Genomic DNA, 60514 nt, shown 5'->3' with positions numbered 1-60514 from the left:
CAAGCCCCAGTGAAAAACTGAACTGAGAGCAAAGCTCTGATGGTAAAATGCTTTGTTTTCTTTTCTATGTCAGCTGCAACACAATGTCCATTATAAAAGATTGCCTGGGAGAGCCCATTAAAGTGAAAAAAATAACACCTTGATTGGAGCTGTTTCATGCAGCGGGACTGGAACCCATGTCTCCAGCTGACAATACAAGCTTAATACAGCGCCTTGGAAGGCTCGGCCAACCTGACTCCGCTGATTGTACAGTCTGGTTCAGGCTCATTACCACTATTTTATCCATATGTTGCCTATTCCTTTGAAAAGCTGTATAAAGTCACAGAAGTTTTAATCATGTGACATCACCAGATAAAAGAAGTAAGTCTGTGTTCAGGGCTTTTTAGAATTTCATTTCTAAGCTGTTACAAAGACAATGTCCTTTCCATGGTGGAAAGGACAACTGATAACCCATTAAAGTACAAAAGCCAAGACTTTTATTGGAGCTGTTTCATCCAATAACCACACAGACAGAAGTGGGATTTGAACCCATGCCTCAAGAGGAGACGGCCAAGTTGTCTAAGGAGGGGTGCACCGGCCCAGGCTGGAGACGGAGCAGGTCAAAGCCCCCGTGTCGCTCAGTAGTGGGATCGCACCTGTAAATAGACGCTGCAGTGCAGCCTGAGCAATACAGCGAGACCCAATCTTTATACACATCATTATACCTGTCTCTACATCACACAGCAGCCTCATCAGCACGTCTTTGTCTTTTTAATTAACGTTAAACACGCTCACAAACCTGCTGCTCTGCTTGTCCTACACCACCTCCACCTGCAGGACAGCTGCAATTACATATGTTCAGCTTTATAAGCCGTACTTTATAAGCCGTACTTTTAAGCATGTAGACTGACTCTGTTGAACGGGGCTTCTATGGAAAGGCTATCCTCAGGTAAGTCAGACTTTTAATATTTAATTTTTAATGTCACCGGGAGGAGTCAGGATGACCAAGCAGGCAAAAAGCAAAAGGCCTTTTTATGCTATGTCTCAATGGAGACTGAAGGAAAATCATTACCGACTAAATGCTAACTCCAGCTGATGTCTTGGTTAAACACTCTGGATTCTAAATCCACTCATCAGACTTCAAAACTTGGAGATTTCTGATTTTGTGAGGTCAAATGTAATGTTTCTGTCTTCCCAAGTTGACCCTGTCCTTTTGTTAACCAAAACACATATTATCAATTCTGTGACAGCAACACGATGTCAGTGTTTAATATGACATAGACAGTTGTCTGGAATTTTGACTCTCACCACAACCTTGTTCACAAACAGTTAGGATGACCAAGTGGTCTGAGGTGCTGTGGTTTGGGCCACACCCTCCTCTGGAGGCACTGGTTCGAATCCTACTTTTGACAATGAATTTCTTTCATGAAAAAGTTCAAATCGAAATATATATATATAAGCTGTACTTTACTAAAACGACTGAATGAAGCTCAAACTGCATCAAACTAAAGTGATCTTTATTGGGCTGTAAGCATTAATGTTTAAATGGATTCACTTTAATGTTTCCGAGCTCTAATGAGCAGCTGTCACTTTAAAAATAAACAGCAGAACTGAGAACGCACTAAGCGATAATGAAATATTTCACTGGAACTTAAATGTTTATTTGACTGCTTTGTCCAATAAATTACCAGATTAACATTCATTTCTCATCCTTTTTACAACTATGTTGCATTTTACTGGGATAATTTCTATATTTTTAAATAGATTTTTAATCTTATAAACAAAAGTATATAAAACAATATATTGGCATTATGACTAACATGTCTGAGAAGGTTCTCATTCATCCAGGTCATGGTAGTCTAAAAAGCTTGGAAAGAAAAGCATCTGGACTTCTTTAAGTTGCTTGAAGACGTTTCACCTCTGTTAACTATCCCAATTCTTTGATCTTTGGGCTGAAGGAAGAACAACACTCAGTGTATAAATGCTCAATCAACAATCTCTTTATTCCATACAATTCTCATTATTCCATACAACACTTCGACCATAAACATCTAGACCAGGGGTCCCCAATCCCAGTCCGCGAGGGCCGGTGTCCCTGCAGGTTTTAGATCTCACCCTGGGTCAACATACCTGAATGACTTGATTAGTTCATTACCAGGCCTCTGGAGAACTTCAAGACATGTTGAGAAAGTAATTTATCCATTTAAATCAGCTGTGATGGATCAAGGACACATCTAAAACCTGCAGGGACACCGGCCCTCGTGGACTGGGATTGGGGACCCCTGATCTAGACGATGTGGACAGGAGGGTGTACGCCAGATCTCGGAGTATCTGACCGTTTCTCACATTCTTATAGCTTCAGCCCCCCTCCAAACTAAGCATTCACATTCTTTCTCGCTTACGGCCGCCTAAGCGACGGCCTTGGCTTCCTGTTTTATCTCCTCCTGATGAGATGGGGCAGAAAACCTCTACGGTATGTTCTGTTCTTTCTAATCAGACAAATAAGGCCATGATTCTCTGAAAACAGTATTTCTTATAAATCAGCAGTATAATGCATCATAAACAATGTAATTCATTCACAATAAATCAGGAGTCTAATGTAATTCAAATCAGTCTAATCAATCTAATAATTATCACCTTCTTCTAAGTCAGTAGAATAATGCAACCTAAAACTACATAATGATTTCACAATCTTTAATTAGAGGTATAACGTGGCATAAGATAGTATAATAATCTCACACCTCTCATCCGAGAAGCTTCTTCAGTTCTGAGGTCAAATGGTGGAGAGTCCCAGATTTAAGTCCTAGGGGAGTGTCCCTAGGTCACGAACCCCCTGTTGATCCTCTACCTAATCACACGGGCCAAGGTGTGAAAATGGGTGTAGGTCACAATCAGCCAAGGTTTCGGGTGAACCCGCTGTGAAACCAAGCCCCACCCTATCATGTGATTTCCTGATAACTAACAATGGGGCCATCAGGTTAGTTTAATGGTCATTAATATGCAAATTGTCATGACCACTGATCAGTTTAATCAGTGGTCATGAGAGCCATTTACAGTATTATTCACAGAGAGTTTGGGAATGACTGCAATCATGTTTTTGTTTAAGCAATACTGATAAAATCAGGGCTGACCTTCTTTATCTTGATTGTCAGCTATTTTACCATGAAATTCAAATGTAATCACTTAGTAAAACTAATATGTCCCCTTTGTTTTCCATGTTCTCCTCTGGAGATGTTTGTTCGAATCCCACTTCTGACGTTTTATCTTCGTACTTCTCACTATTGTGACAAAATACACTTGAAACTGGCAACTTGCATATGAGAGTTGTGCACCGTTCATCCCTGATCAGCGGTGGATTTTCCAATCAAGCCCACTCTTTTAATATTTTAGATAACTCTAATAAATTCACTAGAGGGTGGGCGATAACTAGAAGTGTTCTCTTTTATTGGACAATGATGTGCTGAAAACTGATTTTGTGAAGTCAAGACTTTCAGCAAGTTGAAACAATCTTTATCATTTACTCCAATTATCCCAAATAAGGACTGGTCCCAGCCCATGTCATGGCATGAGAGGCTGTCATCAGTTCAGACAGATATTTACTGTGTAAACCTTTTCATTGTATTTCTGACTGTGTACATACAAAACAATAGTACACGCACACACACACACACACACACACACACACACATGCTGTCCTTCAACATATTAAAAAAAACTCATACATGTCTCAGTCATGTTTTGCTTTGTCAAAAAAAACAAAAACACCATTACTTCTTATAACTGTGCTGAATTCCTTCTTTTGAAATGATCTGGTTTTTGTTTTTGTTTTTGTTTTTTACAGGATTACATCTTGGCTGAAGATGGGCACTATCCTGATGATGTCACTTGACTGATAGTTAAAACCTCTTTCAGTGAGGCTGCGTCTTGCCTGGTGTGGTGGCGCGTGCCTGTAATCCAAGTTGCCGGGAGGCTGAGGTTGGAGGTTTGTTTGAGCTCAGGAGCTCTGAGCTACAGCAGGCTATGCTGATCAGGTGTCTGCACTTCCAACTTACTTTAGAAGACATAAATATTATACTTCACAAAACATATAGCTGCTGTTCAGCCATGGAAATCAATACCACGAAGGTCATGTCGCCCTGTTTTGGTGCTGACTTTGAAGTCAGAAGAGGTTTGGAGCTGTGCAGTTAGTGAGTCAGCAGAGTATTTGTGACTTTTACGCACAAGGGACCTCAGTACTCAGACTCCCCACTCTGTAACTTCGTGTGGTGTGCAACTGAATTTCAGAGAGCAGTAAGTTCGCATGGACCAGTAAACATTTAAAAGCTGCAATCTTGTGTTAACAGTTTGAGTACGAGCTTTTAAGCACACTGATTTCCACTCTTCTAAAGATATATCTGTTCCTATATCGTTCTTCCACACGTTCAGCCGGCCAGCAGAGGAGTCAGTAGAACTGGAAATAAACATATCATACAAATATGAGATCTGCTGCTTCGTGTAAGGATAGTCAGAAACAGCTTTTTCTATTAGTGATAGGTCAGGTAGGGTCAAATTGTTATTTCGTGAAGTTGCCACAAAGCTCCTTACTTGTAAATATCTAAAAAAAATATGTTTTAGGTGAGTAAAAATTAACTCTCAGCTGTTCGAATGACATCATTACACCATCACAAAAAGGTCTTCAATCTTATTCAACCCAGACCTAGTCTAGCGCTCAGTACAAATATGCACTCAAGGGCAGTTCTGAATTAAGTAAGATTCCATGTAAACCCATGCCGGAGGTGGATCAGATGAGAAATAGAACATAATCATGCGCAATTGTGCAGCCCAATAGTACCACTGAAAGTTAGGAGCCTTAAGACCCAAAAATTGGTCCACCCCAAGGATCGGGTCCCCAGACACAAACAGAGTCACCATGGAACCACTCCTAAAAAAATGGTATGACTACCAGATTGTTGCACTGTGACAGCACCATACCAGACTGAACCCAGAAAAAAAATTGTGGGATAAAATAAGACAGATTATAGTTACTAAATGACTACAAATCACTTTAATTATGAAAAAGCAAAGAAAATTAAAAGCAAAAAACACAAATAAATAAATACATAAGAGAATAAAAGAAAAGAAAGACCAAGAGTGTTTAGGGCAGAGGATGTAATTACAGCTGTCCTGCAGGTGGAGGTGGTGCAGGACAAGCAGAGCAGCAGGTTTGTGAGTGTTTTTGACGTCAATTAAAAAGATAAATAAGGGCTGATGAGGCTGCTGTGTGATGTAGAGACAGGTATAATGATGTGTATAAAGATTGGGTCTCGCTGTATTGCTCAGGCTGCACTGCAGCGTCTACTCACAGGTGCGATCTCACTACTGAGTGACACGGGGGCTTTGACCTGCTCCGTCTCCGACCTGGGCCGGTGCACCCCTCCTTAGACGACCTGGTGGTCCCAGGCTCCCCCAGGATCACCATATCGATGCCAAACTTAGTCCAGACACCCGATGGACATAGACTACTGCAGTTCAGAACTCCTGAGCTCAAACGATCCTCCAACCTCAGCCTCCCGGTTGCTTGGATTACAGGCACGCGCCACCGCACCCGGCGAGAAGCAGCTGCGTTCACAGGGCTTTTAACTATGTCTGAGGTGACATCATCACAGTAACCTGCTGCCCACCATTAGCAAAGTTGTAATGATGGGCAGCAAAGTTCAGGGATGAATGATGCACAACTGTCCTATGCAAGTTTTGAGAAATATCGTGGTTAACCAAAATTTTAAGAGTATTTTGTTACAATATTAAGAGGAGGAAGTGCTCAATGTCAGAAACTGGATTTGAACCCACACCTCCAGGGGAGGCTGCGACCTGAATGCAGCGCCTTACACCGCTCGGCCATCCTGACATACATGTGCTGATTGGGTGGAGGTTACTAGTTTTAGATACTTTGGAAGAAACAAACATTATCCTTCTCATAACACATATAGCAGCTGTTCAGCCATAGAAACGTACTACGAATAATCTGCAATGTCATCCATACTGATCATTTGGCTAGTGGGTTTGTGGGACTCGAAAACACGCCTCCAGGAGAAACTGTGCCCGAATCACAGCACCTTAGCCCGCCATTACACCATGGAACCACAACAAATTAGATCAGCATTATTGTTGTAGTATTTTTAAATGTCTGTACAAAAGAAAGAACGCCAGATGCATTGCCTGCAGTTTTAGATTAATAGTCGTATAAAACTTTGTTGTTCACAAAATTTGTAAATTTATGGACAAAATTTGTGCATAAGTTTTAAAAATGTACAATTTCTATTTGTCTAAGGAGCTTGGAAAGAAAAGCGTCTGGACTTCTTTGAGTTGCTTGAAGACGTTTCACCTCTCATCCGAGAAGCTTCTTCAGTTCTAAGGGTCAATGATGGAGAGTCCCAGATTTAAACCCAGTGGGAGTTTCCCCCCAAAGAGGGACAAAGGACCCCCTGATGATGTTCTACCTAATCATATCAGCCAAGGTGTGAAAGTGGGCGTCGGTCCCAATCAGCCAGGGTTTCGGGTGAGCTCATTGTGAAACCTGGCCCCACCCTATCATGTGATTTCCTGAGGTCAGATGGCCCAGGATGTGAGTGGGCGGTAAGGCGTCTGGGAAGGGATCTCAAAACTGGATTATAGATGGCAGACAGTTGGTGTCGTAAACCACCGCCTCTGTTCAAAGATGGTCGCTCACAGTGGACGTCAGCAACTCAAAGAAGTCCAGACGCTTTTCTTTCCAAGCTCCTTAGACTACGATGACCTGGATGACTTTGAACCTTCACAGACATACAATTTCTATTTCCATTTCAAGTTATGAAGATAATTTACTAAACATGTCTGTGGTTTTTACAGTAAGAAGAAAATATAACTACTACTAGGATTTTATGTCTTTGTGTGAATTCAGATCAGTTGTGTTAATACAGTATGTCAATGAAAAAATAACTGTAAATTCAGACGTGTGAACCTGTGAACTAGTTTCCACTGAACGCACAGCTGCTTTCCTGTTGGGTGATTTTCATCAACACAGAACACGGGGAGAAGTGCATTTTTGGTTCCATCCTCTCTCCTCACCAATAAAATAAGAATAAAATTTGCATTAGCTCAACACAGTTTAGTCAGATAAGTGTTGTTTACATGATGTCTAGCTGTAATTGTTTGGCGACCATAAACATGCACGTGTTATCATCAAATTTTCATGGCATGCTGCTGTTACACATGTTACAGATTTAAAACAAGTGGGGCTTAAAACTTTACTTTGGAAGACATAAATATTATACTTCACAAAACACATAGCTGTTGTTCAGCCATGGAAATCCATACCACGATGCTCATGGTGCCCTGTTTTGATGTTAAAGACAGAGGAGGTTTAGTGCTGTACAGTGGTTGAGTCAGCAGCGTGTTTGTGACTTTTACGCACAACGGACCTTAGGACTTGGACACCCCACCGTGTAACTTTGTGTGGTGTGCGACTGAATTTCAGACAGTTCTTTAGTACCACTCTTTAGTGATTGACAAGTGTTTCCAAAGGCAGACGTCATGGTTGGCTGCATGATTTTATACGGCTCTCACTGAAAACACAATTCAAACAGAAATTCAAAGTGCCAGAGAAGAAATGCAGTGTGGTTTTACCTCCCAAAAAACAGGTCCCACCGAGATTTGAACTCGGATCGCTGGATTCAGAGTCCAGAGTGCTAACCATTACACCATGGAACCCCTATTAAACTGTTCGCACTGTCAGGTCATGGCAACGTGCTAAAAAGTATTCAATCATACTTTTTGCCAGGTTGTAATGCCATCTATTACTGAATGAAATTGTATATTGTATTTTAAAATAATTACAATAATTTCTTTTTTAAATCCCAGCGCTGTATGTATCATATCAATGGTATTTTATACTACTGACAGTGTGTATTTCACAATGCAAGACAGTCGTCCAGCAATCGTCCAGCTGTTTTTTATGACTAGGGTAACCTGTAAGAGCTATTTGAACTAATAAAGAATGAAACTTAGACTTTTATATTTACTGTTTCACAAACGTAATGTCCACTATTTATACTTTAATTAATGGAAGTTTTATTAAAGCGATTTAGCAGGAGCAAAGCAAAATCAAGTAAAATCACAAAACAATAATCATTTAAACTACACTTATGGTGAGAAGAGAATGGAGAAAGGATGAGCACTACTGGATCCAAAAATGCACTTCTCCCCGTGTTCTGTGTTGATGATAATCACCCAACAGGAAAGCAGCTGGGCATTTAGTGGAAACCAAACACAGGTTGGGCTGTGATTCCCCATCTAGTGTCTCTGCTTGAACTTTCTAACTATTTCGATCTGACTTACACCATTTAACACGAACTTTTAAATCAATATATTTTCTTTGTAATTATTTTTATTTGTTTTTGTTTATCTTAAACATACATGCACTCAACGTACAAGTCAGCAGCTGCGCGGGATTAGTCAAGTATTCGTGAGTTTAATAAGTCAGGATGGCCGAGCGGTCTAAGGCGCTGCGTTCAGGTCGCAGTCTCCCCTGGAGGCGTGGGTTCGAATCCCACTTCTGACAGTGAACTTTTTCCATGATCTGTCAGACCTTCAGGTTGCTGTTTGTAGTCTTCCCCCCGAAAAAAGGAAAAAAAAAATCACTTTACTACTGAAATCATGAACATCTTTGTTAACCCTCTCAAGCTCAAATTAAGTTTTTGTTGCTAATGCACAACCAAGTCCTGCAGTGGTACTTCTGAGTAAAAAAAACTCATAAAATATGTATGTGGGGTAATCAGGTTGTTAGTTTTTAACTGTTGCAAATCGGCAACGCCTGCCTCGAGAGGGTTAATTCCAAAGATATCTTAGTTGTGTGCTTGTAATCCCTCTACCCTCTTGTAATCATCAACACTGTGAAGTCCAGAATAATTTGAAAAACTTTCACCAGAGGGAGAGGATTACCATTGTTCAACTCTCTTTGGAGATGTTCACACTGAGACTATTGTGATGAAACCTGACTTTCTCCAAGTCTTATTCTTCTTATCACCATCAGAAATACTCACAAACCTGCTGCTCTGCTTGTCCTACACCACCTCCACCTGGACAACAGTTGCAACTACAGTCTGCTGTTCATCAAGCTCATGTGACTGTTTCCACATCTTAGTTTGAATCCATTGTTCCATTAACGGGAAGTCAGTGTTATTCATTATGATATGATGAGCGTTTATCTGTATTGATGGCATACAATAACCTCAGCTGTTCTTAACAGCTCTCTCTTTATTGTAAGGAACTTCAGGTACAAAAACTGAAACCACATCAAAGGCGACACAAACTACACTGCAAAATCATTCATTTCTATTTATTTGTTAAATACACCGATTAAAGTTCATGGTCCTCTGGGTGGTAAAGTTCACTCATCAGTCTGTAGATATATGACGGCGCGTGTCCTCCGATGTTGGAGATGAACAGTGTGATGAGCTCGGGCGGGACATAGTCAAACACAGGACAGTGCACATTCACCTTTGAGAGAATCTCACCTGAAATACAAACAGAAAAATGTGAGGTATTTAAAAAAAAAAAAAATGACAAAGAGGATATGTCCAAATCTGAAAAGGATTTTCCAAACGTGGGCACGTGGTTGAGGTCAGTTTTGTTGCAAATGTTACCTTCAGTGAACGGGAGCACCTCATGTGGGGAGACAAACTTATGGAAGGTATCCTCTTCATTTGGAAACTGAAATATGACATATCATGTTCACAGAAGTATGAGTATAATCATTTATGGGGGTTGAAAGGAGATAACTCTGACTTTGGAATAATCTCTTACCTGAGGTGAGAGCTTGAACATGGGAGCACAAACAATCAGAGGTGTGGAGTGATGCTTGGCTGCAAGGGCCAGTGTGTGTGTCCCGTTGATGGCCCTCAGGCCTCCATTTGCTAGAACTGTCTGTGTACCAATGATGACCTGCAAAAAGATGATGACACAAGTTCACCTGCATGCTCTAACATGACTGCGCTAAGGTCTCCTTAAAATGTTAAGTACCTTATTAACTCGAGACATGACTGCAAATATGGCAGCATCTGTGATCACAGTTGTTTCGATGCCAGCTTTTGAGAGGTTTGTAGCCATTTCGTGCCCCTGTTGGGAGGTGAAGAAATAAGATTAGGAACTGTGTCTAAAGTTAGACATTTAGTATTTCCTTTTTGACTGATGTAGATGAGCTACCTGGCAGAAAGGAGCACACTCTGCCACAATGACATGAAACTTGCGTTTGCGTGCAGCATCTTTGAGGAAGGCCTCCACGGTGCGCGAGCGGCCAATCGTCATGATGACCTCATTAGAGTGGATGTGCTCCAGGGCCTGCATGGCGATGTTGTCGGTCGTTCCCTCTGAAAAATAAAATGATGGGCACCAAGAATTGGAGTGATTTAAAATAAAAACTGACGCTATCTTGTTTATAAAGCAACTTACCCAGCTCAGTGAGTAGCTCATTGATGGCTTCGATGACGTTGGCTTTGAGGGGAGGAAAATGTTGCCTGAAGTTCTCCTCGCTGAGTCCCCCAGAGGTCAGCAACTTGTGGAGGGATTCCTGGTCTGCCTCTTCACTGCTGCCCCGAGATCTGAAAGAAAAACACAGCTAATGGTCAAATGGTTTTCTGGGACAGAAGAAAAAACTTGAAACTGCAGCTCATTAGTTTGTTTTCAATTTGAGGGCAGCGACACATCTCAAATAGGCTGGGACGGCGACATGTTTGTAAATAGTTTGTAAACATCTGGGAAATGAAGAGAAAAGCTGCTGGAGGATGCTGGAGGATTCTAGCTGTTCGATAGTCCCGGGTTTTCTTTGTCACATTTACTTTAAATAGTTTGTAAACATCTGGGAAATGAAGAGAAAAGCTGCTGGAGGATGCTGGAGGATTCTAGCTGTTCGATAGTCCCGGGTTTTCTTTGTCACATTTACTTTACTTCAACACGCATAAAATGTTTCCAGATAGTGAAAGGTCTGGACTGCAGGCAGGGAAGCTCAGAGCCGAAGCACCTCTACTACAGAGCCACGCTGCTGTACAAGATGCAGTTTACCAATATCTGAATGGGAACATATGTTACTCTAAAACCTGTAAATAGTTTTCAGCACTGATGATGCACAGAAGAGTTTTCCACTTTGACTCACTTCATTTGGTTTCTTCTTTCCATGGTATAGCTTTAACATACACTTTTGGATGAACACAGGTGAACACAAACAGTGATTTCTTTAAGTGTTCTTTATCCCATGTAGTGATTTCCATGACAGAATCATGTCTGTTTTAAATGCAGTGCCATCTGAATATGGCCTGAATATCACAGGCGTCCAGCCCTTTTTTTCAGTCTGGTGCCTTGCGCACAGAGACTTCTCGAGTTTCTCAAAATCTTTTCATGATGCGATATTCAAAGTGTTCACATTTTTACATTGAGGAACATTATTCTGAAATTCATCAACAATTTATGGAGGGCTTTTGCAGACTGGTGAACCTCTGCCGATCTTTACTTTACTTTGCCTCTTTAAGATGCTCTTTTATACCCAGTCATGTTAATGCCCTGTTCCCAGTTCACCTAATTGGTTTTAAAATGTTCCTCCAGCTGTTTACTTTTGGTACTGCTTACTTTTCCAGCCTTTTGTTCTCCTCGTCCCAACTGTTTTGGGACACGTTGCTATAAAATTAAAAAGGAGCAAATATTTTTTTGAAAATGGTACGTTTTGGCGTCCTCACCTGGCATATTCCTCTCTGATGATCTTCAGCACCCGTCTGATCATGTTACCCACTGTGGTCTCTGAGGGCTGGGCTGCTGTCATCCTCCTCCCCTCTTTGCGGATTATTTCCATCAGATCACCTGAAATCGAGAAGATGTTTGTAAAAGACCAAAATCTTAGGATAGAATATTTTTTTGTGTATGATTTTACATCAGCAACCTCCATTTTTTTCCCACATGTTCAGCATATTACATATATATGTTCTGTATTGTTTAGCTGTAAGGAAAGCTAAAGAAAGCTTTTTCTCATGTACTACAGCGTTATACCAGATTTAAAAACAAAGCCTGTTTGACTACAATGGCAGCTGTCGCTGCAGTTAGCTTCACTGTGTCGACAATAAACAGCATTCAGCACCTGCACTGCCCCACCGAGCCTGGGCTGTAATTTTGCGGAGCAGGGCTGTCGTTTCTCGGGCTGTCTCCGCAGAGCCCCGGAGAGGTCCCGCCCCGGTCCCCCCGCGCTTCAGGTCGGACAGGAACGCCTCAACCCTCTCGGTTAGGTCTGTTTCTTTGTATGGGCCCGGCATAGCTGGTTTAAAAAGCTGTAACTGTAACACTAGAGTCACTCAATAGTTCCACCATGCCAGTGTTTTGACGAGGAAGCACTTCAGGAGTACATCCGGGTGGCTGTGGGCTCGCCGTCATCTGATTGGTCTGCCGCTTCACGTGCGTTACAGTAGAGTGGGTTGAAATTACAACAATTTCCCATTTCTACAGTAAAATGACAGTCTGAAAGTGAAATGTAAAACAACGATATATATATATATATATATATATATATATTTTATTACTATTTATATAAAACACAAATAAAAAAATAGCGGGTTATTATCTCAGAACCTGGACTTAATAACTTGAACATATATGCTATTTGCCCGCGACCCTGAAAAGGATAAGCGGAAGCGAATGGATGGATGGATGGATGGATGGATATATGCTATTTGATCAATTTTTAGTTATTTTCTCAGAAGATTGAGTACATAAGCTGACATTTTGAGACAATAACTCCAACTTTGGACTTATAGACGAAACGTTTTTAATTTTAGTTTTCCTAGTGGCAGAAATTAGATTCCATAATAAAAGTCTTGCTTGCTATTTATGAAAATATGCTATGTATACATTGGAGATATAACAAGCTTCAGCTAAAGCATACACCTTTCTGGTCAATGCTTTGTGCTTAATTTAATTCTTTGTTGACAAATATTCCTTTTTATGGCCATTTTGGGCCGTAGATACTGGATGAAAACCAAGAGAGGCTGAAAGAAGTAGATTTTTAAGAGAAATGGAAAACAGCGCAAGAAAGATTATTTATAGTAATATTAATAGTTACTATCATAGCAATAAAAATAGTACATATTTATTGTCTATGTATCGTTAAAACATTTTAATTGAGAAATTAGTGAACGGGATGGCTGCTCGTTTAGTTTCAAATTTTGTAGAAAACATATGTATATTTACACAAAGTTGACAGTTTATTAGATCTAGTGCACTCCTGGTTAATTTATACATACTGTAAAAAATGCAACAAAAATAATTTTAAAAAATTATATACAACTTATATAATTATATAAATAAGACACAAACACAAAGACACAAACCCATCACAAGAGGCTTTTCTTCTTCCTGTCATTGTCAGACTGTCATTGAAAGTGATCACGCTGCACTGTTGAAAACATATATTTCCTAAAGAAGTATTTCCCAACCTTTTGGAGCCATGGCACATATTTTACATTAGAAAAATCACGTGGCACACCACCAAACAAAAATATCACAAAAAGCATATTGATCATTTCCCCCCGCGCACCAGGCATAGCGGAACTGGCTCGGTTTGTCCCCAGGATACCTTTTTTGCTTTTTCTGATCACTACTCATGCTACGGCCTTCGTCTGGGTCGCAATTTTCTCCAGGACCCAGGTCAGATTGACCACTTTTTCTTTTCAAATATTTATCTATTGCTATGGACTACTTGCACTAGGGCATGTGACGTATTTCCGTTTCCAAATACTACCGCTTGGGCGTTTCCGGTATGTTTGTTTATCTATCGGTAGCTATGCTAATGTCACTTCAGAATGAGTATAAAAAGGAAAGTATTTAAAACAGAACATTTTCAAAAACAGGAGAAGAAATACTCCGAGCATTGCTGTGTCCCACTTTGTTCGGCTTCAGCCAAATTTAACGGCATTCCGACTTGAGAAGACAATGGCTGGTAAACATACGCCGGGATCATTTCACGATTACCTCTCACACCAGGGTCTGCAGCAGACACTTTGCCAGTGATCAACTCATAGAGCCAACAACCCTTGATGGTCGAAGGCAGCTTATTAAAGGGGCTGTACCAACACTTTTTGAGTGGAATGGCTATAAAGTTGAACCACCGCAGCGTAGTGTTTGGGAGAGAACGGAGAGACGCCCTGAACTAGTTCCTCCTGACGATCAAGAAGAGCACAGTCTTACAAGAGATCATGACTACTGCTCAGTCCCTGAGCCGTCTGCATTGGACATATCTGCATCAGCTGCAGAAGACCTGTCCAAAGACGTGGAGACTCTGAGGAAGGAAATACAGGAGTTACGTGTCCAGCGAGAATTTGGGTTACAGCGTTTTGCTGGCTCTGACATTGACATCCGATTCTATACCAGATACACCTAAGTTCTATTCAAGCTAACTGTTTAAAATATACCAAGGTCACCATCAGTTAAATTTCGAAAGTGTTTCCAGTCTTAATGAAAACAAAATAGATATTTACTTTTTCTCTGCTGATTGTATGTTTCATGTAGATGCTTTAGTATTTAAACGATATCCTAATGCTACAGGTAAAATACGACACCAAATAGACTCTTAATCAGACTATGTTATACAGTATACCATTAGCATATTTGTCACAGTTTACATTATTTTTATGTCAGTGTGTAATGTTATTTAATGATTGACACGATGTATGTCTCTCTCGTGAATAGATTTCCAAGCTATGATCATTTGATGGCATTTTGGTTTTTGATTGAGCCTTGCATCTATAAAATGATCCGGGTTTCAAGAGCCAAGTCAGCTGCCAATAGGAAAGAAGAAGTGTTGACACCTGCACGCACATCAACGGTAGGTTATGGGTTTGTTGGTAGTTAGAACTAGAGGTGTAATGTTAATGTATTTATGTACAATAACATTACATTATGTACAATAGCATACATACACAGGTGTATATATGCTAAAGGACTCAGCATCCTTTACATACATACACCTGTGTATTACAGCACCTCATTGTTTACCCCATGGTACAGTATGGTATGCATAACCATTACAAAACATTTAATGAAATTGATGCCATTGCTTAAATAACAGTTTATTGATTTCACATAAAAGTAACATGTAACAACAACAAAAAAATCATGAAATACATTGCAAATAAAATATCAGTTATTTTGTTCCAGCCAGCCTGAAGAATCTGTTTTCCTTTTTGCTATGTTTTCACTGTTCATTTTTCCAAACACAGGTATCTTGGCATATATATGTAAAAAAAAAGAAGTAGTCAGCCTTTTCTCTGATTGCATTGTGCACATCTGTATCCATGTATATTCTAGGCACTAGGTAGTCCTCTTGGCACTAGGTAGTTGCCCACACAACAAAGTCACACCACTACATCCCACTGATGAGCAGTTGTCCTTGCACTTGCCAGTAATATGCGTGGCTCTTTTTTAGTTTAGGGGTACCACATTCCATTTGCACATATTTGCAGTCAATAAAGTTTTGTACATTGGGACATTTGAATTCGACGAGGCCAAACTGGGGGTATTCATTGGGGTCAAAAACAACACCATCAGGAGATGCAGCAAGCCAGGGGGCAATGGGGTGAATGACCAGACCACAGGGTGAGTAGTTAACATTCATTAGCCTACTATACTCTGCTGCTATTGCAGGCTCCATCTCAGTTCCTCTCCTCATGTCTGCTGTCTGCCTTGCTCCCTTCAATATACGCTCTGCTAGTGACTCTGCTGAGCTCTGGCCTCTGACGTGACACACCTCCCGAAACCTAGAGGCAGTCACTCTGGGCCTGCGGAGCTGATGCCACTCAGATGAAGAGCTTTGCTCACGTGTAGCTTCCTCTATTTTGTGAGCCATTTCCAGAGTTACAGACAAGCTTTTCAGATGCAGAAGCTCTTCTTCTGAGCACACAAACACACAATCTGATGGCAAGATGTCATACCCCTCCAGAGGCAAGTGCGGTGTTGGTGGTGCATCACGGTGTAGTGTGATGTACCGGGTTGTCAAAACCGGCTGCTGATATGACAGAACTCTGCCCTCCTGCACCAGCCCAAAAGCACTTTCCACAAGGGGCTTGTCAGGTCTCATGTTCATTGTGGTCACAAGTGGCCTGTCCTCAATATTAAATTTTGCATATGCCTCCGTTATTCTGAACAAGCAGGGATCTGGTAACGGACCCACCGTGCCTCTGTAGAAGCCACTCCTAAAGAAAACATCAATGACAATAATGTAAGGAAGAAGGTTATTATACTGAACAACAACTAAACTAAAAACTAAAAGGTGTAAAACAGTGGTGCATAAGTTAGAGACTGGGATGTACTGTATATGTACATGACTGAGTTAGCCGTCTTCAGAAAGTGTAATGTTGTATGTAAATTAATACCTATTCTGACACATGCATGTATGAACAAATAGCAACATGCATTTGTAACACAGGAAACCAAATTTTACAAATCTAATTACTGTACTCCAGTCTGGGCCATCCTATTTGGTACCGGCTTAGTGAAGATCATGGAGTTGATGGGTCCTGGCTTCACACCCTAACAGAAGACACATTTACTATGGATGGTGTTGCTGTTCATATGTAAACATGGACTAATTCAAAAACTTTAACCTCATTTAAATTACCACTGTCCGTGGCTTGTGCCATTGCTGTTCAGATTCCGTGCAGCTATGCACAGGGGGGACAACCGGCACTCTGAGTTGTGAGTAGTGTGCTGTTTGGAAGAGCAGTGCCATTGTGTGATTGCACATAACAGTGCCTGCCACACAGGAGCACTGGCTATGTGTCAGTATCACCGGCGATGAATCCAGAAACTTAATATACGAAGAAAGAACGTAAATTAAAAATGTAACATCATCTTCATGAAAGAGCCGAACAGGAACATAGTTCAGTGTTATGGTTACTGACCCCTACAGGCTTACCTTCCTGAATGCTTAGTGTTTCCTTCTCTCCCTATTAAAACAACTTAACCATCCTTGATAACTGTAATAACTTAGATTGTGTATATTTGCAGTATTAACTTGGTGTCAAATGTTTCTGATCACCCAAACACACGTTGATTAAACTATCTGACTAGTCAAATTAGGAGTGATAAAGCAGGGAGACAAGGAAAACATTCAAGTTGATGGGCCTTTAGGAATGAACTTAACTAATGCTTAAATGAACTGAACCCCACTGAACGGGGATTAACAACTTTACAAGGCTTCCTGCCTACACTTAGTCTGTGTGGTGCCTCACTCTTCCTCATTGACCTGTAGCACAGGGCTCTCACACCGACCTCCCCTGACAACCTGTCTTTATTGGACACTGAATAAAGATACAAGTACCATTAGCATTATTTCTGTATTACTCATGTCAGCACGTCTTAAACATGTATACTTTACACTTAGCAAGAGTAGCATTAGGTAGTTAACTACCTCCTTAGTTAGCCAACTACCTAACGCTATTATAACAGTATCTAACAACAAAAGTGACATTAGTTAAGAAAACCTCAACTACAGTTTCGGACGACATAAAACACAGTTTAAGAAAACATGTAATGTAGAGAATTGACATCAAATGAAGGACATAGCGGAGTAACGTAGTGTTTGCATTTGACGTTAACTAAAGGCCTACAATCTGGCCGGTCAGCCTAAAGCAACCTTGTGTTGCAGGAGGTAAAACTGGTTGCAAAGGGTTAAACAGCAGGTTACACACAAAAAACCTCATTGCGATTGCTTCGGTCTCTGGCAGATTGGCTCCAGTCTCCTGCAATTTGTATGGACGAGCCGACTTTTCTGCAACTACTTGCTAAGCAGCAGTGAAGGCGCGAAAAGTGCAAACCAGAACAGAGACAGTTCATCTTCAAAGTAAAGGCTGCAACTGGTTTCAGCAGTAAGACACTTTTACTTTGAGTCATTGCTAGTTACTGCAAACATCTGGTTGCAGTTCTTTCTGACAACTATGAAACAGTCAGCTATCAGGTTTGGAGGGTGGTTACACTTACTCACATAGGGCCATGTAGGTTTGAGTAGCTTTTATTCCCTTAATAAATAAAATCATCATTTAAAAACGGCATTTCTGTTTACTCAAGTTATCTTTGTCTAGTATTAAAATCAGTTTGATGACCTGAAACATTTAAGTTGACAAATACAAAAAAACCCTAAGAAATCAGGAAGGGGGCAATACACCACTGTATATAAGAGATGGTCAAGCTGTGTACATCCATTAGAATTAGAATTTAAGTTGGAAATCCATATTCCCAATAGTAATATTATTTCATCGTTATATGAATATGCCATGAGATTCAAATAGCTTAGCAAAACCACCAAAACACAGCTAGTATAAAAACATCCTCCAAAGAGCTACTTTTTACCTTTATATGTATTTTGAGTACATTTTCACATTTCTGGCTTTACTAGAGTATTTTTAACACAAGTGTCTGTATCGTAAGTGATGAATGTGTGTACTTTGTCCACCTCTGCTAATAACAGCTGGTCACAGCCTCTGTAAAAACACTGTAGTCACTGCCTTCACATCATTCTCAGAGCTGAGAACACAGCCTTAATATCAGGGTGTCTGCCTGATAAAATATAGGTTATAGAAAAACTGCAGCGGTAAAGTATGGGAACTATAAGGCAGACTGTTTCTGCTATCAAAACAGTTTGTGTTGTTAATCCTGAATGATTCTTGGTCACAACATTTTACTCCACACACATTTGGAAAATTGCATAGTTTGACAAATATCCCAGTAAAGACGCCTTATTTCTTAAGAAATATGCAGAGCGAGTGCTCTTTATCAAAAGTAGAAGTTATATCTGTAGCTAAACTGTTGTACACAAGAACTTTAAAAATCTATAGTGTGTGAGGTTGTGTAAGTAAGGGGTGGCTTGCCCTTCTCGCCCGCGTGTGACAAACCATCTGTTGGATCACGGATTTGACACCTTAGCATTGTGAAAGTGGGGAAACATACTCCTGGCTGAGCATAAGATTTCTGCTTACAACTTAGAATCTCAGTTCTAAATGAAATTAAAAATGTTTTTTTGTAAGTATGGCTCATGTATACTTTTGACTTCTAAGGCATTCACACACACACACACACACACACACACACACACACACACACTATATTGTGTATTGTATATTTATATTGTGTTTAGGATAAAAGCAGCTGAATACACTGAGACTGCTCCACATTTTAGTGAGTTAACTCTGGATATCTTCAGGTTTTGTCAACTTGGGGTGAACAAAAGCAGAAAAACGGTAAAAGATTCAGACATTGAAAGTCTGGTTTATTTCATGAATACAATGAAACATTTTACAGTCCACAGAGCAAAGTAGCATACATGATAATGGATACTACAACATAACATGGACAGTGAGAAGCAAAACTCATCGTCTTACCAGCTGTTATATTCTTTAAACTTAAAATAAACCTTTGAAATTAGAATTTAGTGTTTTAAGTCATGTATTTTAAAAAAAAAATGAGTCAACACTTGTTTCTCTCAGCAGCATTACTGAAGTGACACTTTAACAATGCTTCATATCACAGTCTTTATGATGAAAAAACATGTTCTCTCGTTAGCAGATGTAGCAGAATACATTTATTGCAATGTATGAGCCACACTTCTTGTAAAAAAAAAAAAAAAAAGCTGATTGGAAATGCATTCAAACAAAAAAGCTCCTGCCTTGACCTTCCTTCTGCGAGCACGCACGGACTCTCTCACACACACACACGCGCGCGCACGCACGCACGCACGCACACACACAGAGAGAGAGATCATTAATACAAAGGATTGCAGCAGCTTTTGGATTTTCACTCTTTGATGGATTTAATATGAACAACCACATAAGATTCATTCAGATTTTTTGCCTTTGCTTCAATTAAGATGTGTCTTAAATCTACCATACCTTTCTTGTTCAAAAAGTTTACTGACATAGTAAAGAAGTAGCTAGGGAACTCAGTGAGCCGCAGTAGCTTAGGGACACTTTCTCAAATAAAGAGGATTTCATCATCTGCAGTTCGTGGGAAAAAAAAAGAAGAAGAAAAAAGCGCCACATTAAAAACAAACCAATAGATTCACAAAGTATGGATGCAGACTCTTTTCAGCTATAGAGGTAAAGGTATACTTCATGCACTTATCAGCATACAGTTTAAAGGCTTGCATTAGAGTGCATTGGTGCACAGTTGGGCATCTTTTATGGTTATACCACTGTGAATTTTGCTATATAAATATGCTCAAGAGTCTATCATATGTTTGACATCCAGCTAAAAATTCGAAAATATACATTTTTAAATCAGTACTAGCAAATTCAGATGAAATGTTTTTTGGATAACAAATGAGTCACGATTTAAAAACAGTTTAAATAATCTGCGCTGACAGACAGACATTTATGAAGCGCCGGGTATAACACACATGCTTACCGTGTGAAAGGACCGCGGATGTCTTGGAGCAGAGAACCGCGTTGTATTGTTCTTTTCTCTTACGCATAAGCAACGGCCGCCTGTCAGAAACGCTCTGTGTGGGTAGAAAATGGTCTGCACCGGCGCTGGTCCTGACGCGAAATGGCGAGGGTCTCACGCCCTGAGGAACGCTTCCAAAAACAATAGATGGGGGGCCGATAAGTCTGGGGCGATACACCTGCAGGGCATCACCTTGCTGTGCAAGCTTAAAACAATGAGGGTGGGGCATGCAGTTGCTGAGCTCCGGTGTAACTGGCCAAAATAGGCCTAATGGTCCGCTGTTGCTGGCTACTTCAGAAAATAGGCGAGACCCTGCTCGACTGGTACATCTGCGGGGCTTTTACCTTGTCGAGGAATTACAAAAAGAGCCGATACCGGTCACTTTAAGCAATAGGTCGGGTCCCCGCTCGACTGGTACACCTGTCGGCTTTTACCTTTTCCTAAGGAATCCCAACAATTAAATGATACCCACGGTGGGCTTTTGCGTTCCTGAACAAATTCAAACAATTAACCGGCTGTTAAAAGACGGATGGGGCTTGCGCGACTGGTTTTAGAAGTATCACTGCAGCATTTATTTCCCAAAAGGACTGAATGTTATTTGTGACCACCTATTGCGTTAAAAACTAGCAGGCTCTGTCTCCCTCTTGGATCAACATTCCGAAATCCCGATTTTTAAATAAAATGATTGCATCAACCCGTGAAAGAAACCCCAGTAGATGCGTAAAAACTTGTTAAAACTAGTGGTTTGATTACATGAAACGCTTGTGAACAGGCTGACATTGCCCGTACAGAAGAAATTCCCATTTGTGCCGTTTTTAAAATAAAATGCATGCATCACTGCAAGCTGAGACATTGTCAGAATCACAAAATTAGTGTGATTAAAACACTATTACTAACACTTTTGACTAGATGTAAATAAAAAGCATTCCCGCTTTGTTAAGGCGCACTGTGAAGCAAAACGGCTTCCACCCCTCCACGCAAAAACAAAGAATTGCTTTTAAGAACACACATGTCTGCATAACTGAATGTTGAGACAGCCAAAGCGATAAAAATAGTTTAATTAAAAACCCTAAATTAAAACCCAGTTAAAAACACATGAACTCGCATACCCCCAGCACACCTGAACGCGCATGCGCACACGCACGTAGTTAGTGTCCCTAATTTATATTTGGTTCAATTTTATATTTATGTACTTTATCTTTTAGTAATATCTGAAATTAGTAACTTTGTTCTTATATTCCCTTCTGTTGCCATATAATTAGTGCCCTTAACCTGATGACATATGTGGTACTTTGTTAATAGTCTTTTATTTAATCATGTCTTAATTTTCCTGTTTTTATTGTAAAGCACTTTGGTGTACCGCTGGTCTTTTAAACATGCTATACAAATAAAGTTGTATTGTATTGTATTCTAGAGTCAGATGTGAGGCCATCAGCCCCGCAGCTAAAGCTCAGACCAAATTGGGTCACCCACAGGACAATGATACCAAGAAGAGTGCCAAATCTCCAAAAGAATGGCTGAAAAAAAGAAAAAGAATCAATGTGGTGCAATGCTCCAGTCAGTCCAGACCTCAGCCTAACTGAGAAGCTGTGGTGGGACCTTCAGAGAACGGTGCTGAAACTGACTGCAGAGTGGAGACGGAGGAAATTCCTCCACAATGATGAGACTAGTAACATCTACAGGGTGCACGCACGAGGCATTGGCGATGTCGTGACCATGAGCAGAGACAAACTGAGGGCTTAAATAGACAGGATATTGAGAGGATGAGAAACAGGTGGAAACACGGCTGGAACAAATCTAACTAATGAAACAGAGTTAGTACAGTATTGCACAGAGTTAGAGTTTTTATTTTCATTTTTATAATAATAAAAATGAAATGCACAGTGCAGAGTGTACTTGAGAAACTGTAGGACAGCTTCTGTGTGCATCTTGTGAAGTGTGGGGTGTGTGAACAGGGAATATAGGAGGGGGCTAAGCACACAACCCTGTGGCGTTCCTGTGTTTAAAATGAGTGATGAGGAAGTGTGCTTACCAACTCTCACCACCTGGGGCTTGTTTGTGAGGAATCAGAGAATCCATCTGCAGATAGATGTTCCCAGCCCAAGGTCAACAAGCTCCGAGGCAAGTTTTGAGAAGATGATGCTGTTAAATGCTGAGCTGTAATCGATGAAGAGCATTTTTGCATACATATTTCTTTTTTCCAGGTGAGTGAATGTGCATTGCAGATTTGTGGAAAAACAGACTACATGTCAGGTGGCTTCACTTGGCTTGACACAGTGTTTTCTTCTTACCATGAAGTTCAAGTAAAATCTCTCTCCACGGTGAGCAAAGTGCCAGAAACACTCCAACCCAGCAGCAGGGAGCACTATAGCAAAGTCGTACTGGTCAGAACCCCAGAACAGCTCCTGGTCTGTGATGTCGGGGCAGGCGTTTGTCTGGGGAACCCCATGAGCTGAGCCCCAAAATAAAAAGCCCAGAAAGAAGCAGGGAATCCAGCACAGCATGTCTAAAACATGGAAAGGTGAGAGTAGTGTCTGTGTTGCAGTGTGAATAGATCAAAAATGATTAACCACCCCTGAAATGTCTCCTCCTCTGGTGGGAAAACTGGACGGGCTGCACAGATGGAAGCACTGCTGATAGAGAGGAAAACCCTGCAGGAGGGAAACTCTCCAGGTGATCCAAAACAAATGAACCTTGAAACTATTCCACAGACACATCCCGACTGCTGAAAGGCATCCTGCGGAGGTTTGGACCACCAGTTCAGTAATATTTGACCATGTGGTGGATGTACATTTAGATTATTCTCATGGCCGTCATTTTAGATTACTAGAGTGCTTTTGAACTTCAGGGCACAAACTGATGGTCAGACATTCAGGACTGTCTGATAGAGAGTAGAATTCAAAAGGGCCAGAGCCTCTCTTTAAGAAATGTCACTTGACATCTGCAGCACTCAGTCTGCTGCGGCAAGTGTACCGCTGCAGTCTGTTGGGGAGGCATCATCAGAAACAAGGATGCAAGGAAAGGAGACAAACTAGTGAGGAATGCTGGCTCTATAATTGGAGCTGCCACACACCCACACACACACAGACACGCACACTCGGACATGCACACGCACAGACACGCACACACACGCACACGTGCACACACACGCACGCGCACAGAGTGTATGTAACAACATTTGTTAAGATCCAACCATGCAAAATATGATTTTTGCCATTTTTCAAGTGGTCTTAAACCTTTAATCAGGACTGTATCATATATCACTTCCTTTTAATGTGAAAAAGCTGCATCAGTGTTTTGCTGGGATGTGTCTGCTCCTCTGGCTTTCCTGTTAGCAGTGAGTGCAACTATGTCACAGAGGTTTTAGTGCAGCTCAAACTCCAGCAGATATTGTTGTCACTCTGGAACACATTTTAGGAAAATAACAAGAAGTAAATGAAGGAAAGCGACAGAAGCAGACAGGATAAGACGAGTGTCATATTTTAGACAATAACCGGGACCGGACCGTTTCTGACACCTGCATCATTTTTATTGTGCAAAAACACGGCAGCAGAGGACGATTAGTTTTTGTCTTGGGAATAAATCACTACTGGAAATCACAGGACTCAGATCAGCACACGATCTGCTCTCCAGAACCAGGACAACGTGCTGAGATCATGGTGGGCGACAAATGTTCATCAGCAGAACGATGAGACAGAAACACAGAAGAGCTGTTTGTAAAGGCAGGAGGTACAGTGTTAACAGGCTGCAAGAAATATAAATACAGAGTCATGTCTGTTTCTATCAGTAATTATCATACAAAAGATACGACACACATCTTAAGTCACGTCCTTAAGAAACAGGAAAACAGATTAGCAGTGACGTGAGATATAATGATATATATCAGTCATGGTCTGGCATTCCCAGAGCACAAAGCTCAGCGGGACATAAACAGTGTGGAGTCATCAACATCATCAACAAAAGGCAGAAGAGCTTTGAATGTCCTTCAAGAAGTCTGGAGAAGTGTTCCTGCAGGTCCTCACAGAGACGACAGAGAGCTGCTCAGAGAGTTCAGAGTGAGCTGAAGGATGAAGGTCAGACCATAATATTCCTTCAAAAGTGCCTTCATGGACCTGCAGCCGAAAACAGAAACTGATGCAGAGTGTTTATGAAGGTGAGAGAAGTTCACCTGAGCGGCTCTTATTCAGCGTGCGTGCCGAGCGCTGAGAGACGGAGGTTGTGCTGCAGGCAGACATTTGGACGGCGACTCAGACTTCTCTTCTAGTCGTCGTCAAATATTTGGCTACGAGATGACGACATGGACAGGTACCGTCCTCCCGAGTGCCCGAAAACACACAAGTGAACACAGCAGCACCCAAATCCACACATCTGTGGACACGTCAGTGCCTGCAGACACTTTAGAAATGGCTGTGCTTCACTCCAACACTTTAACACTAAAGAACACTGAGGAAATGAACAAACTGGCAGTTAACAATATGGGAAAGAAAAAGGATCTCTTTGCTGCTGAAAAGTCGGTGAGTCCAGCTGTTTTACTGAACTTTTACCGCATGACTGTGAATATCTTAATGTGCCGAGGATGACTGGGCGTGGTGGTGGAGTGGCAGCTGTTTTTAGGAAGAAGCTCTCTTGCAAACAACTCTTAACTTACTCGTATTCTAGTTTTGAACTTCTGGCGTTTGAATTGGGGCATCCCCGCTCGACACTCGTTGCAGCTGTTTACAGACCTCCAAAATATCACAAGGATTTTATCCAAGACTTTTCAAACTTCTTAGCTGGAACTGTGCCAAACTACGATCGAATCTTAATCGTTGGGGATTTTAATATTCATGTGTGTTGTCCCTCCAATTCGCTGGCCAGAGACTTTTTAAGTTTGATAGACTCCTTCAGTCTTGCTCAACTTGTGTCTGGGCCAACCCAGAAACAGGGTCATACATTGGATCTTGTGCTGTCTTTAGGGTTACCGGTCCTAAACATGGAAATATGTGATGCTGTTTTTTCTGATCACTGCCCTGTTGTGTTTGACATACTTTTATCTCTCCGCCATTTTACACCTCTTATTTCAACACGTCGTTGTCGTGTTTTTAACCAATCTACAACAGAACAATTTTCTATTGCTTTTAAAAAATATTTAAGATCTCCCCTTGGCTCTGGTACCGAGGAAATGACAGTCAATTTTTATGATAAATGCAAAACTGTCCTTGATGAGGTCGCTCCTCCACGTCCAGACCCATGGATAAATAAGGCCACTCGTTCAGCCAGACGAGAGTGCAGGAAGGCTGAACGTAAGTGGAAAAAAGATGGGCTGCAGGTGTCCTTTCTCATGTTGAGAGACAGTCTGTACAGGTATCAGGACATTGTAAAAGCAGAGAAGTCTAGGTTTTTTTCTAATGTTATTGAGAATAGCTCCAATAATTCTCGGGGTTTTTTTTCAATTATTGACTCTGCCCTGAATATTTCCCCAGCTTCTTGTATTAATAGTTCCTCAGACACCTGTGAAAGGTTCTTGCAGTTTTTTATCAATAAGATAAAACAGCTCCGATCTATGATCGCCCTGCCTTCACATGACGCTTCTAAAATATTCACCTGCTCTGCTGTTTTTGATCAGTTTGAGCCTGTGTGTCTTGATCAGGTGGAGGAAGTATGTAGTGGCACAAAGACATCATCGTGTCCAAATGACATTATTCCAACACATCTTCTAAAAAAGATTTTTAAGATTGTCAGTTCTGACATTTTAGCTATTTTTAATAGCAGCCTTAGCTCAGGTGTTGTGCCAGCCTGTTTTAAACATGCTGTTGTACAGCCTGTACTTAAAAATCCTAATCTTGACTCCTCCGTCCTCACTAACTTCAGGCCTATTTCAAAGCTCCCCTTCCTGTCGAAAATTTTGGAAAAGATTGTGTTTGGTCAGCTGCAATCTTTTGTAAATGGACATGTTCTTGAGAGGTTTCAGTCTGGTTTTAAAACTCTTCATAGCACAGAAACTGCACTTTTAAAAGTTCTTAATGATCTTTTATTAGCCACTGACTCAGGTGACTCAGCTGTGCTTCTGCTTTTAGATCTGACCGCTGCCTTCGATACTGTTGACCACAGCATCTTAATCACACGGTTGGAGCATTGTGGCGTAAAGGGCACCCCATTAGAGTGGTTCAGGTCATACCTGTCTGACAGGACTTTCTCTGTGAGCTTTGGCGATTTTATCTCTTCCTCAGCTCCCCTTACTTGTGGTGTTCCCCAGGGATCTATACTGGGACCAATATTGTTCTCCATTTATATGCTGCCTTTAGGTCTAATTTTTAGAAAATATAACATTTGTTTTCATTCATATGCCGATGACACTCAGATCTATCTTCAACTGAAGGGAAACAGTCCTGTCTCACTAGAACCCTTACTTCAGTGTCTCGGTGAAGTTAAATCCTGGATGGCCTCTAATTTCCTTAACTTCAATGAGAACAAAACTGAAGTGATAATTTTTGGACCAAGCGGCAATCTCAACACTTCTAATTTTAACCTGCACAGTCTTGAGCCTTTTGTCAAATCGCATGCCAAAAATTTGGGGGTTATATTTGACAGTAATTTCACCTTTGAAAAACAAATTAGCTCAGTTGTACAGTGGTCTTTCTTCAAACTGAGGCTTTTATCTAAGGTGAGATCATTTTTATCTTTTAAAAAAACTTTGAACGGGCGATTCATGCCTTCATTATATCCCAGCTGGACTACTGTAACTCCTTATATGCTGGAGTTAGCCAGACCTGCCTGGCAAGGCTGCAGTTGGTCCAGAATGCTGCAGCTCGCCTTCTGACACGTACTAAAAGATGTGAACACATTTCCCCGGTGCTTGCCTCCCTTCATTGGCTCCCTGTCCGCTTCAGAATTAATTTTAAAATTTTATTGTTGACATACAAAGCCCTGAATGGACAGGCTCCCGGGTATTTGGCTGACCTCTTGCAGACTTATACCCCCCTTAGATCTCTTAGATCAAGTGATCTTTTGCTTTTAGCTGTACCAAGGTCGAGGCTGGTTCATAGAGGTGATCGAGCATTTGCAGTCGTAGCGCCTAAGCTGTGGAATAATTTACCCCTACACATCAGACAGGCTCCCACTGTCAATCTTTTTAAATCTTATCTTAAAACGCATTTTTATGTACTGGCTTTTAATACAGCATGAGAGTTATTTGTTAATTCATATTTGGTGTTTGTTTTAATACTCTAAGTTGTTTTATTAGGTATGTTGTATTCTTGTACAGCACTTTGGTCAACGCTCCTGTTGTAATTAAATGTGCTATATAAATAATTAAACTAACTAACTAACTAAAAGTGTGAAATAGCTAAATGCCTTGGACACGTAATGAAAACCTTAGATATTTCATGAAAACGTAATCGTGATCACTGTAACGTTAGGAGATTTGTGGCTGAGTCAGAGCACACACAGGTTCGTGCAGATAAAGGCACAATGAGGAAGGTTTCTGCTGGACAAATACATCCGATTAAGAGAGCAGCTGCCATTACAAAGCAGCAAACACATATTTGAAGCTGCTGGTGCCTCTGGAACCCCACGAACGTCAAGGTGTAGGATATTTTGGACAATCTACTGTATAATCTCCTACCACAAAAACATACATGTGTTCATTGAAGTAAACACACAGAGCAGTAGTGGATTTTTTTTTAAAAATTTGTTTTCTTTATTTTGATTTGCTGCTAACTGCAAGGTTTAGCAGCACTTTTTTTATTTGTAGTAGGAAGAACTACAAAACCTACAAATAAAAAAAGTGCAGTTAACAAATGTAGTGCTCTCCACTATGTGAACCCCTCACCTGAATTTTTAGGTTTTTCAGTTCAAGCCAATGAAATGAAATCCAAAAATTCAACCCCAATAATGAAATGATCCCCTATGAGCAAGCACTCTGGCAACGGTGGAGAGGAAAAACTCCCTTTTAACAGGAAGAAACCTCTGGCAGAACCAGGCTCAGGGAGGGGCAGTCTTCTGCCATGACTGGTTGGGGGGTGAGGGGCAAAATAAAATTGAACATAAAGGAGAGCACAGCATATTTATGACAGGTTGGTGGACTGTGGTCCGAGTCCAAAAGATGCTCGAATCCCACCTTAGGCGGTATGGACACGTAATTCGAAGCGATGAGAACTCTGTAGCAAAAACGGCTATGAGGATCAACCCAGATGGACGCCGGCCTTGAGGCAGACCGAAAAAACGGTGGATGGACAAAATCAAGGAAGACTTTAAGACCATCAACGCGTCACCTGAGGACGCTTCGGACAGAACCAAATGGAGAAACCTTTGCCGAAAAGCAGACCCTGCACCAGCGGGAACAACGCCAGGATGAAGGTGGACTGTGGCTGGAAAACATCATTACTGTTTTTAAAGGGTAACTGGTCCACATCCACAATTACAGTAGAGTTGTAATTGTGGATGTGGACCACAATCCACAATTGTCGATGGGATCATGATAATAATCATGACCCCACAGAGCGGGACATTCACTTCAGCCGAAAAGCTTTGAGATGGCCCAGCAAGCTGCAGGAACAACAATGGCCGCTGTGGCAAGACCCAAACCTACTTTAAGTAGGCGTTTGGCACCATGACGCCACGAACCATGGGTCTCAGCCTCCTCAGGTTCAGGAGCATTTCTATTTATTATACTCTCTGCTTCTTCCCCTAGGCACTGATGATTTTCCACAATTTTCCTGAGTTCTGTGTTTTCTTTTGTAATATTTTTGTACTCTCTTCTGAGTTCTGCGATCCCTTCATTCATTTTTGTGTTTTCTATTGTAATAATTTCGTACCTTCTTCTTAATTCTGCTAACTCTTTCCTGATTTCATCTCTCTCACTTTGAAGGAGGGACAGGTGATCAGCTATTAAACTGTTGTGCTCAGAACTTTGCACTAAGTGTTCGCGAAGCTGAGACAGTGCCAGTTTCAATGATTCCACATCATTATTGTCTAATTCCATTATTTAAATGCAAAAGTTAGCTTTGTCTAAAACAAATGCTTGTTTCTGAAAATGCCCCAATGTAAACTGTTAAAGGAGCGCCCCTATTTAAGGACTCGGTGTGGCAGAGAATGCGACGTCGACCGTGACGTCTCAAAGGGCCTTTGAGAAGATCAAAGGATCAAAGAGCGCACTCACCCCCTCGGGGGGCCAAGATGGCGGCGCTGTGAACGGTTTGCTACAGAACTCACTCTGTCTTAAAATTCCTTTAAAAGCAGCAAAGCGAACTCTAAGGTGCACACTGCTAGCTGTATGTGATGGCAAAAACCCTGGGCTCAAATAAGAGAGCTCTTATTACTCCTACTTCCTCCCCGTTAAAACCTTCTGGTAAGAAAAGAGTGATGGAAACTGACACGGCGGAAAGCATTATTACGACGCTCAAGATGGCTATCGAAGAGCAAGGAGCTAACATCGAGAAGAGTATTAGCGACCTGAAGGTTACTATTAACTTTATCTCAGAAGATCTCAGGGAGCTAAAAGGAAAAGTGTCTCGTACTGAAGTAAGGGTGGATAAAGCAGAAGAGAAAATTCAAACACTGGAAAACAAAGTGCTGGAGTTGTCTCGGTATAAACAAAAATGGAACCTGCGACTTCACGGGCTACCTGAAGAAGAAGGAGAAAACGTACGCAGTAAGGTTATTGAAATCTGCCAAAACATGGATCCTGACCACCGTGATAAGTTCCCGGAGGTACTTGATTCAGTCCACAGGATCGGTCAACGACGTGAGTCCTCTTCTGCGCCACTGCACCGCGCCATAATCTTGCAATTTACCATGAGACACTTTCGAGACATCATCTGGAAGGCGGCGAAGCGGTCTGACTACCTGAAGACAAGGAAGCTCCATTTCAAAGAAGATCTCTCTCCCGAGGACCGAGAGAGACGCAACCAGCTATGGCCACAGGTGGAGAAAGCACGTAAGGAAGGGAAAATTGCCTACTTCGTGGGAGCCCGTGCTTTCGTGAACAGTAAAGAAATTCACTGAAATCTCTTCCAGTCCTGTTGTGGATATCCGGTCGTTAAGTGATGACGTGACGAATCCTACTTCCGGGCCTAAAGTAGTCTGCGTTTAATATGGCTTTTGTGTTGTTAGCGTGTTTAATGTTTTGTATTTTCTAAAATTTAATCTCAAAAAGCTCCTAAAACAGTCAGTGATCACCGTTGACCTCCCTCGGCTTTTATTACCGCTAATCATTTATTTAAGCTCAGTTTTTAAAACCTTAGGATGTAACTACAGCCCAGCCCATGCAGCAGTATGACTAACCTCGTATTGTGGATGGATTATCTCAGTTGTTCTCCTGGCTGAAGTTTGGTCCGTTTACAGCATCCTGCCATGCGATTACATTTGTTCCTGACCACCGAGAACACTCACGTTAACTTTTGTCCAGTGGAAAAAAAGTTAGCTTGTTTATATTATGCTAACACAGCTGTGTCGCTAGCGGTCACGAAACTTCAGTAACCCTACAAACGTCACTGCTGTTTAGTTTTCTGTCTTCATTTATGCTGGAAGTGATAACAGAGCTGTACGTTTTAATTTGTTTCCAAAACCCCGCTCAGGACATGCTATATTGTATTTAGATAGAAGCTAGCGAGCTAACTTCCTGCTAACTTCTAACTCCGTTAAATGTCATAAATTCCGTTTTCATGGATGTCTGGATGTTAAACTCAATTGTTACACCTGGTAGAGAAGAACGCTGATCATTTTATTAAAGATGAAAGACTTTAGACAGTTTTTCAACTCTCAGTAATGCCACAGTGATCGTTTGATATATGGACCTGCAGCGGAGTTTAGGCCCAGACACGGCTAGTGACGTCAGACTTAACGACCGGATATCTCAAGGTCTCGGTTTCCCTATTGTTCTGAAGACTTATAGTATGCTGTTGCTGCTAAAATGTTTTGTGAAGCACTTTTTTAGACAGAGTAGTTCTGCTCTCTCTGAAGCTTACACACTCTTCTCAAGGTAAAAAGTTAATTTACTTTTCAAAATTTCGAGTCCATCCTCACCTCCTCCATCACCGTGTGGTACGCTGGAGCCACTATCAGGGACAAACAGAGACTGCAGCGTGTTGTGCGCTCTGCTGAGAAGGTGATTGGCTGCAGACTCCCATCTCTGCAGGACCTGTACACCTCCAGGACACTGGGGCGTGCAGCTCGGATCACAGCTGACCCTTCTCACCCTGGACACAGTCTGTTTGACCTGCTCCCCTCAGGCAGGAGGCTCCGGTCCATTCGCACCAGAACCTCTCGCCATAAGAACAGTTTCTTCCCCTCTGCTGTTGGACTCATGAACAATAGCCATATGACTGTTCCCACCACTAACACATGACCCTACACTGCGTTCACTGCATCATCCCATGTTTGGCACTGATCACCACCTGCATTCATGTATATATCTATCTACTTAGCACTTTTAATTCTTATTTTTATGTCTATTTAAGCATTATATGACAGTATGTTTGCACTAAGTACCGCAGCAATTTCCTAATGTTGTAAACCTGCTCAACATGTGGCAATAAAACCCTTTCTGATTCTGATTCTATTTCTTTTAATGCTCGAGGACTAAGGGACAATACCAAAAGGAAAGCTCTGTTTTTATATGCTAAAAGTTTGAATACTGACTTTTGTTTCTTATAAGAATCCCATTCTGAACCTAAGGACGCTAACTTCTGGAAATCCCAATGGGGCGAAGATTTATGGATGTCTCATGGCACAAACCATTCAGCGGGAACTCTGATTTTAAAGCATAAATTTAATGGAAAAATTATATCTTCAGAAACTGATCCAAAAGGACATTTTATTTTGCTGGTTGTTTTTTTTTAAATGATCAGACCCTCTTACTGGGTAACATTTACGGCTATAATAACAAACAGGAGAATATTGACCTAATACTTGTTGTGAATAAAAAAATTGAGTCTTTAATAAGTAAATTTGCTAATCTAAAGATTATATTAGGAGGAGACTGGAATCATTCACTCAATAACATGATAGATAGATGGCCAAGTAAAAGTCAGGAAAGTAGTAATTATATGTTGGATTTTATGAATGAAAGAGACTTAATTGATATCTGGAGATTCAAAAATCCAACAATTAAGGAATTTTCGTGGAAAAATAGATCTGGCTCATTACAGTCTTGTATTGATTATTGGCTAATTTCTGATCCTTTATCCGAATATGTTTCTACATCAAAAATGTTGCCAACACCCTTGACAGATCATAAAACAATTTTTGGGAGGTATGTTTGTATGCCAGTAAACCGTCTAAAAGAGTGAATTCATATTGGAAATTAAATAATTCTCTTCTATTGAATGATTCTTTGGTAAAGGAAATTAAAACAAAAATAGATGAGTATTGGAACAAGGCATGTGTTGAAAATGCTTTTTGTAAAAATTGGGAGCTTATGAAATTTGAATTGAGGTCCCTTTTAATGAAAAGGGGAGCTGAAATAGTTAAAAATAGAAAAAAAGAAGAGTTAGAAATAATTTCTGAAATTATCACTTTGTCTAGATCACCTGATAATTTATCTGAAGATAACCGGAACAGACTTCAAATTCTACAATTAAAATTAGATAATATATATATTTACAAGGCAAAAGGTGCCTTTGTGCGGTCAAGAAGGAAATGGCTTGAAGAGGGAGAACAAAACTCTAGCTATTTTTTCAAATTAGAAAAACATCATAATACACTTGCCAGCATGACTAAACTTTGTTCAGATGGGGTCATCACACAAGACCCTCAAGTGATTTCCAAGACTTGTGAACTTTTCTATAAAAATTTATATAAATCTAATTTTTCTACAGAAGCCATGGAAAAATTCTATAATTCCTTAGGCAATATTAAAACAATTAGTGACAATAATAAAACTATGTGTGATGCCCCCATCACAACACTAGACATTGAAGGTGCTATTAATAAAATGAAACTTAATAAGAGTCCAGGGAATGACGGTTTGACTTCTGAATTTTACAAATTATTTTCAAAGGACTTATCACGCTTTTTACATAAAGTATATATTGAAAACATTGATAATGAAAAGCTCCCTCCGTTGACTCAGGGGCTAATTACTTTGATTCCGAAACCTCAAAAAGACACCCTTTTGATAGAAAATTGGAGACCTATTTCACTGCTGAATAATGATTATAAAATAATTGCTATGTGTTTGGCTAAAAAGTTAAAATGTGCACTTAATGATATCATTGATGAAACACAGTCTGGTTTTATGACTGGCAGACGCATAACTAATAATATAAGACTGGTAATTGATATTTTGGATCATTCAGATTTAATCACAGATAATAGTTTCATTCTTTTTTTGGATTTTTATAAAGCTTTCGACTCCATTGAACATGAATTCATGTTCAGAGCACTTGATATTTTTGGTTTTGGAAATATGTTTAAAAAAATCAGTTCAAACTTTATATGCAGATGCAAATAGCTCAATCAAACTCCCATTTGGTACAACGAAAAGATTTGATATCAACCGTGGGATCCGGCAAGGTTGTCCAATTTCTGCATATCTTTTCCTTCTTCCTATGCAGTTACTCTCTATTCATTTTAAAAACAGCAGTGTAGTGGGTCTCTCTGTTGCTGGCAGAACATTATCTATTATTCAACTAGCAGATGACACAACACTTTTTTTTAAAGGATAAATATCAAGTTGATGAAGCTCTCAAAGTTGTCAATAATTTATCAATAGCCTCTGGTCTTAAACTCAACATTCCAAAATGTGAACTTCTCCCTGTTAAATTCTGCACAGATACTATTATATCAGGTGTTCCTGTTAAAAATAAGGTTAAATATCTTGGTATTATTCAAAAAGACCAAGATGCCAGATTATCTGAAAATTTCGATCCTCTCATAACTGCAATACAACAAAGATTTAATCTTTGGCTTCAAAGAGATTTATCCATTACTGGAAGATCCTTGGTAGCCAAAGTTGAAGGCCTCTCCAGACTTATTTATGCAGCTATGGCTCTTGATGTTTTGAAAGAATTATGCACAAAAATTGATAAAATATTATTTAACTTCATTTGGAAAAAGAGAATACATTATATTAAAAAAAATATAATGATAAACAAGTTGTGTTCTGGTGGCCTAAATTCTTTAGATTTCACTTCCTTAAATGCGTCTTTTAAAATCAAATGGATCAAACTCTTTTTAAAAAATCCCAATTCAATTTGGAATTTTATTACCAATCATATCTTTAACTCACTTGGAGGAATGCACTTTCTGCTAAGATGCAATTACAATATCTCTAAATTACCGATTAAACTCTCCAACTTTCATAGTCAACTCTTATCATCTTGGTTAATAATATACTCTCACAACTTTTCTCCCCATAAATATCTCATTTGGAACAATCAGGATATTAAATTTAAGAACAAACCATTATATATTCAGAAATGGGTTGATAGAAATATTTCACTTGTGAGTCAATTACTGAATGATAATGGTCAGTTATTTTCTTATAAGGAATTTTTGTCTGTTTATGATTTTCCTGTCACTCCAAGAGAATATGCTGTAGTTTTTGATGCAATACCAGATGGGGTGAGAAGGTTATTGGTGTCTGCTCCTAAAGGTAGAAATTGTATTATTCCAGAACTAAATCCCGCTAGCATATACATCGGTAACATCTGTCCTTTATTGAGTGATAAAACCACAAATCAATGTATTAGACAAATCATTCAAAGAGATATTGTTTCCAAACCTGCAGCTGTATTTTACTGGAACAATATTTACAATGATATAGACTGGAAAAACACTTGGATTCTATCAAGGAAATTTATTATTACTAATAAGGTAAGAGAAGTTACTCTTAAGTTGATCCATAGATGTTATCCGGTAAAGACATATCTGGTTAAATTTAAGAAAAATATTGATACTCCTTGTACTTTTTGCAGCAATGCAGAGGAAACAATATGTCATTTATTTTGGGAATGCACTTATACACATGTATTTTGGATTGATCTAAATAATTTTATAAACACCAAAATTGATCCCTCATGTAAACTGAAGTTTCAACATATTCTATTTGGCCTCTCACATACTGATAAAATAATTCCAGGGAAAAAATATATTATTAATCTTCTGATTATTTTTGCCAAATTTCACATACATTGTACAAAATTTTCTCAACAGCGTCCAAACCAAGGGCGTAGATTTGGTTTTGGCATTGGTGGGGACGGATGATTCAACCACCAAACCCTGCCCTGTTTCTTTTTTCCCCCCCTTTTTGTCTTTGCTTCTTGATAAAAAAAAAAAAAAAAAGGAGAAATATACTTGCCTACATATGTTATTCTACATGCTTTTAAACCATTTAAAATTACAATTCATAGTTTTATATGTGAATTATATAATCTTAAATTACTATTAAATAAATGACTAAGTATTTTAGACTTTAGTTTACTTCAGCCATATTCCATATAAATCAGGCATCATACAAAAATAAAAATAGCTTCAAATACAGTCATGACAATAAAAGAATATGACTTTAAGGACTTAACAATATTACTTCAGTTATAGTACACCAACATCTCTGATACATTAGCACTAAGGGAACACTGAATGACAAAAATTATGCAACATTTTAGGCACACTATTGCCCCTATCAAATCAGTGAGCTGGGATGTTTTATTCTAAACATGAACTACTGTTACAGCAACAGACATGGACTACTGGTGTCCCACACAACAACTCAATGTCCACTATGTGAAGGAGCCAAACACATGCCTTCTCCTCTCGTTAACTGAGATAAACTGCTGGCATATTGGTTTTACATCTATACTGTCCAGTCTCTCCTGGTGGACATGGCATACAGCAGCATTGTTTAATCTCATTTGAGTCATTGTTGACCTTAGCCATCTTTTTAGTCTTCTGAGAGCACTAAAGCTTCTTTCAGCCTCAGTACATGCGTTTTATCCTCAGATTAAAATTATTATTCTGTGCTTGATGTGCCTCATGTTTGGCCCTGGCTCTTCCCTTCTGACTGCACTAGGACATATTGCCACCTGATAAAATAACACATTGATTTGTGCCATATAAAAAGTGAGACATGTCAATTCACATTCTTTGTCAAATATACACTAATGAATCAATTTACATCAGCAGCCTAACAATTGTCATGATAATAAATACTAGTTAATCTATAGCACCAAATCATCAGTCAGTCACCTGTGACCTCGCCTCTTCACCTCTGTCCGAGCTACAACATGGCAGAGCTTCCTCTGTCACCTGATAAATAACAGTGAGACACTCCAAATACATGCAGTCACACATGTGCTTCAAATACAGTCATGAACCACTAGGTCATCATCCAATTTCACCTGTGATCTTGTATCACCGTTACTCTCTGAGCTTTGTGTTGGTTCTTCTGTCACCTGACAAATAGGACATACATGACAATAAGAATAAAATGTGTAGCTGCTTCAGTGTTTCTGTCACTTTGTGCAGATCTTGACTCATCAGTAATGTTTGTAGGGTGAGTGCATTTTTAAAACAATTTGTGCAAACTGCACTACAAGGTGGAATATTTGCAAAATCATGACTACCTCATGATATTTTGTCTCAAAAATTAACCCTATGAATATGTCAGTACCATTAGGATGAAATTATTGTGTCACCAACATTTTAACGTTAGACATATAATTCTAACAGCCTCTGTAAACTAATATCCTGGCTTGCTCAAGGCTGCCGTTTTCTCTGACAGTTTCAATCAAAATTAGAAATTAGAAACTGAGATAACTAATAGTACTGCCTGTTGTGCAGTTAGTTTCCAAAACACGTTATTCATGGTTACATACAATTTTAGACTGATGTGGGCCAAAGCCTAGCATAGCCTGTAACGTTATTATGACGGACACATTTTATGAGTTAACTTGTCTTTAAGTGACTTACAGGTTTCTTTGAAAAATACTTTCTTATATCCAGGTTCTTCCTTTGTGCTGCCATCCTCCTCTCCTCCTTACAGGGCCTTGCAGCGCAGGCTTGCCGCTGCTAAAACTAAACAGAGCTCCCTGAAAGGCACAGCCAATCACATTGGCCATAATTGTCACATGATGTAGGAGCGAACGTAATTTAACTCTTTCTGCACCGCTGGGTGAATGACACGTTGACAGATCGGGGGGTCTTTCTATCGGGTTTGTTTTTCTTTACTCGCAGAGATCAAATTATTGGTGGGGACAATTCAATAATCGCTGGATATTGGTGGGGACATGTCCCTTCCGTCCATGCCAAATCTACGCCCTTGGTTCAGAGTGCTAACCATTACACCACGGAACCACAACAAATCATATCAGCATTATTGTTGTAGTATTTTTAAATGGCTGTACAAGAGAAAGAACGCCAGATGCATTGGCTGCATTTTTAGATTAATAGTCGTATAAAACTTTGTTGTTCACAAAATTTGTAAACTTACAAAATCTGTGCACAAGTTAAATTTTTTTATTATTTGTTATTTGTTAAATACACCGATTAAAGTTCATGGTCCTCTGGGTGGTAAAGTTCACTCATCAGTCTGTAGATATATGACGGTGCGTGTCCTCCGATGTTGGAGATGAACAGTGTGATGAGCTCGGGCAGGACATAGTCAAACACAGGACAGTGCACATTCACCTTTGAGAGAATCTCACCTGAAATACAAACAGAAAAATGTGAGGTATTTAAAAAAAAAAAAAAAAATGACAAAGAGGATATGTCCAAATCTGAAAAGGATTTTCCAAACGTGGGCACGTGGTTGAGGTCAGTTTTGTTGCAAATGTTACCTTCAGTGAACGGGAGCACCTCATGTGGGGAGACAAACTTATGGAAGGTATCCTCTTCATTTGGAAACTGAAATATGACATATCATGTTCACAGAAGTAGGAGTATAATCATTTATGGGGGTTGAAAGGAGATAACTCTGACTTTGGAATAATCTCTTACCTGAGGTGAGAGCTTGAACATGGGAGCACAAACAATCAGAGGTGTGGGTGATGCTTGGCTGCAAGGGCCAGTGTGTGTGTCCGTTGATGGCCCTCAGGCCTCCATTTGCTAGAACTGTCTGTGTACCAATGATGACCTGCAAAAAGATCATGACACAAGTTCACCTGCATGCTCTAACATGACTGCGCTAAGGTCTCCTTAAAATGTTAAGTACCTTATTAACTCGAGACATGACTGCAAATATGGCAGCATCTGTGATCACAGTTGTTTCGATGCCAGCTTTTGAGAGGTTTGTAGCCATTTCGTGCCCCTGTTGGGAGGTGAAGAAATAAGATTAGGAACTGTGTCTAAAGTTAGACATTTAGTATTTCCTTTTTGACTGATGTAGATGAGCTACCTGGCAGAAAGGAGCACACTCTGCCACAATGACATGAAACTTGCGTTTGCGTGCAGCATCTTTGAGGAAGGCCTCCACGGTGCGCGAGCGGCCAATCGTCATGATGACCTCATTAGAGTGGATGTGCTCCAGGGCCTGCATGGCGATGTTGTCGGTCGTTCCCTCTGAAAAATAAAATGATGGGCACCAAGAATTGGAGTGATTTAAAATAAAAACTGACGCTATCTTGTTTATAAAGCAACTTACCCAGCTCAGTGAGTAGCTCATTGATGGCTTCGATGACGTTCTCCTCGCTGAGTCCCCCAGAGGTCAGCAACTTGTGGAGGGATTCCTGGTCTGCCTCTTCACTGTTGCCCCGAGATCTGAAAGAAAAACACAGCTAAGCACAAATCTCACAAAAAACACAAAGTAATTGAGCCGTCTGTAGCTTAAGTATTTCTAAGGAATATATTCTCATCCTTTAATCTCTGGTACGATCGTACTTGCTTTCAAGGCTGCCTATTGATTCAACTTTACTGTGAGGTCAAATGGTTTTCTGGGACAGAAGAAAAAACTTGAAACTGCAGCTCATTAGTTTGTTTTCAATTTGAGGGCAGCGACACATCTCAAATAGGCTGGGACGGCGACGTGTTTGTAAATGGTTTGTAAACATCTGGGAAATGAAGAGAAAAGCTGCTGGAGGATGCTGGAGGATTCTAGCTGTCCGATAGTCCCGGGTTTTCTTTGTCACATTTACTTTACTTCAACACGCATAAAATGTTTCCAGATAGTGAAAGGTCTGGACTGCAGGCAGGGAAGCTCAGAGCCGAAGCACCTCTACTACAGAGCCACACTGCTGTACAAGATGCAGTTTACCAATATCTGAATGGCAACATATGTTACTCTAAAACCTGTAAATAGTTTTCAGCACTGATGATGCATAGAAGAGTTTTCCACTTTGACTCACTTCATTTGGTTTCTTCTTTCCATGGTATAGCTTTAACATACACTTTTGGATGAACACAGGTGAACACAAACAGTGGTTTCTTTAAGTGTTCTTGATACCATGTAGTGATTTCCATGACAGAATCATGTCTGTTTTAAATGCAGTGCCATCTGAATATGGCCTGAATATCACAGGCGTCCAGTCCTGTTTTTCAGTCTGGTCCCTTGCGCACAGAGACTTCTCGAGTTTCTCAAAATCTTTTCATGATGCGATATTCAAAGTGTTCACATTTTTACATTGAGGAACATTATTCTGAAATTCATCAACAATTTATGGAGGGCTTTTGCAGACTGGTGAACCTCTGCCGATCTTTACTTTACTTTGCCTCTTTAAGATGCTCTTTTATACCCAGTCATGTTAATGCCCTGTTCCCAGTTCACCTAATTGGTTTTAAAATGTTCCTCCAGCTGTTTACTTTTGGTACTGCTTACTTTTCCAGCCTTTTGTTCTCCTCGTCCCAACTGTTTTGGGACACGTTGCTATAAAATTAAAAAGGAGCAAATATTTTTTTGAAAATGGTACGTTTTGGCGTCCTCACCTGGCATATTCCTCTCTGATGATCTTCAGCACCCGTCTGATCATGTTACCCACTGTGGTCTCTGAGGGCTGGGCTGGGCTGCTGTCATCCTCCTCCCCTCTTTGCGGATTATTTCCATCAGATCACCTGAAATCGAGAAGATGTTTGTAAAAGACCAAAATCTTAGGATAGAATATTTTTTTGTGTATGATTTTACATCAGCAACCTCCATTTTTTCCCACATGTTCAGCATATTACATATATATGTTCTGTATTGTTTAGCTGTAAGGAAAGCTAAAGAAAGCTTTTTCTCATGTACTACAGCGTTATACCAGATTTAAAAACAAAGCCTGTTTGACTACAATGGCAGCTGTCGCTGCAGTTAGCTTCACTGTGTCGACAATAAACAGCATTCAGCACCTGCACTGCCCCACCGAGCCTGGGCTGTAATTTTGCGGAGCAGGGCTGTCGTTTCTCGGGCTGTCTCCGCAGAGCCCCGGAGAGGTCCCGCCCCGGTCCCCCCGCGCTTCAGGTCGGACAGGAACGCCTCAACCCTCTCGGTTAGGTCTGTTTCTTTGTATGGGCCCGGCATAGCTGTTTTCAAAAGCTGTAACTGTAACACTAGAGTCACTCAATAGTTCCACCATGCCAGTGTTTTGACGAGGAAGCACTCCAGGATTACATCCGGGTGGCTGTGGGCTCGCCGTCATCTGATTGGTCTGCCGCTTCACGTGCGTTACAGTAGAGTGGGTTGAAATTACAACAATTTCCCATTTCTACAGTAAAATGACAGTCTGAAAGTGAAATGTAAAACAACGATATATATATATATTTTTTATTATTATTTATATATCGTAAAACACAAATAAAAAAATAGGGTTATTATCTCAAAACCTGGACTTAATACCTTGAACATATATGCTATTTGCCCGCGACCCTGAAAAGGATAAGCGGAAGCGAATGGATGGATGGATGGATGGATATATGCTATTTGATCAATTTTTAGTTATTTTCTCAGAAGATTGAGTACATAAGCTGAAATTTTGAGACAATAACTCCATCTTTGGACTTATAGACGAAAAGTTTTTAATTTTAGTTTTCCTAGTGGCAGAAATTAGATTCCATAATAAAAGTCTTGCTTGCTATTTGTGAAAATATGCTCTGTATACATTGGAGATATAACAAGCTTCAGCTAAAGCATACACCTTTCTAGTCAATGCTTTGTGCTTAATTTAATTCTTTGTTGACAAATATTCCTTTTTATGGCCATTTTGGGCCGTAGATGCTGGATGAAAACGAAGAGAGGTTAAAAGAAGTAGATTTTTAAGAGAAATGGAAAACTGCGCAAGAAAGATTAATTATAGTAATATTAATAGTTACTATCATAGCAATAAAAATAGTACATATTTATCGTCTATGCATCGTTAAAACATTTTAATTGAGAAATTAGTGAACGGGCTGCTCGTTTGGTCTCAAATAAGGTTTGTAGAAACATATGTATATTTACACAAAGTTGACAGTTTATTAGATGTAGTGCACTCCTGGTTAATTTACACATACTGAATGCAACAAAAATAATTTTAAAAAATGATATACAACTAATTAAAATATAAATAACACACAAACCCATCACAAGAGGCTTTTCTTCTTCCTGTCATTGTCAGACTGTCATTGAAAGTGATCACACTGCACTGTTGAAAACATATATTTCCTAAAGAAGTGTTTCCCAACCTTTTGGAGCCATGGCACATATTTCACATTAGAAAAATCACGCGGCACACCACCAAACAAAAATGTCACAAAAAGCATATTGATAATTTTCCCCAGCGCACCAGGCATAGCGGAACTGGCTCGGTTTGTCCCCAGGATACCTTTTTTGCTTTTTCTGATCACTACTCATGCTACGGCCTTCGTCTGGGTCGAAATTTTCTCCAGGACCCAGGTCAGATTGACTACTTTTTCTTTTCAAATATTTAGCTATTGCTATTACGCGCTGTGTTCTCTCACTGACAATGTAATCTTTTCTACGTCATCTTCTATTTTACTGGGAGTTGGCAACCCATTTAATTAGAGCAGGTAGTTGTACTGCCCTCTAGTGGAAGAGAATGTAATTGTTCTGCCAGTTACTCACGCCGATCGCTTAGTGTACTAATCAGGTGGAACCAGATAATCTTCCAGGGTACTCCTGATCATTTCTCGGGCACAGTGGTTGGAAAACACAGTCCTAAAGAGTAGGATTTTACATGTGGCTCAGTATGATGCTTGAAGCCAAAATAAGTCATCTCCCTTTTTTTTTTAACTTTTTGTATCCTTGTCAGCTGTCTGTGAAGGTTCTCAGTCATCCAGGTCATCGTAGTCAAAGGAGTTTGCAAAGAAAAGCATCTGGACTTCTTTAAGTTGCTCCAGCGAGGGAGGATAAGAAAGACAGACGCAACAACGTTGTCATCCCCTATGTAGCCGGTGTATCAGAGAAACTCAGGAGAGTTTTCTCCAAGCACGACATCCCAGTGTACTTCAGACCCTGCAACACACTCAGACAGAAACTGGTTCACCCGAAAGACAAAACTCCTAAACACAGACTGAACAACGTGGTGTATGCTGTACAGTGCAGCGAGGAATGCCCAGACCTCTACATTGGAGAGACCAAACAGCCACTTCACAAGCGTATGGCACAACATAGAAGAGCCACCTCCACAGGACAAGACTCAGCAGTCCATCTGCATCTTAAGGATAAAGGTCACTCTTTCGAGGATGCCAATGTTCACATATTGGACAGAGAGGCCAGATGGTTTGAAAGAGGAGTGAAAGAGGCCATCTATGTCCACTGTGAGCGACCATCTTTGAACAGAGGCGGTGGTTTACGACACCAACTGTCTGCCAGCTATAATCCAGTTTTGAGTTCCCTCCCCAGACGCCTTAACGCCCACTCACATCCTGGGCCATCTGACCTCAGGAATTCACATGACAAGGTGGGGCCAGGTTTCACAATGAGCTCACCCGAAACCCTGGCTGATTAGGTCCCACACCCGCTTTCACACCTTGGCGCATGTGATTAGAGGATCACCAGGGGGTCCTTTGTCCCTCCTTGGGGGGATACTCCCACTGGGTTTAAATCTGGGACTCTCGGCCATTTGACCTTAGAACTGAAGAAGCTTCTCGGATGAGAGGCGAAACATCTTCAAGCAACTTAAAGAAGTCCAGACGCTTTTCTTTGCAAACTCCTTTGAATCCTTGTCAGCTGTTTATATTCTCAAGCAGCCCTTGGTTACTCGAGTCTGAGGCTGAGTGGAAGTTTGGCCTTGATATTAAGCCATTGAAATACTGCTGACTTTTCTTGGATTTCTACTAACTATAAGTAATATATAGTTTCTGAGAATATGGCGGCTCACTAGAATGGGACTGTTGCTTTATGCAGGGTGATTATAACAGAGCGATAATAGAGTGCAGTCCCATGATATTCCATCACCTTGAAATTAATGTTGAGGTTATTGTCTGTCACAATCATATGATTTTGTATTGAGCCTGGTGGATAGTGATTATGGTGCAGGTATCCTCTGGCGCTGATCTGGGAGTCTGAATAATTGATGGCAAACTATAAATGGAATCTCTAACTAAAGTACACCCTGGCGTCTCTGTATTATCTTCCAGTAACAGTCGTGACTGTCAGCCTTCCTCTTTTAGACACAAGCATTTTATTTGAATGCATATAACACATTTTAAAGTATCGCCTCACAAAACACAAAGATAAAAACACAGTTGCTCACCTTTTATTTTTTGATGGTATCTGCCTCTTCTCACTGCAGAGGTCCAATCTATTGGAAATTGTTTGGATTGAAGCATCTTCCACATGAGGTTAATGACTCCATCATCTCTTCAGATACGCCATGTTGCATGCATCCAAGCTGTGTTTAGATGGTTATGATCTTCTGGACAGTTTGATTACTAATTGCTCATTAGTGATCATTATTCATGTGGTTTAAGGCATGCAAAAAGAAATTTTACTGGTCATTATTGTGGTCAGCAGAATTTTTGTGATCAGCAGAGTTGTAAAAAGTGAGACTAATAGGTTAGTGAGGCATGTTCTCTAGCCAACCTAGATAACTGCCGTTATGGTGATGGGATGTTTGGATTTCTGGTTTAAAATCATTAGTGTGACAGGAAATTTGAATGTCATCAGGCTGTGACACAGAGGACACCTGTTTTTTCTGCTTTGGTTTTAATTTGTTAGCAATTCTGTTTTTCCACTAAATTTTAGTCTATTTCTACATTGTTTATTACTAAAATTATTTAATTGATTTTTTTCACTTTGATCTGGCAAAAAATAAGCTAAAAAGGTGACTTCCACATCTAAACATTAGGCTACTGGAAAGTGTCAGACATGAAAGCACCAAGTCACTTTAACATGATGGCTTCATGTTAGAAACTGTAGCACTCAGCAGATTCAATAACAGTCATAAACAAACAAACACACTTCAGTAGCACATCATTTTGCCTTCAGAATTGCTTTAATTCTTTGTGGCAAAGTTTCAACAAGGTGCTGCCAAAGAAACATCCCCAACTTCATTACATTATCACTACCATCCTGAACCTGTGATACGGGGCATAAGGAAACCATGTTTTCATGTTCTTTACTCCAAATCTTCTTTTGTCCAATTCTGGTGAGCCTGCGTGAACTTTAGCCTCAGTTTCCTGTTCTTAGCAGACAGGAAATACACCTGGTGTGGTCTTCTGCTCTTGCAGCCCATTTTCCCAAGCTTCTGTATGTTGTCCATTCATCCATTCATAGACGCTGTTCTGAATACCTTGGGTGTGACGAGTGGTTTTTTGAGCTATTATTTGCTTTCAATCAACCAGCAGTAACAGAAGAATGACAGTCTAACTGAAGTGACAGTTGCCATTGTAGTCAAACAGGCATTGTTTTTAAAACTGCTATAAAGTATTAGTACATGTGAAATAAGAGCAGAAGCTGCTCTTTAGCTTTCTTTACAGCTAAACAATACAGAACATGCATATATAACATGTTGGAAACTTGGAAAGGAAAAAAATAAATAAATGGAGGTTTCCGATGTATTTGAAACAGTAAAAACACAATAAAAACATGACTAAAAATGATTCAAACAATCTGGTCATTCTCTGACCTCTTGCATCAATGAGGGATTTTCACCCAACTTGTGAGAACTGCTGTTCACTGGAAATTTTCCTTTTTTTCAGACCACACTCTGGAAACCCTGGAGATGGTTGTGTGGAGAAAATTCAAGTGGACAAGCAGTTTCTGATATACTCAGACCAGCTCATCTGGCACCAGCAAACAGGCCACATTCAAAGCCACGCAAATCACCTTTCTTCGCCATTCTGATGCTCAGCTTGACCTTGAGCAGGTTGTCTTGACCATGTCTACATGTCTAAATGCACTGAGCTGCTGCCATGTGATTGATTAGATACATGCACTACTTGGCAGTTGAGCAGGTGTACATAACAAATCGGCCAGTGACAGTACATGCACTCTACATGCGTCTCCTACTTTTCAAACATGCCTAAATAGGCAATTCAAAGGACAAAACAAAAATAATGTAAATCCATCCAATAGTTTATTGAATAAAAGCCCAACACAAATTTACAAAATTTAATCAGTCAACATAAAAATCAGTGACTGCGCACAATGTTCACTGTTAAAAATGTACCCCGTGACAGATGCTTTAATTTATCCCCATCAAAAACAATCTGCAACCACCCCGAGCCAAAACAATTCTGCTGGAAAGAAGCATGTTGGATGGATCTGCACATACTGTAGTTGGGAACCGATATTTGTGAAATTTCAGAAGAATAATTAGCTCTACCAGTGTCAAGAAGAAGGGCCTATGACTGAAAATGCTTGGACAGCTTTACATTTCAACACCTCCGTCCATTGCACTCTGACAGGAGAAGCTTTCACAAATATATATAGATATATATAAACTGTATAATAGAAATCAGGAGGGTGTTTTTACTCATAACCATATACATAGGATGTTACAAATTCCTTCCTAGGAACAAGGTTTTTGGTTCCTTGCTTCATTTGATAGGTGATGTTAATGTTCCGAAACAAAACTCTATGCAAGAGCCCATAGAAATGACCTAATTTACAACTAGGAATATTACTGACAACTCACAACCCCCCAAAAAGAAAAAGAAAATTACCAGTTGAAAGAACTAAGTGGTAATTACAATATGAAAAAAAAACTAAACAGTTAAATTTAGCTACCAGACATGTATGCAAATTAAGTGACAAAACACAGAAGTTCAGTGGTTGCCAATTGTGTCATCAAAGTAACAACAAACTGTGTTTTCAAAGAGCCTTCACTTGATAAAAGGGCACCAAGGATCTAGTTTACTTGGCATGGCAAAGAATGAGTGTATAAACAGGAGGGCAAAAGACATTCGCTCATGGCACATCCATTCAAACTGAGCTCAAAATCAAACATTGCTGTTCAATGAACGCTCGAAGGAACAAGTTCTTATTCAGTGAGCTGCAACATTCGAAACAGTGCAGACAGAAATGTCAACCACAGAGACGGACATCTCCCATGTCTTACAGTGCATTTCTCCCTACAGCGCTTTTCATGTTTCCAACCACTAAATAAGCAGGTGATTTTTTTTTAGTTTTATTTTTTATTTTTCCCCAGAAGAAAACCTTGGTACTCTCTCTCTCAGCCTTGAAAACTAGATTTTGAGCCCCCACTTGCTGTTGTTTGCTGAAGCTAGTCCAAGGAGGGTGGATGTTTGGATGTGTTGGCTGACCGTCAGGCAGCGTCCGGTGAGGTAAGGAGCTGGGAGCGGGTCGCTCTACTCGATCAACTTCTTAGCCTTGAAGAAACGCCGCAAGTAGAAGACCTGCCATGTGGCCAGCCCAATCAGACAGCACATGGAGAATATGCTGAAGTACAGCACGCGTGTGTTGGTGGATTCTGTAGACAGGTGAGCGAAAAAAAGAGTAGCCATGTTATAGGACAGTGATGCAATACTCCTTGTTCATCACTGAAGTAACCACTACAAGCAGACAACTTTACTCTGACGTCTTTAGATACTTCCTAAGAAAACAATAACAAAGGAACATTTGCAGCAGATGGCTGCTCCAGCCCAACAATGCTTCTGCTAGAGGTTTCTTTATGCTAAATCTGAGTTTTCCCTTCCCACAGTCACCAAGTGCAAGTTTATAAGGAGTTGTGTCATTTTTGGGATTGTTGGATTTTTAACTTAAAATACAGCTCCTAGAGGTGACAGTTGTTGTAATTTGCCATTATATAAATAAAATTAAACTGAATTCAGTGAGAGAGCTACTGAATAGCTATGTATGTGCTGGGTTGTATTACCATTGGTGTCCCGCATCTCCTCTTCTCTCTTTTTCATGTAAGCAAAGTCATTCACGATGGACTCCGAGAGGTCTTCCAGACGCCTGAGCTCAACCTCAAGAGGCTTCAATTTCTCCACCTTGGCAATCTGGAGGGACAAAAGAAAGTGATCAGAGGGAAATGGCAGAGAAGGCTGTACTACAGCTTGAGAAGAACTGTTATTAATAATTTGTCCAGCAGGTGTCAGTCTAGTGTCGTGTGTATGCCAAAGCATTCCTGTTTACACAGGCTCATGAGAATCTGCCATCTGAACTGTGGTGTGAACAATTGCACCTGAGAAAAGCCTAGGTGTGGTTGGCCTTGTTCCGCAACCACAACCAACCACAGCGTTTTATGATATCAATGCACGACGTGTACCAACTCAACTAGTGTGAACTCACTCACCCCATTTTTTTTTTTGCTGTGTGTTGCGTCAGAAAGTTTCTTGGTTATGTGGCAGCTCCTGGTTTGTTTGTTTTTTTGTGCATGACTTGATGTAAGCCACTAGAACAAATTCTTGTCAGTGCAAGAAAGGCCTGGAAAACTGCCCAAAACACAGGTTTGAATGTCTCTATTTAATTTCTCTATGCATCCTTTAGTCGTGTGAAACAAAAATAAATAAAGTAAAATATATATTTATTTATTTTTAAGGCCCACTCAGCCATTAGGACCTTGGATGTAAAAAACCCGTGAGCTACCAAATTATCAAAAACGCAGCACACTACAGCTGGCTCTGCTAAGCACAAATTCTCAAGTATTGTGCAACAGTGAGGAATTCTTCCAGTGTCTTTAACTACGCCCTCCACTGAACAGCTTTCAAATTTGTTCAATGAGTAACATGTCCATCTATGTAGGTGAATACATGGTGGGAGGAGCTGAAATTGCAGCTACCCACAAACAGGAATGCCCACTTGGAAGTCTCGCCGAACATCCACCAACACGCAAAGAACGGCATGTAATGTTTGTGCGCTGCATGTGGGTGGGGAGGGAGGACTGATCATCAGCTCGAAGCTCTTTATCACGCCTAAATTTTTAAAGTGTTGCCTAAGGCAGTCACAGTTAGTGGTAATAAATTTTCAGAAGGGCACCCAAGTACTGTGATGATACACAAAATACGTCCCTATACAAGAAAAACTGAATGATGTGAAGCCAGGGAACCTCCCGCACACATTACCAAAGCACCCTGACGTCAACACTGTCCTTCAACAAAAGGCAACTACAGCAGTACTTCCAGAAAAAAAGACAAGTTTTAAAAAAGGAGGCACCAAGGTCACAACTGCCAGATTATGCTTCCATAACATTTGATTAACATTTTGATTAACATGAGACTAAAGCGCCTTGAGGCGACTTTTGTTGTGATTTGGCGCTATATAAATAAAATTGAATTGAATTGAATTAAACCTATATGTAACAGTGAAGCTATTGTAGGCTGCTTCATGAAAACCTACTGACCTGGTCTCCAAGACACCATCTGCATCATCTATATGAAAACAAACAAACATTTCAGACTGATTCTGACCTCTTCGTAGTTTTTGGCCTCAACACCGTGCTTCATGTCCAGATTGACCAGCTGGTCAGGCACTCTTCCAGTTCCTGATTAAAAGAGCAAAAAACTTTAATCATCATATTCAATTTCACTGAAACATTTAAAATGAGCATCATTTATATAATTCATAATTTCTAGCACTTTTTTTTTTTTTTTACCAAGCTTCACAAAGTGCTGTAAAAGAATACAGTTTTACTGTTTTCTTTTACAGCACTTTGTGAAGCTTGAACTAAAAATCATTAACTTACACACCAGAAAAGACAAGCATTTTAAAATTTCGTAACAGCCACTGTCCAAATAGGAATCAATACATAAAACGTATAGACACTTGATTCATTTAGTGATGCCCGGATTTTGAAACATTGGCCTGATGTGATGATGATAATTTCTGCCTTTCTTATTTCTTCCCCCTATCTGAAATGTAGAAATCCCCATAACGAAAAGAATGAGTAAATGTAGTCTTTCAGTTGTTCATTATGTCATGTTGAACATTTAGCACGAGTTGTTGTCACCAGCCACCTTATAGGCCAACAGTGGCTGGGATATCATTTGCGTTCATTTATTTTATTAATCATTTTCATTAATTACATTTTTCAGTTTCATACAAATCCATGACCATCTATCGATATAACCCAAAATCACTGCAAAAATCTACTAAAACTAATAAGTAATACTGGATGAAGACAGTGGGTTAAGTGGTTAATCAGACGATTTGACAGTGACCAAGGCATAAAACCAAGCGTGTGTGAATAGCAGCAGCTGTCCATAACACACATGGGGAGGGGGGGGGTTGGCATGCTTACCCATGGGCGATTTGCTCTCGAAGCAAACCTCAAACATGTCATAGTCCTCTGTGGTGAATGCAAACTTTCCTTTTGAAGCATCTTCCTTGGAGTAAAGAGTGTGGGCAGAGGAGTCTGTGATCTGCAAAGATACACAAAAGCAATAAACAACAGTCAAGAGCCAAAGAAACAGCAGAATATTAACTGAAATATTTATTTAAATCAATACTGAATTACTTTGCTCTTTAATGTGGGAATTTAAAATCATTCACCAGTATTATCACTAATAATGGTATTATTATGACACCAACATGAGGATTTCAGACACTTCAACTGTGTCATTTTCTAGATAGTTATAGGCTGAGATTGCGATGATGGTTGCTTGTCATCCTTACAGTGGCTGTGTCTGAAAATGCAAGGCTGCAACACCCCATGCAAGCCATTAAACTGCCAGCTGTTAGAACATGAGGGGAGTAAAAAACCAAAAAACCAAAAATAACTTCGTGAGGACGCAGTGCAATCTGTAACAGTATAAAGATCGGTCATTTTCTTTGATGCGAGTAAAATCTTTTGACACCTTCATTTAAATAATACACAAACCATCACTGACGTGTTGGAAGCTAATGTGCTAATGTGGCTAGGCTGTGCTTGCCAGCTGAATGGACCCTAAGACTGACGTGTAACAGCAGCAGAGCCCAGACGAAATCTCCGGCAGGGTCGTTTCTCCAGTGTTTTAATATAAATACGTGCACTGTGTGTTACAGCGAGTGCTCACTAGTATCAGGGGTGTCTTAACTAATTTTTTTAAAAAGTAAATTACCCCTCAAATTAACCTGAACGGGAGTGTTGGCGAGCACTGACGGTAGCCAGCTGGCTAATTAGCTTTTAAAACCAGGAAGCCGAGGTTTTCTGGGCCTGGGGTAGCTACAATGCTAACAACAGTAGACATTTTCGCAGCAGAAATTACTCAATTTAACATATATAGCCACGAGAGTCACTTGTAAGCGATGCATCGGGTCATTAAAAATCAGAGTGAAGCCATTTCGGCCCCGACAACAAACTTGGTAATGGTGAGGGTAGCTAGCCAGCAGGTCTGCGCTCACCTTCAGATTAGTTTTCGTGTTCGCCTGCTCGCTTATTTCATACTCCCCCGTGACCAGCACGTCTTTGTGGATCTCCTCCCGTAAACACTTTCTAGTGTTGACCGGTAAAAAGAAGGAAATTGATAATACCGATTCAATAAGAACCGGTAAGAGCAGTAGCGCAGCGACTCGAGCCATGGCTACCATCAACCGACCAACCAGACCGTGCCAGCCAACCAGCTTAACACCGACTTCCAACTCACACTACCGGCCTCCCTTAGCACTCCAGCGCCGCCGCTGGCCTGGACGTGGAACTCCAACTGCAGGATCCTACGTCCGTGAAGTTCGGGTGAGGTCAAAGTGTTTTATTTTTTGTTCATTTTAGTTGATCTTAGCCCTTTTACAGTTATTTTATTTATTGTACCCAGGCTAGCCAACTGGTTAAGTGTAATATTCATGGAATTCAGAATAAAGCATATGACAATATAAACACTTTGTCCAGGCAAGTGACTTCTCTGTGTTCTTCCTCTTTTCCTCCTGCCTCGCAGCACATGTTTAAAACCTTTTCTCCAGCATATCTACTATATCTAAAACTAAAAATAAAGACATTTGTATAGAAACTGGTATCTGCCAATCACAAACCCTGGTTCTCCTTTTTTTCTTTTTTCAAAATTTGGGGTTATTATCTGAACATTTCAACTTTAACTTGACATTTCAAGTTTTAAGTTAATTTTCTTGATGTTTGAGTTAGTGAGTTGAAATTTTGATTTATGGATGGCAAGAAATGTTTTTCTAAGAAATATTTTTTGTTTTGTTTTGATTGGAGTGGCGGAAATAAGCTTTAAATTAAAATTTTAAAGTAGCTGAAACAGTTTTGCACCTAGTTTTAGTTTTCTGGTTTTTGTTAAGTTACGGTTTACTTTTATAACTCTGGTGCAAAGAGAAGGATACATTTGCAGTAGGCATGACATTGCAGATCTGGTTTGCACTCAGGTGATTAAAATGCTTACAAGGACTGCTACCTCGACAGAAACCACCAGAAGAATCACAGCAAGACTTTTCTATGACTAAGCTGTTGGAAAAATAACTGTTCAGGTCAAAAAGAGTTAGCCCTCACCACAAAGCATTCAACACCTAAGAAATCTGCTAGCGTATCATCTACACAGGGAGAGACTGGTACATGCATATGTGAAAAACTCTAAATTGGTGTAAAGGCAGCGATCAATGATAGATGGCATGGACACCAAACAGACAGCAGCTGCAACAGAAGACGAATCAAAATTTTGGCCAGTGAAAGGTGAAGGAGGATTTCTTCATCCTTTGATCATGTGTAAGCTAATCCTGACTACCCTCTGTACCACTTACTGGGCAAGCAGTGGAGCACTTTCTATATTCTATTTAGCGAAGCCCTCAACAACAGAATCTTTTCTACTTCATATAATAACGCTCCACAGCGTTATTATATGAAGTAGAAAAGTAGATTCTCCAGCAGAGAGTCAACTGTTCTCTATTTCCACCCCATACTGTCACAATATTCAACTCTCTGCACACAATAAGCCACTTCGTTGCATTGTCCAGTACATTTTACACTGGTTACACTGAAACATCAGATATTTGGATTTCACAAACCAAATATAATCAACCCCACAGATAAAAAAGAGGGAAAGATAAGGAAACACTCGGGGAAAAAAATTTATGTTAAACATGGGGAAATTTACAAGATATACTCAAAAACAGATGGTAAATGAGCTTTAGTGCTTCGGTGTGACTAAATCATACTGTATACAAGTGTGTCACAATGTGTCAGAGGAATGACTACAACTCTTGAGTTATTTGCTAAATGTTTTCCTAAATTAATCACAACTCCAACTGCTCAGAGATTTACTTTTTGTGTATATTGGTCACAAACGGAAACGGAGCATTTAAGTGAAGTGCGTAATTTCCTCTTGGAGCATACTGTATTAGGTTGCAGGGTTTTTCCTGGTTAAAACCAGTTCTTTCTCACTAAAACTGGAGCTCAGACTTTAGCACTGTTTGTCAAGTTCATGCAGATCAAATGAAAAGGAAAACGAAAAAAAAAACTAACTACGTAGCAAACCATGTTATTTGCTAGATTATGTCATTTAAAAATTTCATGAAGGCAGCAACAGCACACGCAAGGTCACAAGTTCAGTTCAGTTACTGACGACAGTTACAGAGACGTGAGAGGTTCAAAGCAGACAGCAGCCTAGTAAGCATTCACCTTTCAGTCAAACTTTACTGTCCGCCTGTTGTGAAAACATAAAAAAAATCATAAAGAAAAAAAAGGGAACTTATTATTTACTTGTTATTTAGTGGAATACTAACAATAAAAACATGTACATGTCGAATATTTTTTTATTGGTTTATTTTCTTCGTATTTTTGCGTCTAACAGGTTAAGGCTGTTGTTAGTAAAACGATGAAATTTATACCCTTCGTCTTTCCACTTGTCACATTTTGCAGAGCCATTCAGTGGGTTACAACAGAACCTTTGGTGAGCTGGTTCTGGTATTCAGGACCTGCCTTAACATGATGATTATATAAATTGTATAAAGCAACCACACAGGCACGGGCGGATCTACTGTGGTGTGCCATCCTAAAATAATCCCTTGCCATCCCTAGTGCAACCATAGTTTTGCATATGACAGTGTTGTTTATAAAAATAAGCTAGCATGAACACTTTTACCGTAGCTACAACTTACACTGAATATAAATACTAAAACTTATTATATTACAAAATGTTACCCTCTCATTGAAAATGTGTTACCCATAGTGTCGAACTGGCTTTATATCTTGTTGTCAGTAGTGTTTAACAGTACAGATTTCTGACCTTATTTGTAAATTTAAGCATGTAACAAAAAAGTGCCAAAGAGAAGTTAGACTTGCATTTCTAACTGATCCACCTCATGTTGTGTAGCTTTCTGGAGTTTATGCTTATTGAGCTACATGCTTATTTATTATGTTGGCTGTACAGTACATAAGATCGAACTGAAATGTTTAATGATTTGGGATAAAACCAATAAGAAAGTTATAGACTTTCTTATTGTTATTGTTTATATGAAACGTGTATACTTATTGCATTTGATGTATTTTCACCATATATATATAATGTATATTACAGAATGTAACACCTGTATGTGTCTAAAGAAATGGCTTTGATTTTGCCACCCCATCTCATTTCCATGCCACCCTCGTGCTACCCTAAGAAAATTTCTCTAGCTCCGCCCCAGCCACACAGGTCTTGTTAAGAGAGATACCTTAGCTTGAAAAACCAAAACCATTTCTGTACCAGGCTGTAAACATGTTTATTTCTGCTGTAAGGTTGGACATTTTAACGTCACTCACTGATGGCGGAACAGCTTACTCCTACTTATGACAGGAAAATCTACCTGGTTTCTTTTGTTTTGTTTTGTTTTTAAGCCTTTTGGAAGGATCTGTAGGAAATGTTCTTCAAGCTTTCCAGTGTGTTTTAACCAAACACTGCATATGAGACGGAAATGACCGCTGTGACACAGGCGTGTTTCCAAGGTTTTTTAAGAACCGTGGCACAGAGGTACCAATAAGTCAGAATATTTCATCAGAAGTAAAATCATTGTAGAAAACTGGTGTAGAAAACATGATTTTTAGGCTCACATGAATACCTGTATCTCATTTATTAACTTAAACATAATCTTGCACTGGATAACATTGTTTCAAAGTGGAAAAAAGTATTTAGACTTTTCACTTAAGTAAAAGTAAACTAAACGTTAAAATCCTAAACAAGTAGCTTAATAGTGCACAGGTTCATTGTTTAAATTTTAAAGCTTTAAGCTAGTTACTTAAAGCTTTAAAGTAACTAAAGTAAGTGTACTCATTATGTGGAATGGCACCTTTAGAATTATATATCTACTGATTTGGGGGATTATAACATTAACAGTAATGTTATCCAATGCCCTCATTTTAGGGGGCACAAATCATTTATAGGGGGGCATCAGTTGGGGCTGGTGCCATTCGATGCCCCTCTGGAGAGCACACCCATGCTCTGACATTAGTATCATCACTATGTAATCATTTAGTGAGATAGCTATAGTTTTATTATATATAAGTTTCATTCTTATTCATCTTTATAATAGGTATTATTATTTTATGATAAGATTTTTACACATTGCTTTTTCATTTCTGTTTATTTTTACTTTTATTGTATTTTATTTAGACTTTTATTTTTTTTTAGGTTCCTTTATTTATTTAAATTACATTTTTCTGCTTAACTGAGCTATTCTCCTTTACTGAAGTCATTTTTACAAGTTCTCTTTAATGTGTTGGCTGCTGCATTTCCCTAGTTTTGTGATAAATAAAGTATATTTTATCTGGCCTTAAATAATTCACTGAGATGCAGTCGAAAAGCTTGGACCATTAAGTTTAAATTACTTTGCTGAACAAAGTACAATTTTTTTACCCCTGCCCTGGTAGTGGTCTTGTGTGGGATGGAGTGTTTACATCAGGTGTATTGTTTGCTCTGTAGAGTGCTCCCACTCCAAAAAAGGAGTTTCCTGGGTACGGAGACAAGGTGACCTTGCACAATAAGCTAAATATATCATTATAAAGATCATCACTATTCATTTATTCAAGCATCCTATCACAATATAAGATATGCAGAGCCTAGAGCTGTAGCTGCAGTTCACAGAGCAATGATTAACAGTCATTAGGACAAAAATGGTTCTGGATTTTTATGATTCTTAAAAGGATGTGACCTAAATGGTTGCCTCTGTCTCCCTGTTAGCCCTCTGTTGGACTAGCACCACTCAGTCCCCACCTCTTGCCCAAAATGGAATAAGCCGATAAATGGACGAATTGTAGATTGGTGGTCAGTTTCCTATTAAGACTGGAAATATGGGATGTGCAGTAAACAACAAGAACCCTGCACTTTAACTCACACAGCAGCAGCTGTATTTACAAAAATAACTCTCAGCTTTCCTTTGAGGGAGCTATCATTTTCAGAAAATCCTTGTGTTAGTCTTTTGCAGACCAGAGAATATTTTTAACCTGGGCCCCCTAGTGGGTCAGAGTGGCTATATATCTGAGACTAATGTTAGTGGCAGAGCGTGGGAAGGCTTGTGCAAACAAGCCAGTTCAAGGTAGAGAGAAGCACAATAGATCGATCAGGGACTTTAACTCCTTTCACTGAATAAATAGCAGTCTTAGAGAAGAGTTAGAAGTCTTTTAACAATCTGCTTATTGATATCTAAATATTGTCACTGAAATCCCTTTATCATTACAGTTACTAATAATCCAGCTCCATCCTGTAATCGCTGGATCTGGATTATGAAACAGACATATTACGTTCAGTGTTTGCTTGAGTCTTTTTGAAAATCCCAAACGCTATTATTTTTCTGTCAGCAGCTCAGGGATTACCCAATTATATATGATAGAGCTGTCCAGTTTCCAGGGAAACATCCTAGTTACTGATCCCATGAGACAAGAAGAGGACACGCTGCTGAGTGGGGAGTCTGGCAGCAGGTGAACAGTAATTACTGGATAGAGAAATCCCTCCAGTTTTGTAGCTTATTGCGTCAAAACCTCTAAGAATAGCAAGTCACACACACTCCTCTGTGCCGCAGAGGAGCTTAGGCTACAAATGAAATTCACAAAACTTTACATCCAACGATAATGAGTAGCCTGTATTTGAATTAGTTTCAGCTGTTCTTTAAGTGTGAAAGTCACACTTGTTCAGAAAAAAAAATTATTTGCTTCTAACTGTTTGTTAATTTCAACCATTTCTGGGCACATTTATTTATTGATTGTGAATTAAACATTTCAAGGAGTGAGATGAGACCTTCCTGTGGAATCTTACACCTGATTGACTGCAACCATTTTGTCACCTTTGGCCACGGTTCCAAAATTTCATTTCATTTGACTCCAAAGAACAGACACTTCCTTAAAGAACAAGCCTGCTGACGCAAGTGCACACACCCTTTAACTAGCTGTTGTCATTTTATGAGTTATGCTCCTTATCACTTCTAATTACTGAGAAGACACATTCACACAGCAGTAATTCATCATAAAAAAAAAGGGCCTCAGGCGAACTCACAATAACTCAGACAAAGAGTTGTGTCAGGGCAAAATTGGATAAAACTGGGTGTGCTTAACATTGATTACTATAAGTGTTATTCTGAGTCAGCTATTGCTCTGTTACTCGTCCATGAGTGGCAGACTGATGTTTTGTAGTTTGTTAAAAGCTTTCACATCCCTTCTCAGCAGCAGAAAGCTATCAGGGGGACGGCTTTCTGTGAATACAAAGCCAAGCCAAGCTGAACTGTTGTCAGTGTGGCACGTAGGCGAACTCAGCTGTTTCATCATCACTGTGCTCACAATTACACCAAGGCAGGGATCTCTGTCTGTCTCCCTCCCTGCAATCCTCTCATCCTCATCATTGTCTCCCTTCCTCCTCCTTCTCCTCCTCCTCCTCTCTTTCTATCAGGCGTATGCTGCCTGGTTCCTCCCCTGGGTTGCAGCACCGACGCAGGTTGGCGTCACAGTGGTCTAATTTTACTGCTGTTGATGCTGATGTTAAAAGAAGCAATAGGCACCTGCTATTTCTGCAGCTACCCCATCTCCCCGAGCTGGTAAAAGGGGTATTAATAGACAGAGTTATTAGATGCCGCATGGTCGCACACGGAAGCTTTATTGAGGAAAAGAGGGGGGGTACTGCTGAAGAGTAAAGGAAAACAGATACTGAGAAATAGGCTGTTATGCAACAGCAGTACAAGGACAAAGCAAGAAACCCTATAAAAGTCAGTCTCATGAAGAACACCATATTTTGCTACTTCAGTACTTTGAGCGATATTAAACTTGTTCCTCATTTGAAACCAGGAAGCAGAGCAGCAACAACTGCTGACATCTTGCGTGGCTTTACAAAAAAGGGTGTGACCACACTGGAAGGCCTCCAACGTCAGAGTTGGTTGGTTATTGTGCGACAGTAGTCTTCCACCAAGCCTGTCTTTTACACAGACGCACCACGCATTTCCTGTGTGAAGCCATTAGGCAACCTGCCTTTTGATGATTCTGCACATGATGAAATAGTGGTACAAGGTGAAATGAGCAAATGAGGTGAGAGAATGACATGCAGACAAGATGAGAAGGACGGGAGAGGTCTGATGACACAGTGAGGAGCGATAAAAGCCAAATAATTCGTCTGCAGAGATGCCAGTGGAAAAACAACACACACACAAAACACACCACCGAGATTTATCTGAAATGATCAATGATTACTGCGTAAGTGATGTATTTATTGTATTTATCCGGAAGACGATCAAAGCAGCCAAACGTGAGTACAGGGACAGGGTGGAGCAACAGTTTGACAACCCTCGGAGTATGTGGCAGGGACTAAACACGATCACAGACTTTAGAGGGAAAACCAGCACACCGCAGACCACGGCCTCTCTGTGTGAGGATCTAAACGTATTCTACGCTAGATTCGACACAGCGAACACCAGGAGACCGGACAGTGTGCGCACCGCGGATGACGTCAGTGCGCACACTGTGTCTGAGGAGGATGTGCGGAGGTACTTCAGGAGAGTGAACCCACGCAAAGCTACTGGTCCGGACGGGATTCCCGGCCGCGTCCTCAAGTCATGCGCGGCTCAGCTGGCTGGAGTGTTCACACATATCTTCAACCTTTCCCTCTCTCTGTCTGTAGTCCCAGCCTGCTTCAAAATGGCCACCATCGTCCCTGTACCCAAATCCTCCACCATCTCATCATTGAACGACTGGCGACCTGTAGCCCTGACCCCATCGTGAGCAAATGCTTCGAGAAGCTGGTCAGGGACTTCATCTGCTCCGCACTACCCGACTCACTGGACCCTCTACAGTTCGCATACCGCCACAACAGGTCCACTGATGATGCCATAGCCCTGACACTCCATGCTGCCCTGTCACACCTGGAGAAGAGAGACACGTATGTGAGAATGCTGTTTGTAGATTACAGCTCAGCATTCAACACCATCGTTCCCTCGAAGCTGGACAGGAAACTGCAGGATCTAGGACTGAGCAGCTCCCTCTGCAGCTGGATCCTTAACTTCCTGTCTGACAGACGCCAAGTGGTCAGACTGGGCAGCACCACCTCATCCCCATCACACTGAACACTGGTGCTCCACAGGGGTGTGTACTGAGCCCTCTCCTGTACTCACTCTACACCCACGACTGCACGGCCACTAACAACTCCAACATCATTGTGAAGTTTGCGGACGACACTACAGTGGTGGGTCTTATCACCAACGGTGATGAGACAGCCTACAGGGAGGAGGTCAGCGCCTGACCCACTGGTGTCAAGACAACCATCTCACCCTCAACGTCGCAAAGACAAAGGAGCTGATAGTGGACTTCCGGAGGTGCAGAGAGTACACACCCCATCACCATCAACGGCGCCGCTGTGGAGAGAGTGAGCAGCTTCCGCTTCCTTGGTGTACATCTGGCTGAGGATCTTACGTGGTCAGTACACATAAACAAGACAGTGAAGAAGGCGCAGCAGCGCCTCTTCTTTCTCAGGAGACTGAAAAGATTTGGCATGAGCCCCGCATCCTCAGGACCTTCTATCGCTGTGCCATTGAGAGCATCCTCACTGGATGCATCACCACCTGGTATGGCAACACCACCGCTTACAACCGCAAAGCTCTCCAGAGAGTAGTGCGGTGTGCTGAACGGATAATTGGAGGTGAGCTTCCTCCCTCCAAGACATCTACAGGAAGCGGTGCCTGAGGAAAGCGGGAGGATCATCAAGGACTCCAGTCACCCCAGCCATAAACTCTTCAGACTACTTCCATCAGGAAGGAGGTTCTGCAGCATCCGGTCCCGTACCAGCAGACTGAGAGACAGCTTTTTCCACCAGGCCATCAGACTGCTGAACACGTCATAGACACCTCACCCTCACTACTGGAACTTCAACATTATGCACTCCATACTGTACATTAATGCCACTGTTTTGCACATACCTACCTCTGTATATTTTATATTTTATATATCTTATTTTATTGTTTACTCTATTTCATTTGTAAAACATGTATATACACACTCACACACACACACACACACACACACACACGTAGAAAAACATATTTAGTACACACATTCAGTAATGTATATACCTTTATATATGGTACATATATTTATTACTTTTTAGATTAACCATTTTTATATTTTGCTTGTTGCACGTTATTGTATTTTGCACAACTCTGTTGCTTGTGAAGCTTGCACACAAGAATTTCACTCGCATGTACTGTACCAGTGTACCTGCACATGTGATGTGACAATAAAGGTGATTTGATTTGATTTGATTTGATTTTATTGCATTCATGGTCTCATGCGTAACATGAGGCAATAGATGCCCCCCCCAGACCTTCAGTTTTAATTCATACTGCATAAACAAATTATGGGGGTAAGGGATTGGGGGAGATTATACTAGATTATAT

The 60514-nt window shown here is 40.3% G+C and overlaps 4 protein-coding genes and 2 non-coding genes across 8 annotated transcripts; 1 reads left to right on the top strand and 5 right to left on the bottom strand.

Annotated features, from left to right (window-relative positions):
- Window positions 1-7632: 7632 nt before the first annotated feature.
- On the bottom strand, window positions 7633-7704 carry trnaq-cug. The gene has a single exon. It is a non-coding gene; the product is annotated as a tRNA-Gln (tRNA).
- Window positions 7705-8471: 767 nt separating this feature from the next.
- On the top strand, window positions 8472-8554 carry trnal-cag. Its single transcript has one exon. It is a non-coding gene; the product is annotated as a tRNA-Leu (tRNA).
- A 675-nt stretch (window positions 8555-9229) lies between these two features.
- On the bottom strand, window positions 9230-12378 carry LOC116310786 (translation initiation factor eIF-2B subunit beta). The gene is made up of 8 exons (XM_039598571.1): window positions 12116-12378; window positions 11721-11841; window positions 10444-10592; window positions 10198-10361; window positions 10015-10110; window positions 9799-9936; window positions 9639-9705; window positions 9230-9509 (listed from the first exon to the last, which is right to left on the bottom strand). The coding sequence occupies exons 1-8, from the start codon at window positions 12285-12287 to the stop codon at window positions 9352-9354; spliced, it is 1065 nt and encodes a 354-aa protein (XP_039454505.1). The 5' UTR covers window positions 12288-12378; the 3' UTR covers window positions 9230-9351.
- A 2701-nt stretch (window positions 12379-15079) lies between these two features.
- On the bottom strand, window positions 15080-23067 carry LOC120433066. 3 transcript variants are annotated; one of them, XM_039598586.1, is made up of 6 exons: window positions 22752-23067; window positions 22493-22617; window positions 20422-20591; window positions 16643-20012; window positions 16478-16554; window positions 15080-16217 (listed from the first exon to the last, which is right to left on the bottom strand). In XM_039598586.1, the coding sequence occupies exons 4-6, from the start codon at window positions 16766-16768 to the stop codon at window positions 15389-15391; spliced, it is 1032 nt and encodes a 343-aa protein (XP_039454520.1). In that variant the 5' UTR covers window positions 16769-20012; window positions 20422-20591; window positions 22493-22617; window positions 22752-23067; the 3' UTR covers window positions 15080-15388. The 3 variants fall into 3 exon arrangements, with proteins under 3 accessions (XP_039454520.1, XP_039454519.1, XP_039454521.1); XM_039598585.1 differs by having other exon boundaries at window positions 20422-22617; XM_039598587.1 differs by lacking the exons at window positions 16478-16554; window positions 16643-20012; window positions 20422-20591 and having other exon boundaries at window positions 22752-23063.
- A 14807-nt stretch (window positions 23068-37874) lies between these two features.
- Window positions 37875-40953, bottom strand: LOC116314104 (eukaryotic translation initiation factor 2B, subunit 2 beta). The gene is given in 11 exon segments (XM_039598598.1): window positions 37875-38084; window positions 38217-38283; window positions 38377-38423; window positions 38426-38455; window positions 38458-38512; window positions 38591-38686; window positions 38774-38937; window positions 39020-39135; window positions 40297-40373; window positions 40376-40422; window positions 40696-40953. Coding segments are annotated over 11 exon segments (1029 nt in total). The 5' UTR covers window positions 40868-40953; the 3' UTR covers window positions 37875-37926.
- A 4888-nt stretch (window positions 40954-45841) lies between these two features.
- Window positions 45842-51317, bottom strand: tmed10 (transmembrane p24 trafficking protein 10). Its single transcript, XM_031731996.2, has 5 exons — window positions 51074-51317; window positions 49992-50112; window positions 49162-49235; window positions 47625-47751; window positions 45842-47219 (listed from the first exon to the last, which is right to left on the bottom strand). The coding sequence occupies exons 1-5, from the start codon at window positions 51257-51259 to the stop codon at window positions 47098-47100; spliced, it is 630 nt and encodes a 209-aa protein (XP_031587856.1). The 5' UTR covers window positions 51260-51317; the 3' UTR covers window positions 45842-47097.
- Window positions 51318-60514: the final 9197 nt, after the last annotated feature.

Source organism: Oreochromis aureus, linkage group 15 (assembly GCF_013358895.1).
Source record: "Oreochromis aureus strain Israel breed Guangdong linkage group 15, ZZ_aureus, whole genome shotgun sequence".
Classification (NCBI taxonomy): Eukaryota; Metazoa; Chordata; class Actinopteri; order Cichliformes; family Cichlidae; genus Oreochromis; species Oreochromis aureus.
Note: the sequence above shows the minus strand (reverse complement) of the source record. Positions and strands in the feature narration are given on the sequence as shown.

Bases quoted from the DNA above. Each gene is read 5' to 3' on its own strand.
- tmed10 (XM_031731996.2), bottom strand. From the start codon at position 51,259: ATGGTAGCCATGGCTCGAGTCGCTGCGCTACTGCTCTTACCGGTTCTT. The intron at 47,752-49,161 runs GTCAGAATCAGT...TTGTCCCTCCAG, and splicing joins AGGCCAAAAACTACGAAGAG to ATTGCCAAGGTGGAGAAATT. The intron at 47,220-47,624 runs GTAATACAACCC...ACCTGTCTACAG, and splicing joins GGAGATGCGGGACACCAATG to AATCCACCAACACACGCGTG.
- LOC120433066 (XM_039598585.1), bottom strand. From the start codon at position 16,768: ATGTGCAATCACACAATGGCACTGCTCTTCCAAACAGCACACTACTCA. The intron at 16,555-16,642 runs GTAATTTAAATG...GTCTTCTGTTAG, and splicing joins GGCACAAGCCACGGACAGTG to GGTGTGAAGCCAGGACCCAT. The intron at 16,218-16,477 runs GTAATTAGATTT...TGTTTTCTTTAG, and splicing joins ATGGCCCAGACTGGAGTACA to GAGTGGCTTCTACAGAGGCA.
- LOC116310786 (XM_039598571.1), bottom strand. From the start codon at position 12,287: ATGCCGGGCCCATACAAAGAAACAGACCTAACCGAGAGGGTTGAGGCG. The intron at 11,842-12,115 runs GTGCTGAATGCT...TCTCGATTTCAG, and splicing joins GGCTCGGTGGGGCAGTGCAG to GTGATCTGATGGAAATAATC. The intron at 10,593-11,720 runs GTGAGGACGCCA...TTTTTCTTTCAG, and splicing joins ATCAGAGAGGAATATGCCAG to ATCTCGGGGCAGCAGTGAAG.